The sequence below is a fragment of the Bubalus bubalis genome, chromosome 1 (genome assembly GCF_019923935.1).
Source record: "Bubalus bubalis isolate 160015118507 breed Murrah chromosome 1, NDDB_SH_1, whole genome shotgun sequence".
Taxonomy (NCBI): Eukaryota; Metazoa; Chordata; class Mammalia; order Artiodactyla; family Bovidae; genus Bubalus; species Bubalus bubalis.
The window spans coordinates 161,158,489-161,230,577 of record NC_059157.1 but is presented as its reverse complement, the minus strand read 5'-3'; the positions used below and the strand labels follow the sequence as shown (position 1 = coordinate 161,230,577).

At 38.6% G+C, this 72,089-nt stretch overlaps 1 protein-coding gene across 1 annotated transcript; it reads left to right on the top strand.

Annotated features, from left to right (window-relative positions):
- The first annotated feature begins 37,572 nt into the window (after positions 1-37,572).
- Positions 37,573-61,420, top strand: LOC102393898 (arylacetamide deacetylase-like 2). Its single transcript, XM_006075620.3, has 5 exons — positions 37,573-37,724; positions 50,515-50,737; positions 54,018-54,087; positions 56,422-56,593; positions 59,845-61,420. Exons 1-5 carry the CDS (start codon positions 37,587-37,589, stop codon positions 60,445-60,447), a joined length of 1,206 nt encoding a protein of 401 aa, XP_006075682.1. The 5' UTR covers positions 37,573-37,586; the 3' UTR covers positions 60,448-61,420.
- Positions 61,421-72,089: the final 10,669 nt, after the last annotated feature.

Genomic DNA, 72,089 nt, shown 5'->3' with positions numbered 1-72,089 from the left:
CACAAACCAAGATCATTTTAAATAAAGAGGGGAATAATCTGTGACTGCCTCAGGCAAGAGGATCATACGGTCACCTTATGTAGCATGTACCATGTTCCCACATCCCTCAGAGTAAAAGCCTGGATTCCTAAATGAGGTTTATGGAGCCTGTCTTTGTCTCCAGCCTTATCTTCCAGTGTTCTTTTCTGCTCGCAAGCATTAGGCAACCATATCCAATTTTTCACATACCTCTTCGTTTTTCTGCCAAGAAGGTGCTCCCTTTTACCTCTCTGCATACATATAAAGTGGAATAACTATTCAGCTCTTCAGTTCACTTCTGAAGAAAAGTCTGATATAATTCTAATCCTTCTTCCCCTTTGGAAGGTGTGTTACCCTTTGGCTTCTTTCAGTATTTATTTTTAAAATAGATTTCTTGGTATATTTCCTGCTTGGTGTTCACTGAGGTTCCTGTATGTGTGTTTTTGTGTCTGTTCATTTTGGAAAATTCTCAGCCATTCACATATTTCTTTTGCCTTTTTTTTTTTCCTCTTTGTATTCCCATTAGATATGTGTTCTAACTTTTGGAATTATTCCACATGTCTTAGACATTCTATTTCATTTTTTAATTTCTTTTTTGTCTTTGAATTTTATTTTGGGAACTTTTTATTTTACAATATTTTCAAACTTATTGATTCTTATTTTGGTTATGTTCACTTTGCTAATGTACCTGAAACCATTTGGTGTCCTTTTGTGGGGCTCCAAAGAGCTCCCAGTACCTCAGTGCTTTATGTCTCAGCTGTGATAGATAAGAAGTGACTTATGAGAATAGGACTTTTGTGAGGCTAAAAAGCAGGTGGGTGAGAGGATGCTGAACCTTGAGAAGTTACTGAGCTACAGTTTTATAATTAAAGGAAAAGTGACCAGAGGAAGAAGACCTTCTTTGTCATTCTTGAGTAGACCTCATGTTTCCATCATCAGCTCCTCCTCCATGTTGAGCAGGGGAGTTTTCTTGTCCCTGTGTGGTCAAGTTAGGTCCACAAATTATTATTTTTTTTATGTGTGCAAAGAGTATGTCCTAGGGATCATTAACTTACTGAGATCACTGGGCAGGATGTGGGTCTCATGCCACCATTGTTTTATTGTTTGGGGGCATGTTTTGTGCTTCTCTTGCATGGTTTTGTTGCTAAGCAAGCCTGCTTGTTTTTGTGGTTAAGTAAACCTGCTTTATTGAGTAGTCATTAACTCATAGGCGTCTCCCATATTTTTTCTATTGACAATCCCCTAGTGGGATTAACTACTTAATCACATACTTTCTTTCTTTGTCCCTTTCAAGCCCATCAAAGCAGTCTTTGTTTCTCTTACACTGTTGTTGATTTCTTGAATTTCCTTTGGTTCTCTCTTGGTGTTTCTATTTCTCTGTTTATATCATACCCATCTGTTCTACATATTGCCTACTCTTCCATCAAAGGCTAATATATTGCTCATAGTTATTTCAAATTCCCTAATTGATATTTCTAAAATCAGTATCATATCTGAGTCAGGTTCTGATGCTTGTCTTATCTCTTTAAAATGTAGTTTTTCTTTTTGTGGATCTGAGTCTGTCTCTGAGTGTGACTTTTAAAGAAATTTCTTAGCCTTTCCTTCTTTTTCCCTTTGTACTTCACATGAGATAGGATGATCAGAAAGAGGTGGGGTTGGCAAATCTAATTGCTCTTTCCCCAGGTGAGATAAGGCTTTTTCACTGAAAACCAAAGCCTTTGTTTTGAAGAGGCATCTGGGAACATTTAAAATGTTTTCTTTTTTTCTCTCCTCATTCAAGACATGAAGGAATTTTTTTTTTCCCATTGTTCACTATGACACCTCTCTAGTGGAGTTCCTGGATGTGGCACCCAAGAAAGTGTTGGGAACCTCTTATCTCTGGGTCCCCATGGGGATTTTAACTCTCAATCTTCTTCACACTGAGGTGGCTTAGATGGTAAAGAAGCTGCCTGCAGTGCAGGAGACCTGGTTCAATCCCTGGGTTGGGAAGATCCCCTGGAAAAGGAAATGGCTACCCAGTCCAGTATTCTTGCCTGAAGAATCCCATGGACAGATGAAGCCTGGCAGGCTACAGTCCATGAGGTTGCAAAGGGACACGACTGAGCCACTAACACTTTTTCCACACTGGGCATCCAACCACTTGCAGAAATTATTGTCAAAGTCTTTCTGTCACTTCCTGGTTTTGGTATCTTCTACTTCAGGTAATCTGACCTTGGCTGTGATTCTTTGTATATGCCTATGTCTCCAGATATGGGGAGTTTCTTTGCCCTGTGACCTCAATTCTCTGATGAAGCAAAGGAGAAAGCTATTGATTTTGTAATTGTTTGGAATTTATCTTTTTATGAAGATAGTGTGATGAATTCCAAGTTCTTTGCAAGTTGAAGCTTACACTAGAAGATTTTTGTTAAGATTCCATATTGATAAATTGGTTAAGTTTCTGAATGTATCTTTCAAGTTGCTGTGGAAGCTTTTGAAGATGTGGTTCTTGATCACCACTTGCACTGGAACTTGGGCAAGGGTGGGCCATAACTAAATGTGTTCCTTCTTGAGTGGTGAACTGGTGACTCTTGGCCCTAGGACTTAAGTGGACCTAGAAGGAGAACCCACTTCATACATGAGAAATCCATGTCCTTCCCAGAGCAGAGACTGGGAGCCTGAAGCCAATCTTAATGACCCAGATAACCACGATGCTGTGATCACTCACCTAGAGCCAGACATCCCAGAATGCAAAGTCAAGTGGGCCTTAGGAAGCATCACTGTGAAGAAAGCTAGTGGAGATGATAGAATTCCAGCTGAGGTATTTCAAATCCTAAAAGATGATGCTATTAAAGTGTTGCACTCAACACACCAGCAAATTTGGAAAACTCAGCAGTGGCCACAGGACTGGAAAAGGTCAGGTTCATTCCAACCCCAAAAAAAGTCAGTGCCAAAGAATGTTCACTGCACAACTGCACTCATTTCACATGTTAGCAAAGCAATGCTCAAAATTCTCCAAGTTAGTCTTCAATAGTACGTGAACCAAGAACATCCAGATGTTAAAGCTGGGTATAGAAAAGGCAGAGGAACCAGAGATCAAATTGCCAACATCCATTGGATCATAGAAAAAGCAAGAGAATTCCAGAAAAATATCTACTTCTAGTTCATTGACTATGCTAAAGCCTTTGAATGTGTGGATCACAATAAACTATAGAAAATTCTGAAAGAGATGGGAATACCAGACCACCTGGCCTGCCTCCTGAGAAATCTGTATGCAGCTCAAGAAGCAACAGTTAGAACTGTATGTGGAACAACGGACTGATTCCAAATTGGGAAAAGTGTATGTCAAGGCTGCCTATTGTCACCCTGCTTATTTAACTTCTATGCAGAGTATATCATGCGAAATGCCAGGCTGGATGAAGCACAAGCTGGAATCAAGACTGAGAACCCCAATTTCCCATAAACTTGTAAAATGAATTTTTGAAGGTTATTCTGAGTTATAAAAATATTCCTTACCAAAAGAAAACGATTTCCTAAAGGAAATCAGTCCTGAATATTCATTGGAAGAACTGATGCTGAAGCTGAAGCTTCAATCCTTTGGCCACCTGATGTGAACAACGGACTCACTGGAAAAGACCCTGATGATGGGAACCATTGAAGCAAGCTCTGGGAGTTGGTGATGGACACGGAAACCTGGAATGCTATAGTCCATGGGGCTGCAAAGAGTCAGACACGACTGAGCAACTGAACTGAACTGAACCGAACCACTGTATCTTCTATTTGTTTACATAACCTGTAGAATATTTTGGTATTTTTTAGTGTCTTTTTCTACTAATTCTGATATTTGTGCTAGGCTGTTCAGTTTTGATTCATTAACTCCATTGTTCGTTATAGAGTTTCTTTCTGTGTATTTACATGATGGGTTATTTTTATTTGTTGCCAGAAATTGTAAATCTTACCTTTCTGTGTGCTGGATATTTTTGTTTTAAATAATCTAATCCATTCAGATCTTGCTTTTAAGATTTGTTAAAGCCAGAAAAGTGCCACAGACAACTCTTCCAAGGCAGTAAGCTAGGGCAATCATATTTCTCACCTTTTAAAATTACTCTCCTTTTCTTGATGCTCAATGTCTTGCAAACTGTTGTTTCATATATTTTCAAATTGGCTGGGGATGTGAGTTATGAGAGAGAGTAGATCTATCCTATTAATATATTTTGGCCAAAAACCAAGTAGAATTTAAATGTTTTTAAAATATATATTCCAATTTGTGAAACTATAATATTTATATTTTATTCAGCGATCTTACTAAATTTACATTTCCATAGGTATATTCCTCTGGATCTTATGTGAGTATTAATGCATCACCTGGGGAGGGGGAAAGCTTTCTTTCTTGTTTTCAAACTTGATGCTTGTCAGCAAGTTCAATGAAAGATTATTTTATCACTCAATAGTTTCATTTAATCATTGTACAAGTACACTGTGTCTTTTTGTGTTCTTTTTTTTATAGATAAGCTAGATTCTGCATTTGATAAGTTGTTACTTTTCTCTTTAGTGGATTTTAGTGGAGGCAAAGAAGAGTTGAATCACAATCCATTGAGGTAAAATGGTCAAAGTTTCAACTGTTCTTCTTAATGATTAATTCATTCATCCAAATCTTATATAGTTTCTTTTTACACTCTGTATTCTAGGTCAGAAATAAACAGCTGTGAAAAGCTAAAAAAAAAAGTTCAGTGAACACTCAAGTTAAAAGTAGAAGGGAAATTGTCACCCAGGGGATAGACTTTCAGGAACCTCTGAGCACTGTTCTGCCTGTTAGAAAACAAAGGCACAGTTACATACATTTTTGAGACAAAGGATTGTACATCAACATGACATGCTGATATTTTACATAAAGTTCACCGAGGATAGATAGTGAAAGTTAGCAGGTACAAAGTGAGTAGCAAGTCACCACGACTGCCTACAGAGTTGGGAAAGAATGGTGGTTACAAGAAGAGGTTACTTGCTAGTATCTGCAGAAAGGAAAAAGAAATGATCTTTGTGGTCAGCAGATACTCCCGTCTTTGAGGAGTTCTGGTTAACGTGTAAAGCAGATGCACACTGCACACGAGGGTGGGAAGGAGGAGGCCCGGATGGACACACAGAGATTTTTAATTATTTCTTGTCCTGTCTTGTGGGATTCCCTTGTAACTCAGTTGGTAAAGAATCTGCATGCCATGCAGGAGACCTGAGTTTGATCCCTGGGTCAGGAAGATCCCCTGGAAAAGGAAATGGCAACCCACTCCAGTATTCTTGCCTGGGAAATCCTATGGACAGAGGATCCTGGCAGGCTATAGTCTATGTGTCACATCTCATACTACTTTTTCTTGAGTTATTTCCCTGGATATGTCTTTCAGTTTAAAAAAAAAAAAAGTGAGAATAGATATCCTTGCTTCAAACACTTTCTGGTTCTACCTTGCCTGCTGCACTTCTCTCTGAAATTCTTTTGGTTTTTCTGAAGAAGTTTTCTTAATATTTCTTGTGAATCTACTGGTGACAAAGAGTCTTAGTTTTGTCTTCATTTTACTCCCTTTAAGGGTATATATTTTTTCATGTGTAGAATGTTTTGTTGAAAGCTCCATTTTTCTTTAATCTTCAATACTTTTCAGGTATTGTTTTCTAGTGTCTGTTGCTTGGAGTGTAATATCACCCACACTTCTTCCTGTTGTTCCCCTACCCCCACTGGTTTCCTTTAACATTAGTGTTAGTTTCTATCGCTGTGTAATAAGTTACCACAAACTTAATGGATTAAGACAACGAAAATATTTCAAAATTTTGTGAGTCTTGAATGGTATGGATGGTTCAGGCTTCAGGGTTTTTATTGCTTGAATCAAGGACTTGGTGACAGCTATAAACGTTTCTGACCTTGGAGTCTTCTTCCAAGCTCTTTCAGGTTGTTGTCAAGAGTTTGGATGTTTATGGTTGTAGAACTTAGATGCCCATTTTCTGGCAGGCTGTTGACTGGGAGGCCCTCAACCTTTAGAGTCTACCCACTTTCTTGACATTTGAACCCCTGCATATTCAGGTCAGTAAATGAAATTTTGTGGTCAACTGATTTGGAGCTTTAATTACATCCGCAAAATTCCTTCATAGCAATTCTTACGTTGGTGTTGAATTGAGTAATTAGGATAAGATGTTTGTCCACAAGTAAGCAAAAACCTTGTGTAGCCATCTTAGGATTCTAATTATAAGAATTTTGTCTTCATCTTTGATTTTCAGCAGTTACAATTATGATGTGCCTATATGTGGCTTCATTTGTATTTATACTGTCATCAATTCACGGAGCTATTTGTTTTGTGGGATCATGTCTTCTACGAATTTTAGAAATTTTTTATCCAACATCTGTTCCAGTACACTTCTTCCCTATTTTCATTTCCTGTCCTCTTGGAAATCTTATCAAACATATATTAGACCATTTATGCCTAATTTATGGTGGAATATCTTCAAGTTTGTATTTTCTTAGCTCACTCATCTAATCCTTTATTGCAGACAATGTATTTCTAAATTCTGGAATAACTTTATAATCTTTGGATTTACAGATGATGAAGTCAACACTTTTATACATTTTTCCATTTTATCTAATTTCTGAACATATTTACAATATTTATTTTAGCATCTTTTCACTCTCATTATTAATTCCAACACCAGAGTTGTGTGTGAGTCTGCTTTACTGCATTGTGTGTGTGTGTGTGTACTATAACTGTGTTTAATACAATCTTTGAATGAAGTAGTTTTTTATTTTTTACAAAGGGTACACCCTTACCTATATTTGTAACAAGTGTGAGGACTGATTAGTTCAAACCAAATAGGAATTAATTTAAATTGTGGTTCTGTAGCATCACGACTGAGCGACTTCCCTTTCACTTTTCACTTTCATGCATTGGAGAAGGAAATGGCAACCCACTCCAGTGTTCTTGCCTGGAGAATCCCAGGGATGGGGGAGCCTGGTGGGCTGCCATCTATGGGGTCGCACAGAGTCGGACACGACTGAAGCGACTTAGCAGCAGCAGCAGCAGCACCATTAATTAGTTTTGACTAACACCTGAATTTTACAGTTTTGAGACTAAACTCTGTCTCATGTGCTCAGCAGACATCTCCTTCTAGCAGAAATTTGTGGCATATTACCACTAGAAGGATTGGGAAATATTTCTCTGCTTTCAATCTGCTTACAAGCCTCCCTCATCACCACACCTGTGAGGGAAAAAAGTCATCAACCAAAGAAAACTATTTCTGCATTTGAAGCTCTTCCATATCTCAATCAAGCATATAAATTAGTTTTTAAATCAAGAGTCTTTTTTAAATATAAGATCTTAGTTTTCAAAATACAGAAGGTAGGAATAATTTGTAATTTTTTCTATTTTCTGACTGCATATTCCATTATTTAGAAATTAAAAGAAAAAGAGCTAGCCATGGGAAGAAGGGCAGGGCCAATGAAGTTCCAGAGAAGATGGAGAAGGATGAGTGTGCAAAATTAGACTGACATTTCAAATGTTGTTTTCCATTATGCTTTTCCACATGTTGGATTGTTCATGTTTAGTTTATTTGCAGCCATCTTTTCCTCTTCCACCTATTTGGTTCTAATCCTCAACTATTTTAGAATAATGATCTTTACTCCTTTCAGTATGATGCTTAAATAGATAATAATGCAGGCTTGTAGTAAGAAATTATGGTATAGGAATAATACAGCAATTAAAGTATGAGTAATAACTTCTGTTACAAAGTGAAAGGAGAAATAGCAGGGACCTCAAATAAATTATTCGATGACAAAATTACCAAAAATATTCTTAAGGAAAATGAAAACCAGAATGATACTTCAAAAAAGCTCCACAAAGGAATGGACAAATGTCAGGCTTTGTTCAATATTCTTACCACTTTTCCTAATATTGAGTTAACATATATAATACAGGCAAATATTTCCCTAATGAATATATACATTTTGCATGATCACTCAACTACAAAAGTTGAAAATTTGCACCACTAATATAAATAAACAACAACAACAACAAACACTTTATAAATGTTTCTGGACTGGATAAACAAATTTTGGAACTTGCTCAAAAATACCAGGTTCCTATCTTCTTGTCTAAGGCCTAGTTAACCAAAGTGGATTTTAATTTTGTAATGATCTGTGACAAAGGCATTAGCCATGAGCATGACTAAATATTACCTGATAGACTTTTTAAATTAAGTTCTTCACAGTAATCTTTCCAATATACTGATAGGAGAAACAGACTTTACAGTTACTCTTGTGCTCTGGTTAGACTCATAATAAAATTTATTGTGTTGAAGCAATGATGGTGTCATAGGATGAAAGAGCTTCTGGCCACATTTTAAATTCTTTGCTACTCTGTGTGCGTATTTTATGTGACATATTGTGAACTGTCACATCAAATTCATGGCATCACTGACTTGATGGACATGAGTTTGAGCAAGCTCCAGGAGTTGGTGATGGACAGGGAAGCCTGGCATGCTGCAGTCCATGTGGTTGCAGTCGGACATGACTGGACTGAACTGAACTGAATTGTGAATTGTGTTTCAGGTAGAGTGTGTAACTGTTGAGCCAGTTACTACAGTCAGTTAATCTTGGACTGAATATTATGTAAATATTGATAAAAATGATCATATTACTTGAAAGAGTGTTTCATCTACCTTTGTCCTATTACTTAGCATTTTAGTATATAAAGGGTCACATTATATCATCACTACACTGAGGTTGTGGAAAGAATATCATGCTCTGGTACAAAGCTCTGTGCTTTGGACTGACTTGTATTATCTTTGCTTATTATATTTATACACTGATGCCAGAAAACACTGAAAAACCCTGGAAAGTAGGGATTTTGGATACTGCTATGAAAATGATTTCACTTATAGTAAATTTTTTCCCCAGGGAATTGGGATTCCTTGTTACAAGCACATGTAAACTTTCTTTTAATTAGTGTTTTGAAAGAGACTTTGGTTTTCTTTTAGGACAAATCAGCCGAATATTATTAATCTGTTTAATTTAATAAATCATTATCAAATCTAATTATCTGTACATAACACAGGGAGATCAATTTCTTGCTGATAAGATGTGCTGAGTCGTCATTTCCGATTTTTTGAGACCCCATGGACTGCAGCCTGCCAGGATCCTCTGTCCATGGGGATTCTCCAGGTGAGAATACTGGAGTGGGTAGCCATGCTCTCCTCCAGGGGACCTTCCCAACCCAGGGATCAGACCCAGGTCTCTGGCATTGCAGGCGATTATTTACCAGCTGAGCTACCAGGGAAGCCTGCTGATAAAATAAATACAAAATATATTGGGACACAAATAAAAGAAGTGTTATTATTTAAGTTGGAAATTGCAGGGGATTTTATTTAATTTAATTAATTAATTTATTTTTTTGCTTTTTCTTTTTTTAAAATTTTATTTTATTTAACTTTACAATATTGTATTGGTTTTGCCATATATCAAAATGAATCTGCCGCAGGTATATATGTGTTCCCCATCCTGAACCCTCCTCCCTCCTCCCTCCCCATACCATCCCTCTGGGTCATCCCAGTGCACCAGCCCCAAGCATCCAGTATCGTGCATTGAACCTGGACTGGCGACTCGTTTCATATATGATATTATACACATTTCAATGCCATTCTCCCAAATCATCCCACCCTCTCCCTCTCACACAGACTCCAAAAGACTGTTCTATACATTAGTGTCTCTTTTGCTGTCTCGTACACAGGGTTGTTGTTACCATCTTTTTAAATTCCATATCTATGCGTTAGTATACTGTATTGCTGTTTTTCTTTCTGGCTTACTTCACTCTGTATAATAGGCTCCAGTTTCATCCATCTCATTAGAACTGATTCAAATGTATTCTTTTTAATGGCTGAGTAATATGTACCACAGCTTTCTTATCCATTCATCTGCTGATGGACATCTAGGTTGCTTCCATGTCCTGGCTATTATAAACAGTGCTGCGATGAACATTGGGGTACATGTGTCTCTTTCAATTCTGGTTTCCTCAGTGTGTATGCCCAGCAGTGGGATTGCTGGGTCATAAGGCAGTTCTATTTCCAGTTTTTTAAGGAATCTCCACACTGTTCTCCATAGTGGCTGTACTAGTCTGCATTTCTACCAGCAGTGCAAGAGGGTTCCCTTTTCTCCACACCCTCTCCAGCATTTACTACTTGTAGACTTTTGGATCGCAGCCATTCTGACTGGCGTGAAATGGTACCTCATTATGGTTTTGATTTGCATTTCTCTGATAATGAGTGATGTTGAGCATCTTTTCATGTGTTTGTTAGCCATCTGTATGTCTTCTTTGGAAAAATGTCTATTTAGTTCTTTGGCCCATTTTTTGATTGGGTCATTTATTTTTCTGGAATTGAGCTGTAGGAGTTGCTTGTATATTTTTGAGATTAGTTGTTTGTCAGTTGCTTCATTTCCTATTATTTTCTCCCATTATGAAGGCTGTCTTTTCACCTTGCTAATAGTTTCCTTTGTTGTGCAGAAGCTTTTAAGTTTAATTAGGTCCCATTTGTTTATTTTTGCTTTTATTTCCAGTATTCTGGGAGGTGGATCATAGAGGATCCTGCTGTGATGTATGTTGGAGAGTATTTTGCCTATGTTCTCCTATAGGAGTTTTATAGTTTCTGGCCTTATGTTTAGATCTTTAATCCATTTTGAGTTTATTTTTGTGTATGGTGTTAGAAAGTGCTCTAGTTTCATTCTTTCACAAGTGGTTGACCAGTTTTCCCAGCACCACTTGTTAAAGAGATTGTCTTTTCTCCATTGTATATTCTTGCCTCCTTTGTCAAAGATAAGGTGTCCATATGTGTGTGGATTTATCTCTGGGTTTTCTATTTTGTCCCATTGATCTATATTTCTGTCTTTGTGCCAGTACCATACTGTCTTGATGACTGTGGCTTTGTAGTAGAGCCTGAAGTCAGGCAGGTTGATTCCTCCAATTCCATTCTTCTTTCTCAAGATCGCTTTGGCTATTCGAGGTTTTTTGTATTTCCATACAAATTTTGAAATTATGTGCTCTAGACCTGTGAAGAATGCTGTTGGTAGCTTGATAGAGATTGCATTGAATCTATAAATTGCTTTGGGTAGTATACTCATTTTCACTATATTGATTCTTCCAATCCATGAACATGGTATATTTCTCCATCTATTAGTGTCCTCTTTGATTTCTTTCACCAGTGTTTTATAGTTTTCTATATATAGGTCTTTAGTTTCTTTAGGTAGATATATTCCTAAGTATTTTCTTTTTCGTTGCAATGGTGAATGGAATTGTTTCCTTAATTTCTCTTTTTATTTTCTCATTATTAGTGTATAGGAATGCAAGGGATTTCTGTGTGTTGATTTTATATCCTGCAACTTTACTATAGTCATTGATTAGCTCTAGTAATTTTCTGGTGGAGTCTTTAGGGTTTTCTATGTAGAGGATCATGTCATCTGCAAACAGTGAGAGTTTTATTTCTTTTTTTTCCAATTTGGATTCCTTTGATTTCTTTTTCTGCTCTGATTGTTGTGGCCAAAACTCCCAAAACTATGTTGAATAGTAATGGTGAAAGTGGGCACCCTTGTCTTGTTCCTGACTTTAGGGGAAATGCTTTCAATTTTTCACCATTGAGGGTAATGTTTGCTGTGCGTTTGTCATATATAGCTTTTATTATGTTGAGGTATGTTCCTTCTATTCCTGCTTTCTGGAGAGTTTTTATCATAAATGGATGTTGAATTTTGTCAAAGTCTTTCTCTGCATCTATTGAGATAATCATATTGTTTTTATTTTTCAATTTGTTAATGTGTATTACACTGATTGATTTGCAGATACTGAAGAATCCTTGCATCCCTGGGATAAAGCCCACTTGGTCATGGTGTATGATCTTCTTAATGTGTTGTTGGATTCTGATTGCTAGAATTTTGTTAAGGATTTTTGCATCTATGTTCATCAGTGATATTTGCCTGTAGTTTTCTTTTTTTGTGGGGTCTTTGTCAGGTTTTGGTATTAGGGTGATGGTGGCCTCATAGAATGAGTTTGGAAGTTTACCATCCTCTGCAATTTTCTGGAAGAGTTTGAGCAGGATAGGTGTTAGCTCTTCTCTAAATTTTTGGTAGGATTCAGCTGTGAAGCCGTCTGGACCTGGGCTTTTGTTTGCTGGAAGATTTCTGATTACAGTTTCAATTTCCGTGCTTGTGATGGGTCTGTTAAGATTTTCTATTTCTTCCTGATCCAGTTTTGGGAAGTTGTACTTTTCTAAGAATTTCCATTTCTTCCTCGTTGTCCATTTTATTGGCATATAATTGTTGATAGTAGTCTCTTATGATCCTTTGTATTTCTGTGTTGTCTGTTGTGATCTCTCCATTTTCATTTCCAATTTTATTGATTTGATTTTTCTCCCTTTGTTTCTTGATGAGTCTGGCTAATGGTTTGTCAATTTTATTTATCCTTTCAAAGAACCAGCTTTTGGCTTTGTTGATTTTTGCTATGGTCTCTTTTGTTTCTTTTGCATTTATTTCTGCCCTAATTTTTAAGGTTTCTTTCCTTCTACTAACCCGGGGTTCTTCATTTCTTCCTTTTCTAGTTGCTTTAGGTGTAGAGTTAGATTATTTATTTGACTTTTTTCTTGTTTCTTGAGGTATGCCTGTATTGCTATGAACTTTCCCCTTAGGACTGCTTTTACAGTGTCCCACAGGTTTTGGGTTGTTGTGTTTTCATTTTCATTCGTTTCTATGCAAATTCTGATTTCTTTTTTGATTTCTTCTGTGATTTGTTGGTTATTCAGCAGCGTGTTGTTCAGCCTCCATATGTTGGAATTTTTAATAGTTTTTCTCCTGTAATTGAGATCTAATCTTACTGCATTGTGGTCAGAAAAGATGCTTGGAATGATTTCAATTTTTTTGAATTTACCAAGGCTAGATTTATGGCCCAGGATGTGATCTATCCTGGAGAAGTTTCCGTGTGCACTTGAGAAAAAGGTGAAATTCATTGTTTTGGGATGAAATGTCCTATAGATATCAATTAGGTCTAACTGGTCTATTGTATCATTTAAAGTTTGTGTTTCCTTGTTAATTATCTGTTTAGTTGATCTATCTGTAGGTGTGCGTGGGGTATTAAAGTCTCCCACTATTATTGTGTTATTGTTAATTTCTCCTTTCATACTTGTTAGTATTTGTCTTACATATTGTGGTTCTCCTATGTTGGGTGCATATATGTTTATAATTGTTATATCTTCTTCTTGGATTGATACTTTGATCATTATGTAGTGACCTTCTTTGTCTCTTTTCACAGCCTTTGTTTTAAAGTCTATTTTATCTGATATGAGTATTGCTACTCCTGCTTTTTTTGGTCCCTATTTGCATGGAAATCATTTTCCAGCCCTTCACTTTCAGTCTGTATGTGTCCCCTGTTTTGAGGTGGGTCTCTTGTAGACAACATATGTAGGGGTCTTGTTTTTGTATCCATTCAGCCAGTCTTTGTCTTTTGGTTGGGGCATTCAACCCATTTATGTTTAAGGTAATTATTGATAAGTATAATCCCATTGCCATTTACTTTATTGTTTTGGGTTTGAATTTATACACTCTTTTTGTGTTTCCTGTCTAGAGAAGATCCTTTAGCATTTGTTGGAGAGCTGGTTTGGTGGTGCTGAATTCTCTCAGCTTTTGCTTGTCTGAAAAGCTTTTGATTTCTCCTTCATATTTGAATGAGATCCTTGCTGGGTACAATAATCTGGGCTGTAGGTTATTTTCTTTCATCACTTTAAGTATGTCTTGCCATTCCCTCCTGGCTTGAAGAGTTTCTACTGAAAGATCAGCTGTTATCCTTATGGGAATTCCCTTGTGTGTTATTTGTTGTTTTTCCCTTGCTGCTTTTAATATTTGTTCTTTATGTTTGATCTTTGTTAATTTGATTAATATGTGTCTTGGGGTGTTTCGCCTTGGGTTTATCCTGTTTGGGACTCTCTGGGTTTCTTGGACTTGAGTGATTATTTCCTTCCCCATTTTAGGGAATTTTTCAACTATTATCTCCTCAAGTATTTTCTTATGGTCTTTCTTTTTGTCTTCTTCTTCTGGGACCCTTATGATTCGAATGTTGTAGTGTTTAGTATTGTCCTGGAGGTCTCTGAGATTGTCCTCATTTATTTTAATTCGTTTTTCTTTTTTCCTCTCTGATTCATTTATTTCTACCATTCTATCTTCTAATTCACTAATCCTATCTTCTGCCTCTGTTATTCTACTATTTGTTGCCTCCAGAGTGTTTTTGATCTCATTTATTGCATTATTCATTATATATTGACTTTTTTATTTCTTCTAGGTCCTTGTTAAACCTTTCTTGCATCTTCTCAATCCTTGTCTCCAGGCTATTTATCTGTGATTCTATTTTGATTTCAAGATTTTGGATCAATTTCACTATCATTATTCAGAATTCTTTATCAGGTAGATTCCCTATCTCTTCCTCTTTTGTTTGGTTTGGTGGTTATTTATCCTGTTCCTTTACCTGCTGGCTATTCCTCTGTCTCTTCATCTTGTTTAAATTGCTGAGTTTGGGGTGTTCTTTCTGTATTCTGGCAGTTTGTGGAGTTCTCTTTATTGTGGCATTTCCTCACTGTGTGTGGGTTTGTACAGGTGACTTGTCAAGGTTTCCTGGTTAGGGAAGCTTGTGTCAGTGTTCTGGTGGGTGGAGATGGATTTCTTCTCTCTGGAGTGCAATGAAGTGTCCAGTAATGAGTTATGAGATGTCTATGGTTTTGGGGTGACTTTGGGCAGCCTGTATATTGGAGCTCAGGGCTGTGTTCCTGTGTTGCTGGAGAATTTGCTTGGTATGTCTTGCCCTGGAACTTGTTGGCCCTTGTGTGGTGCTTGGTTTCAGTGCAGGTATGGAGGCATTTGATGAGCTCCTGTCAATTAATGTTCCCTGGAGTCAGGGTTTGGACTTAAGCCTCCTACTTCCAGTTATCGGTCTTATTTTTACAGTAGTCTCAAAACTTCTCCTTCTATACAGCACCACTGATAAAACATCTAGGTTAAAGATGCAAAGTTTCTCCACCATGAGGGTCACCCAGAGAGGTTCACAGCGTTACATGGAGAAGAGAAGAGGGAGAAGGGAGTTAGAGGTGACCCGAATGAGATGAGGTGGAATCAATAGAGGAGAGAGTGGGCTAACCAGTAATCACTTCCTTATGTGCATTCCACAACTGGACCGCTCAGAGATGTTCACAGAGTTATACAGAGAAGAGAAGAGGGAGGAAGGAGACAGGTGGCCAGGAGGATAAAAGGAGGGAATGAAAAGGAGAGAGACAGATCCAGCCAGTAATCAGTCCCCTAAGTGTTCTCCACCTTCTGGAACACAGAAATTCACAGAGTTGGGTAGAGTAGAGAGGGGTTAGGGAGGAGACACAGGCGACCTGGCGGAGAAAAAGGAGAGTCCGAAGGGGGAGAGAGCAGTCAAGCCAGTAATCTCATTCCCTAGTAAAAAATGGGTACTGAAGATTGGGTTCTTAAAGGTACAAAATTGGTAACAAATACCTAAAAGCAAAAATTAAAAATCTAGAGTAGAGTTTGGAATTTCAAAAATACAATGTTAAAGAAAAGAAGGAAAAGAAAGAGAGAAAAAGAAAACAAAAAAAAAAAACACAAAACAAAGTCACAAAAATTATAAAGAAAATATAGGTATAACATTGATAACAAATACTAAAAAGCAAAAGTTAAAAATCTAGAGTAGAGTTTGGAATTTCAAAAATACAATTTTAAAGAAAAGAAGAAGAAAAAGAAAGAGAAAACAAAAAACAAAAACAAACAAAGTCACAAAAATTATAAAGAAGATATAGGTACAAAATTGATAACAAATACCAAAAAGCATAAATTAAAAATCTAGAGTAGAGTTTGGAATTTCAGGAATACAATGTTAAAGAAAAGATGAAGAGAAAGAAAGAGAGAAAAAAAAAGTCACACAAGTTATAAAAAAAAAAAAAAAAGGTACAAAATTGATAACAAATACCAAAAAGTAAAATTAAAAATCTAGAGCAGAGTTTGGAATTTCAAAAATACAATGTTAAAAAAAAGAAGAAAAAACAAAAAAACAAGGTCACAAAAGTTCTAAATATATATATATATATGAAGTTTGCTTTTTTTAAAAAAAAGGGTCTTTTTTTTTTTGCAAAGTAATAGTAGGTTATAAAAGTGAAAAGTAAAGGAGTAATAGAGGACTTGAAATTTTTTTAAAAATTAAAAAAAAGAAAGAAAGAATGATCGTAAAAATAGTAAAAATATATATAGGACTTTCTCTGATGTTGTTGTGGGTATTGTGGGTTCAGTTCATTTTTGGCTAGTTCCTTGTTCAGGGTTATATTTCTCAAGATCTATAGGCCCCTTCCTATGCAGTTGGTACTAACCACGGGGTTTTAATCTATTGCCTGTCGCTTCCAAGGTGGTTCCCTCTGTTATAGTTTCTTCTGTTTGCTGGTCTCTTCAGTGTCTGATTTCCACCCTGATACAAAGTGGGTGGTGGTGGACACCTTTTTTTTTTTTTTTTTTTTAAGGCTCACTTGTTCAGTCGTGTTGTGGGGAAGGAGGGACGCTGCAAATAAATAACACTGGCGTGTGCTCGCAGTGCCTCAGCCACACTGGGCCTGCCCCCACTCACGGGGCATGTACCCTCCCTGCCCACACTGCTCAGGCTCTAGGTTGCTCCGCCAGGAACCATCCGCAGCCGGACCTGGGCTGCTTGCACCTCCTAGGTCTAAGCCGCTCAGGTTCAGGCACTCGGGTAGTCCTCAGAGGCACAGACTTGGTTGGGCCTGCGTTTTGTGCCCTTCCCAGGTCCAAGCAGCTCAGGTGATGAGGTGTTTGGCGAGCGCGGTTGCTGTGACTTATCGCCTCCCCGCCGCTCGGTTATCTGGGTGTACAACCAGCGCACCTTCTCAGGCGGATTTTGACTGTCCAGAACCCCAAGAAGTTTTAGTTAGCAGAGAAGCCCGCTTACAGTTTTGTAGATAATGTCTCTCTGGGGCTGCGATTGCCCCCTTCCGGCTCTGGCTGCCTGTCACCAGAGGGGGACAGTCTGCAGCCGGCTATCTCTGTACAGTCCTTTGTTCCGTGCGCGGGCCTGGTGGTGTCTTAGGTTAGGGCTGGCTTTTCGCGTGGTAGATATCCCACAGTCTGGTTTGCTAGCCCAAATTATTTTGCTCAGGTAGTGCTGGAGGTATTTAGGCTAGATCCTTACTCTAAGCAATGCAGCCCGTGCCGTGCCTCCCTGCCCAGACCCCACTTGCTATTGGCGGATGCAGGCATCTGCACTGCTTCTCTGCTGGGGGAGTTACTGTAGGGCTTGTAATCTGTGGGTTTTAATTGTTTATTTATTTTTCCTCCCTGTTATGTTGCCCTCTGTGCTTCCAAGGCTCGGCACAGACTTGGCAGTGAGAATGTTTCCTGGTGTTTGGAAACTTCTCTCTTTTTAAGACTCCCTTCCTGGGACGGAGCTCCGTCCCTCCCTCTTTTGTCTCTTTTTTTGTCTTTTATATTTTTTCCTACCTCCTTTTGAAGACAATGGGTTGCTTTTCTGGGTGCCTGATGTCCTCTGCCGGCATTCAGAAGTTGTTTTGTGGAATTTACTCAGCCTTTAAATGTTCTTTTGATGAATTTGTGGTGGAGAAAGTGTTCTCCCCATCCTATTCCTCTGCTATCTTAGCTCCTCCCCCAATTGGGGGGATTTTAAAACAACTTGTATTTAAATTTCTGAGAAAACCTAGTCTCATACATTCTGTTAAAATTTGCACATGTATATTGATTATATTCTATATTTTGATATATGTTTAGTATTTGTTCTGTTTTAGTGTCTTTCTCTTTCTCAGTGATTTTCAAAGGTTTTGGTCTCTCTGGAACTGTTTATTAAAGCTCAGAGATCTTTTGTATGTGCATTATATTAGTTAATATTTACAGCATTAGAAACTGACCTCATTAGAAATCAATGTAGTTCATAATGGTGATGATGATTACCTATTAGAAGTTATAATTAATCAGATTCAATTCAGTTCAGTTCAGTCGCTCAGTCATGTCCGAATCTTTGCGACCCCATGAATTGCAGCATGCCAGCCCTCCTTGTCTATCACCAACTCCTGGAGTTCACCCAGACTCATGTCCATCGAGCCAGTGATGCCATCCAGCCATCTCATCCTCTGTCGCCCCCTTCTCCTCCTGCCCCCAATCCCTCCTAGCATCAGAGTCTTTTCCAATGAGTCAACTCTTCTCATGAGGTGGCCAAAATACTGGTTTCAGCTTTAGCATCATTCCTTCCAAGGAACACGCAGGGCTGATCTCCTTCAGAATGGACTGGTTGGATCTCCTTGCAGTCCAAGGGACTCTCAAGAGTCTTCTCCAACACCACAGTTCAAAAGCATCAATTCTTCGGTGCTCAGCTTTCTTCACAGTCCAACTCTCACATCCATACATGACCACTGGAAAGACCATAGCCTTGACCGGACCTTTGTTGGCAAAGTAATATCTCTGCTTTTCAGTATGTTATCTAGGTGAGTCATAATTTTTCTTCCAAGGAGTAAGCATCTTTTAATTTCATGGCTGAAGTCACCATCTGCAGTGATTTTGGAGCCTCCCAAAATAAAGTCTGACACTGTTTCCACTGTTTCCCCATCTATTTCCCATGAAGTGATGGGACCAGATGCCATGATCTTCGTTTTCTGAATGTTGAGCTTTAAGCCAACTTTTTCACTTTCCACTTTCACTTTCATCAAGAAAGAGGCTTTTGAATTCCTCTTCACTTTCTGCCATAAGGGTAGTGTCATCTGCCTATCTGAGGTTATTGATATTTCTCCTGACAATGTTGATTCCAGCTTGTGCTTCTTCCAGCCCAGCGTTTCTCAATTAATCAGATAGTGCCACTGTTTTTGCAAATTTCATAATGACTCACTTTATGGAAGAGAGCTGGATTCTCTATCTGCTTTTGCATTTAATCTGTTGTAATATCATAGGTCTTGTAGCTTCTGGAAAATGCCACTGCATACTCATGAGGGAATTAGGCTTTTAAAAAATATGGGAAGTGTCATAGTATTATGCACATTCCCTGAATATGTCTCAGAGACTCACAAGAATTCCAAGACCATACTTCAAAAATCACTGCTTTTGTCTCTTTCTCTCCAATCCTAAATTACTGGATTTCATTTTTCTATGTGTGTGTGTGACAATGTCAGAGTTGAAACTAAGATCTACATCAATGAAAATATCATGCTCTTCTGTCAAAACATGCTGCTATCTGGAGGCCTTAGGGATGATATGGAGAATAGGAAGTTTGGGGGGCAATGCATCAGCAGACAATAAATTATCAGAGAAGAGAGAGCAGTGCATGGTATCTGGGAAGCAGCAGATCTGTCAAACCAGATACCAAGGTATTTCCTGCCCAAAGTCCAAAATATGCCTAATCAGCCATTCCCTCAATGTTTCCTTTTATTGCAAATGCTACACCTTTTCATTCAATGGTCTTAGACAAAAACAAACAAGTGCCAGCCTTATGGAGAAACTGCTATGCTATCTTCTAAATAGCTCATATATCCTTGAACTTGAGAGTCAATCAGTCAGTTCAGTTGCTCAGTCATGTCCGACTCTCTGAAACCCCATGGACTGCAGCACACCAGGCTTCCTTGTATATTACCAACTCTGGGAGCTTGCTCAAACTCAAATCCATCACAGTTGGTGATGTCATTCAACCATCTCACCCTCTGTTGTCCCCTGCTCCTCCTGCCTTTTAACTCTGCCTCATCAATTTTAGTACATTCTGAAAACACATGAAGCTAGTGGTAAAGAATCCACCTGCCAATGCAGGAGGTGCAAGAGACTTGGGTTTGATCTCTTGGTGGGGAAGACCCCCTGGAGAAGGAAATGGCAGCTTGCTCTGGTATTCCTGCCTGGAAATTCCATGGACATAGGGGACTGGTAGGTCCCAGTCCATGGGGTTGCAAAGAGTTGGACACGACTGTGTACAGGTCTTAAAAGGGTCTACTTAATCCTTTTGTGGCTCAGTTTTTTCAACTGTAAAGTGAGAAGTCTATAAAACATTGCAGCATTTTTATATGAATAGAGGGGACATATTACAAAATAGCAGGTAGTAATGTCTGGAATAGTAGCTGGTTTTTTTTTTTACAGTAGAGATATAGTCAGCATTTACTCCATGATAGGATCTATGAGAGATGAGGCCAAAAAAAAGTAAAAAAGGGTTACTTTTAAAGTAATATATCTGTTAAATTGAAATTATCTTCACTATGATTATATTCAACCAGATATGAAATTATTTCAGAATATTTTCTATATATATATAGATAGTGAAAAAAGCTAAAATTTATTGAACACTTATGATGTGCCCTGTCCTACTTTAATGTTCTTAAACCTATGACTTAACACAAATGCCCTTTGAACAAGTCACTCTTGTCACTCTAATTTTATAGATGAGGAAAATGAGACACAGGGAATAAGTAAAACAAAGACTTATAGTCAGTAATCCATAGAATTGGAAATCAAACCCAGACAGTCTATATCTAGACTCTACTTTTTTTTTTTATCGTTGTGCCAAATTTTAAATTTAACTTTGCATACAATTAAATTCAGTCTTTCAATTATATAGTCCTATGTGGTTTAATAGGAGAAGGAAATAGCAACACACTCCAGTATTCTTGCCTAGAGAATCCCGTGGACAGAGGAGCCTGGTGGGCTGCTATCCACAGGGTCACACAGAGTGGGACATGACTGAAGCGACTTAGCATGCATGCATGAATTGGAGAAGGAAATGACAACCCACCCCAGTATTCTTGCCTGGAGAATCCCAGAGACAGAGAAGCCTGGTGGGCTGCTGTCTATGGGGTTGCACAGAGTTGGACACAACTGAAGAGACTTAGCAGCTGCAGCATGTGGTTTAATATAGGTAGAGAGTCATGTAACCACCAACTATAATCAAAATATGAAAACATAACCCCTCAAAATCACCTTTGTGCTGCTCTTTTTAGTAAAGACTTCCCCATCCTAACCCCCTGGTAAGCACTGATCATTGTATATCTGTATACATTGCCCTTTCTATAATTTCATAGAAATGGGTTCATGTGCATTTGGATTTTGAGTCCAGCTTGATGTATTTCATGATGCATAATGCATTAGAGAGTAATCCATGCTGTGAGAGTATAATAAATTAAATCCTTTCTAAAGCTGTGTAGTATTCCATTATATGGATGTATCACAGTTTGTCCTCAATAAACATTTGACGTATATTTGGGTTGTCCAACTTTGGAGTGGATATGAATAAAGTTGCTAAAGCACTCATATACAGGCTTTTGTATGAACAAAAATTTTAGTTTCTGTTGGGTAAATACCTAGAAATAGATTGCTAGTTCATGATATAAACATATATTTATCTTTACAAGAAACTACCAAAATACTTCCTAAAAAGCTTGTACCATTTTGTATTTAGATCTGCATTAGATGGAAGATTTAGTTGTTCTGTGTTCTTACTAGCACTTAGTATTTTCAGTTTTTCTTTAAAAACCATTCTAATAAGTGTGTCAAATATCTGATTGTAGTGTACATTTGCATTTCCTTAATGACTAAAGGTCATACCTGAATGGTCTAGTGGTTTTCCCTACTTTCTTCAATTTAAGTATGAATTTGGCAATAAGGAGTTCATGATCTGAGCCACAGTCAGCTCCTGGTCTTGTTTTTGCTGACTGTATAGAGATTCTCCATCTTTGGCTGCAAAGAATATAATCAATCTGATTTTGGTGTTTACCATCTGGTGATGTCCATGTGTAGAGTCTTCTCTTGTGTTGTTGGAAGAGGGTGTTTGTTATGACCAGTGTGTTCTCTTGGCAAAACTCTATTAGCCTTTGCCCTGCTTCATTCTGTATTCCGAGGCCAAATTTGCCTGTTACTCCAGGTGTTTCTTGACTTCCTACTTTTGCATTCTAGTCCCCTATAATGAAAAGGACATCTTTTTGGGGTGTTAGTTCTAAAAGGTCTTGTAGGTCTTCATAGAATTCTTCAGCTTCAGCTTCTTCAGTGTTACTGGTTGGGGCATAGACTTAGATTATTGTGATATTGAATGGTTTGCCTTGGAAATGAACAGAGATCATTATGTCGTTTTTGGGATTGCATAACATAAACCCAGAGACAGGAGGCTCAATTCCAGAGCTTTAGAATCTCAGAGAAATCCTGACTCCAGGGAATGTTAATAGATGTTCAGTTCAGTTCAGTTCAGTCGCTCAGTCGTGTCCGACTCTTTGCGACCCCATGAATCACAGCACGCCAGGCCTCCCTGTCCATCACCAACTCCTGGAGTTCAGTCAGACTCACGTCCATCGAGTCAGTGATGCCATCCAGCCATCTCATCCTCTGTCGACCCTTTCTCCTCCTGCCCCCAATCCCTCCCAGCATCAGAGTCTTTCCCAACGAGTCAACTCTTTGCATGAGGTGGCCAAAGTACTGGAGTTTCGGCATTAGCATCATTCCTTCGAAAGAAATCCCAGGGCTGATCTCCTTCAGAATGGACTGGTTGGATCTCCTTGCAGTCCAAGGGATCCTCAAGAGTCTTCTCCAACACCACAGTTCAAAAGCATCAATTCTTCGGGCTCACCCTTCTTCACACTCCAACTCTCACATCCATACATGACCACAGGAAAAACCATAGCCTTGACTAGACGAATCTTTGTTGGCAAAGTAATGTCTCTGCTTTTGAATATGCTATCTAGGTTGGTCATAACTTTCCTTCCAAGGAGTAAGCGTCTTTTAATTTCATGGCTGCAGTCACCATCTGCAGTGATTTTGGAGCCCAGAAAAATAAAGTCTGACACTGTTTCCACTGTTTCCCCATCTATTTCCCATGAAGTGATGGGACCGGATGTCATGATCTTTGTTTTCTGAATGTTGAGTATTAAGCCACCTTTTTCGCTCTCCACTTTCACTTTCATCGAGAGGCTTTTGAGTTCCTCTTCACTTTCTGCCATAAGGGTGGTGTCATCTGCATATCTGAGGTTATTGATATTTCTCCTGGCAATCTTGATTCCAGCTTGTGTTTCTTCCAGTCCAGCGTTTCTCATGATGTACTCTGCATAGAAGTTAAATAAACAGGGTGACAATATACAGCCTTGACGTACTCCTTTTCCTATTTGGAACCAGTCTGTTGTTCCATGTCCAGTTCTAACTGTTGCTTTCTGACCTGCATACAAATTTCTCAAGAGGCAGATCAGGTGGTCTGGTATTCCCATCTCTTTCAGAATTTTCCACAGTTTATTGTGATCCACACAGTCAACGGTTTTGGCATAGTCAATAAAGCAGAAATAGATGTTTTTCTGGAACTCTCTTGCTTTTTCAATGATCCAGCAGATGTTGGCAATTTGATCTCTGGTTCCTCTGCCTTTTCTAAAACCAGCTTGAACATCAGGAAGTTCATGGTTCATATATTGCTGAAGCCTGGCTTGGAGAATTTTGAGCATTACTTTACTAGCATGTGAGATGAGTGCAATTGTGCAGTAGTTTGAGCATTCTTTGGCATTGCCTTTCTTTGGGATTGGAATGAAAACTGACCTTATCCAGTCCTGTGGCCACTGCTGAGTTTTCCAAATTTGCTGGCATATTGAGTGTAGCACTTTCACAGCATCATCCTTCAGGATTTGGAATAGCTCAACTGGAATTCCATCACCTCCCCTAGCTTTGTTCGTAGTGATGCTTTCTAAGGCCCACTTGACTTCACATTCCAAGATGTCTGGCTCTAGGTGAGTGATCACACCATTGTGATTATCTGGGTCATGAAGATCTTTTTTGTGTAGTTCTTCTGTGTATTCTTGCCATCTCTTCTTAATATCTTCTGCTTGTGTTAGGTCCATACCATTTCTGTCCTTTATCGAGCCCATCTTTGCATAAAATGTTCCCTTGGTATCTCTAATTTTCTTGAAGAGATCTCTAGTCTTTCCCATTCTGTTGTTTTCCTCTATTTCTTTGCATTGATCACTGAAGGCTTTCTTATCTCTTCTTGCTATTCTTTGGAACTCTGCATTCAGATGTTTATATCTTTCCTTTTCTCCTTTGCTTTTTGCTTCTCTTCTTTTCACAGCTATTTGTAAGGCCTCCCCAGACAGCCATGTTGCTTTTTTGCATTTCTTTCCCATGGGGATGGTCTTGATCCCTGTCTCCTGTACAGTGTCACGAACCTCATTCCATAGTTCATTAGGCACTCTATCTATCAGATCTAGGCCCTTAAATCTATTTCTTACTTCCACTGTATAATCATAAAGGATTTGATTTAGGTCATACCTAATGGTCTAGTGGTTTTCCCTACTTTCTTCAATTTCAGTCTGAATTTGGCAATAAGGAGTTCATGGTCTGAGCCACAGTCAGCTCCTGGTCTTGTTTTTGCTGACTGTATAGAGCTTCTCCATCTTTGGCTGCAAAGAATATAATCAATCTCATTTTGGTGTTGACCATCTGGTGATGTCTATGTATAGAGTCTTCTCTTGTGTTGTTGGAAGAGGGTGTTTGTTATGACCAGTGCATTTTATTGGCAAAACTCTATTAGTCTTTGCCCTGCTTCATTCTGTATTCCAAGGCCAAATTTGCCTGTTACTCCAGGTGTTTCTTGACTTCCTACTTTTGCATTCCAGTCCCCTATAATGAAAAGGACATCTTTTTGGGGTGTTAGTTCTAAAAAGTCTTGTAGGTCTTCATAGAACCATTCAACTTCAGCTTCTTCAGTGTTACTGGCTGGGGCATAGACTTGGATTACTGTGATATTGAATGGTTTGCCTTGGAAACAAACAGAGATCATTCTGTCGTTTTTGAGATTGCATCCAAGTACTGCATTTCCAACTCTTTTGTTGACCATGATGGCTACTCCATTTCTTCTGAGGGATTCCTGCCCGCAGTAGTAGATATAATGGTCATCTGAGTTAAATTCAGCCATTCCAGTCCATTTTAGTTTGCTGATTTCTAGAATGTTGACATTCACTCTTGCCATCTCTTGTTTGACCACTTCCAGTTTGCCTTGATTCATGGATCTGACATTCCAAGTTCCTATGCAATATTGCTCTTGACAGCATCAGACCTTGCTTCTATCACCAGTCACATCCACAGCTGGGTATTGTTTTTGCTTTGACTCCATCCCTTCATTCTTTCTGGAGTTATTTCTCCACTGATCTCCAGTAGCATATTGGGCACCTACTGACCTGGGGAGTTTCTCTTTCAGTATCCTATCATTTGCCTTTTCATACTGTTCATGGGGTTCTCAAGGCAAGAATACTGAAGTGGTTTGCCATTTCCTTCTCCAGTGGACCACATTCTGTCAGATCTCTCCACCATGACCCGCCCATCTTGGGTTGCCCCATGGGCATGGCTTAGTTTCATTAAGTTAGACAAAGCTGTGGTTCTTTTGTGATTAGATTGACTAGTTTTCTGTGAGTATGGTTTCAGTGTGTCTGCCCTCTGATGCCCTCTTGCAACACCAACCGTCTTACTTGGGTTTCTCTTACCTTGGGCGTGGGGTATCTCTTCACGGCTGCTCCAGCAAAGTGCAGCCTCTGCTCCTTACCTTGGACAAGGGGTATCTCCTCACTGCCGCCCTTCCTGACCTTCAACATAGGATAGCTCCTCTAGGCCCTCCTGCCCCCGCACAGCCGTGGCTCCTGACTGTTAATGAGCATTAATAGATGTTAATGAGCATTAAGAGCCCAACAAAAATCTCTTTACCTACACTGAAACCAAGCTCCACCCAAGAGCCAACAAGTTCCAGTGCAAGATACACCACGTTAATACTCTAGCAAAACAGGACCACAACCCTGAACATTAAAAGATGGCCTGTCCAAAGCCTTACCAAACCCCAAAATTCACTACTGGACACTTCACTGCACTCCAGAGAAGAGATCCAGCTCCATCCACCAGAACACAGACACAAGTTCCCCCAACCAGGAAACGTTGACAAGCCACTGCTCCAACCCCATCCACAGGGAGCAGACTCCACAAATAAGAGGAACCACGACCTTCCAGCCTGCAGAAAAGGCACCCCAAACACAGCAATATAAACAAAATGAAAGGCAGAGAAATATTCAGCAGGTGAAGGAATATGATAAAAATCCACCAAACCAAACAAAAGAGGAGGAGATAGGGAGTCCACCTGAAAAATAATTCAGAACTATGACAGTAAAGATGATCCAAAATCTTGAAAATAAAATGAAATTACAGATAAATAGACCTTCTTTGACAAGGATTGAGAAAATGCTAAAAACATTTAACAAGAACTTATAAGAAATAAAGAAGAGTTGATCAATAATGCACAATGCAATAACTGAGATTAAAAACAGTCTGGAAGGAACCAACAGAAGAATAACTGAGGCAGAGGAGAGCATAAGTATAGTAGAAGATAGAATGGTGGAAATAAATGAAGCAGAGATGAAAAAAGAAAAAAAGAATAAAAAGAAATGAAGACAAATGCAGAGAACTCTGGGACAATGTTAAATTAATTCGAATCATAGGTGTCCCAGAAGAAGACTAAAAGAAAGGGCATGAGAAAATATTTGAGGAGAATACAGTTGAAAACTTCCCTAAAATGGGAAAGGAAATAGCCACCCAAGTCCAAGAAACCCAGAGAGTTCCAAGCAGGATAAACCTAAGATGAAACACCCCAAGAAAAATATTAATCAGACTGACAAAAATTAAACACAAAGAGCAAATATTAAAAGCAGCAAGGGAAAAGCAACAAATAACACACAAGATCAGATCAGATCAGATCAGTTGCTCAGTCGTGTCCGACTCTTTGCGACCCCATGAATCGCAGCACGCCAGGCCTCCCGGTCCATCACCAACACCCGGAGTTCAGTCAGACTCACGTCCATCGAGTCAGTGATGCCATCCAGCCATCTCATACTCTGTCGTCCCCTTTTCCTCCTGCCCCCAATCCCTCCCAGCATCAGAGTCTTTTCCAATGAGTCAACTCTTCGCGTGAGGTGGCCAAAGTACTGGAGTTTCAGCGTTAGCATCATTCCTTCCAAGGAACACCCAGGGCTGATCTCCTTCAGAATGGACTGGCTTGGATCTCCTTGCAGTCCAAGGGACTCTCAAGAGTCCTCTCCAACACCACAGTTCAAAAGCATCAATTCTTCGGCGCTCAGCCTTCTTCAGTCCAACTCTCACATCCATACATGACCACAGGAAAAACCATAGCCTTGACTAGACGAACCTTTGTTAGCAAAGTAATGTCTCTGCTTTTGAATATGCTATCTAGGTTGGTCATAACTTTCCTTCCAAGGAGCAAGCGTCTTTTAATTTCATGGCTGCAGTCACCATCTGCAGTGATTTTGGAGCCCAGAAAAATAAAGTCTGACACTGTTTCCACTGTTTCCCCATCTATTTCCCATGAAGTGATGGGACTGGATGCCATGATCTTTGTTTTCTGAATGTTGAGTATTAAGCCAACTTTTTCACTCTCCTCTTTCACTTTCATCAAGAGGCTTTTGAGTTCCTCTTCACTTTCTGCCCTAAGGGTGGTGTCATCTGCATATCTGAGGTTATTGATATTTCTCCTGGCAATCTTGATTCCAGCTTGTGTTTCTTCCAGTCCAGCGTTTCTCATGATGTACTCTGCATAGAAGTTAAATAAACAGGGTGACAATATACAGCCTTGACATACTCCTTTTCCTATTTGGAACCAGTCTGTTGTTCCATGTCCAGTTCTAACTGTTGCTTTCTGACCTGCATACAAATTTCTCAAGAGGCAGATCAGGTGGTCTGGTATTCCCATCTCTTTCAGAATTTTCCACAGTTTATTGTGATCCACACAGTCAATGGCTTTGGCATAGTCAATAAAGCAGAAATAGATGTTTTTCTGGATCTCTTTTGCTTTTCCCATGATCCAGCGGATGTTGGCAATTTGATCTCTGGTTCCTCTGCCTTTTCTAAAACCAGCTTGAACATCAGGAAGTTCATGGTTCACATATTGCTGAAGCCTGGCTTGGAGAATTTTGAGCATTACTTTACTAGCATGTGAGATGAGTGCAATTGTGCAGTAGTTTGAGCATTCTTTGGCATTGCCTTTCTTTGGGATTGGAATGAAAACTGACCTTATCCAGTCCTGTGGCCACTGCTGAGTTTTCCAAATTTGCTGACATATTGAGTGCAGCACTTTCACAGCATCATCTTTCAGGATTTGAAACAGCTCAACTGGAATTCCATCACCTCCACTAGCTTTGTTCGTAGTGATTCTTTCTAAGGCCCACTTGACTTCTCATTCCAGGATGTCTGGCTCTAGGTGAGTGATCACACCATCGTGATTATCTGGGTCGTGAAGCTCTTTTTTGTGTAGTTCTTCTGTGTATTCTTGCCATCTCTTCTTAATATCTTCTGCTTCTGTTAGGTCCATACCATTTCTATCCTTTATTGAGCAAACACACAAAGGATCCCCATAAGGATAACAGCTGATCTTTCAATAGAAATTTTTCAGGTCAGAAGGGAATGACAGGACATATTTAAAATGATGAAAGATAAAATCTACAACCAAGATTACTGTACCTAGCAAGTATCTCATTCAGATATGAAGGAGAAATCAAAAGCTTTATGGACAAGCAAAAGCTGAGAGAATTCAGCACCACCAAATCAGTCTTTAACAAATCGTGAAGGATCTTCTCTAGACAGGAAACACAGAAAAGGTTTATAAAAACAAACCCAAAACAACAAAGTAAATGGTAATGGGATCATACTTATCAATAAATACCTTAAATGTAAAAGGGTTAAATACTCCAACAAAAAGACAAAGACTGTCCAAATGGATACAAAAACAAGACTCCTCATATATGCTGTCTATAAAGGACCCACCTCAAACCTAGGGACACATACAGACTGAAAGTGAGGGGCTGAAAAAAGATATTTCATGCAAATGGAGACCAAAGGAAAGTGGGAGCAGCAATACTCATATCAGATAAAATAGACTTTGAGATGAAGGCCATGAAAAGAGACAAAGAGGGACACTACACAATGATCAAGGGATCAAACCAAGAAGACTTAAAATTATAAACATATATGTACACAACATAAGAACACTCTAATACATAAGGCAAATACTAAAATGTATGAAAGGGGAAATTAACAGTAACACAATAATGGGGGGGGGAACTTTATTACTCCACTCATACCTATGGATAGATCAAACAATCAAAAAATTAGCAAGGAAACACAAGCTTTAAATGATACAATGGGACCAGTTAGACCTAATTGATATCTACAGGGCATTTCACCCCAAAATAGTGGAGTTCACCTTTTTCTCAAGTGCACACAGAACATTCTCCAGGATAGATTACATCCTGAGCCACAAAATAAGTTTGCTAAATTTTTAAAAATTGAAATAATTTCAAACCTTTGCTGATCACAATGTAGTAAGATTAGATATCAACCACAGGAAAAAATAATTATAAAATACCCAAACATATGGAGGCTAAGCAACATACTTCTGAATAAACAACAGATCATGGAAGAAATCAAAAAGGAAATCAAAATGTTCATAAAAACAAATGAAAATGAAAACACGACAACCCAAGACCTATGGGATTCAGTAAAAGCAGTACTAAGAGGGAGATTCATAGCAATACAAGCCTGCCTCAAGAACCTAGAGAGACATCAAATAAAGAACCTAACTTTACATCTAAAGCAACTAGAAAAAGAAGAACCCCAAAGTTAGTAGATGGAAACACATCATAAAAATCAGAGCAGAAATAAATGAAGAAAGAAACTAAAGAGAATATATCAAAGATCAACAAAAGTAAAAGCTGGTTCATTGAGAAGATAAATAAAATAGACAAACCATTAGCCAGACTCATCAGAAAAAAAGGGAGAAGAATCAAATCAATAAATTTAGAAATGAAAATGGAGAAATCACAAGAGACAACACAGAAATACAAAAGATCATAAGAGACTACTATGAGTAACTATATACCAATAAACTGGACAACTTGGAAGAAATGGACAAATTGTTAGAAAAGTATAACCTACCAAAAGTGAACCAAGAGGAAATAGAAAATCTTAACAGACCCATCACAAGCACAGAAATCGAAACTATAATAAAAAATCTTCCAACAAGCTAAAGCACAGGACCAGATGGCTTCAGAGGTGAATTCTATCAAAAATTTAGAGAAGAGCTAACACCTGTCCTACCCAAACTCTTCCAGAAAATTTCAGAGGAAGATAAACTCCCAAACTGACTCTATAAGACTACCATCACCCTAATACCAAAACCAGACAAAGATCCCCCCAAAAAGAAAACTATAGGCCAAGCGTCTTCCTTGCCAACCTAAGTACTAGAGGTCAGATTTGGTTACCCCGAAAAACGTTTATAGATGGATGACCAGATAATGTACTGTACACACCTGGATCACTGTGAATAAGCAGAGGAATAATCTGTGACTGCCTCAGGGAAGAGGAACATGCCCACACATACACCTCTGTGTAGTTTGCAGCATGTCCCCATATCCCTCAGAGTAAAACCCAGATTCCTACACGAGGCTTACGGAGCCTGTATTTGTCTCCAGGCTTATCTCTCTATGTTTTTGGCTGCTGATTATCATTAGGCAACCAAACCCAAAATTTCACATACCTCTCAGCCTTTCTGCCAAGAGTGCTACCTCTTACCTCTGTTCACACAAACAAAAGAAAATTGGGCTATTCAGCTCTCAATTCACTTCTTAAGAGAAATTGGATGTAATTTTAATCTTTGTTCCCCTTAGCAAGGTGCTTTTCCCCTCTAACTCTTTCAATATTTATTTTTTAAATAGATTTTTTTTCCTGCTTAATGTTCACTGATATTTCTGGATGTGTGTTTTTGGCTATTAATTTTGGGAAATTATCAGATATTCAAATATTTCTTTAAGGTGTTTTTCTATTTTATTGTTTTTGTATTCCCATTAGGCATATGTTCTAACTTGAGGCTAATATAGTGCTCATCAGCTCAATTCAGTCGCTCAGTCATGTCTGACTTTTTGCGACCCCATGGACTGCAGCAGGCCAGGATTCCCTGTCCATCACCAACTCCCGGAGCTTGATCAAACTCATGTCCATAGAGTCAGTGATGCAGTCCAATCATCTTATCCTCTGTTGTCTCCTTCTCCCCTGCTCATAGTTGTTTCAAATTCCCTAATTGATATTTCTAAAATCAGTATCTGCTGGGAGCCAGCGTGAGGAACTGTGCCCGTGGCAAAGGTCATGAGGAAGGAGGCTTGACATACGCAAAGGCGGGATCGAGCCTCAGGAGTCCCCCTGGAAATTCTCGAGCAGCTACCCCTAAAACCAGAGCCTGCCTACTTTACTGCTTTGTGCTCTCACCTACACCTCTGACTTTACTGGGGGCTGTCCCCCACCACGTCTTTCAGAGAAGGAGTTAACTTAGAGCTCCAGTTAATAATAATTCCTGGGCGTGACCGGAGTGTTTCAACCTACACACTCCTCTGAAGATTCTCTAGTCTGCCTGACAGGCTTGTCTGGCCACATGTGATTGTTCACAGCCTCCCAACCGTGAGAGGCACGAGATGCTCTAAACTTTCTAAAAACAGATTCTTTTAAGAAGATTACTGCGAACAACTTAAAATGTTTTCTTTTTTTTCCTCTCCCTACCAAAGACAGGAAAGAATTTTTTCCACTGTTCTCTATGACAACTCCCTAGTGGAGTTTCTGGATGTAACACCCAAGAAAGGGTTGGGAACCTCTTATCTCTGAGTCCCCAGGAGAATTTGACTCAAACTTATCCACATCAGGCATCCAGCCGTTTATTGAAATTATCATTGAAATAATTTTATCAGTTTCTAGTTTCAGTGTCTTCTGCTTTAGGTAATCTGACCTTGCCTGTGATTCTTTGTATTTGCCTATCTCTCTAGATTGGGGGTGATTCTTTGCCCTGTGACCTCAGTTCTCTAATGGAGCAAATAAAAAGGTTCTTAGTTTTGCAGCTGTTTGGAATTTATCTTTTTATGAAGATAATGTGATGACTTACAAGGTCTTTGCATGCTGAAGCTTACTCTAAAAGATTTATGTTAAATTTCCATCTTGATAAATTGATGGTTTTGAGTGTATATTCCAGGTTGCTGTGGAAGCCTTTGAATATGTGGTTCTTGATCAGCTCTTGCACTGGAATTGGGGGAAATGTAGGCCATTAATTGAATGAGTTTCCTCTTGGAGGGTGAACTGGTGCCTCTAGGCTCTAGGACCTAGATGGAAGAACCAATTCATGCATGAGAAATCCATGCTTCTCGCAGAGCACAGCCTGGGACCCTGACGACCAACCCAGGAACCTCAATTTCCCCTAAAATTGTAATAACGAATTTTTGAAGGTTTTTCTGAGTCACAAAAGTATTTCATACCAAAAGAGAGAGAGAGAGAGAGAGAGAAAAGAAAAAGAAGATGATCACATCAATGTGGCTCATGTTTTTATCTCCATGTTTCTATGTAACGTATAGAACATTTTGGGCATCCCTGGTGGCTCAGCGAAAAAGAATCTGCCTTTCAATGCAAAAGATGCAGATTCTATCCCTGGGTTGAGAAGATGCCCTGGAGAAGGAAATGGCAACCCACTCCTGTATTCTTGCCTTGGAAATTCCAAGGACAGAGGAACCTGGCAGGCTACAGTACATGGCGTCAAAAAGAGTCACAGATGGGACTTAGCCACTAAACAACCAAACAATGTAGAACATTTTGGTATACAGTTATGCATACACTTTTAATGTCTTTTTCTGCTATTACTGACATTTGTGCTAGATTGTTCAGTTTTGATTCATTGATTTATTTATTCATTATGGGGTTTCTAATGTCCACATATTTACATGCTGGGTTATTTTGTATTGGGTATCCAAAATTGTAAATCTTACCTTTCTGTATACTGGATATTTTTGTTTTAACAAGTCTGATTCTTTAGATCTTGCTTTTAAGATTTGTTAAATAAAACCAGAGTAGTCTTCAGCCTGGGGCTAATTATTCCCCAGTCCTAGGGGAAGACCCTCTGTGTCCTCTATTTAATAAGCCCATAAATCTTGAACTTTTCCAGTGTAGTTCTTAGAACAGACAAGATTCCTAACCCTCTGTGAGCACTGGGTCACTCTTTAATCATTTCTGGTGGTCTTTTTCTGTGCCCCATGTATGATCCCCACATACAATGTGCCAGTCAGTATTCAAGGAAGCCAGCTACAGATTCATGAAGTTCTTTTTCTGAGCAATGTTCCCAACTATGATTTTCTGTCCTGTGAATTGTAGGCACCTTGGTATCTAAAGACTCCTTCCTCTGTGTGTTCATTTTAGGGAACCACCAGACTTCTTTCCCTCCTCTATGTCACAGAAAACTCTCCCAAGGCAGAAAGCTAGGGCAATCACATTTCTCATCTGTTAGGAATTACTCTTTTTTCCTGATCTTCAGTGTTTTGCAAACTATTGTTTCATATATTTCCAAACTGGGTGGGGGCAGGGGAGGTTGTGTGAGGGAGAGTAGATTTGTCGTATTCATCTACTTTGGCCAGAAAAAGAATAGAATTCTGAATGTTTTTAAAATACATTTCCAATTTTTTGGTAAACATTGATTTGCAATATTTATAATTTTACACTTTATTCCCATAAGCTTGCTAAATTTTCATTTCCAGAAGATGTATTCTTTTGGATTCTCTGTGACTATTAATGAGTCACTTAAAAAAAAGATTTTCTTTCTTGTTTTCAACTTTGATGCCTGTCAACAATGTTCAGTGAGAAGTCAATAAGGAAAAGGAAATTTTATTTGGGCTAAAGTGAAGAATATAACCCAGGAGAGAGACTCTCAGAAACCTCTGAGTACTGTTCTGCCAGTTAGAAGTTGAAGGCATAGTCATACACGAGTTTGAGACAAAGGATTGTGCATCAACATGACATACTGATATTTTACATAAAGTTCACTGAGGATACATAGTATAGGTTAGCTGGTACAAAGTGAGTAGCAAGTCACCATGACCTCCTGCAGAGTTGGGAAAGAATGCTGGTTTTTTATGAATTTACATGGATCTGCAGATAGGGAAAAAAATGATCTTGATGGTAAGCAGGTACTTCCATCTTTGAGAGGTTTGGTTAATGTGGAAAGCAGATGTACACTGCACATGAGGGTAAGAAAGAGGAGGCCTGGATGGACACAGAAAATGTTTAATTTTTCTCTTGTCCTGCTTTCAAATACAAATTTTATTTCATCATGCCTCAAATTGTTGGACTTATTTCACTGGATAAATCCCTCTGTAAAAAAAGTGGTGGGAATGGATATCCTTTTTTCACAACCTTTCTGGTTTCTTCTTGCCTGCTGGTATTTCTCTCTGGGATTATTTTGGCTTTTCTGAAGAAGGCTTAGTATTTCTTGTAATGTGAATCTGCTGGTGACAAATTGTGTTATCTTTGTCTTTATTTACCCTCTTTAAGGATATATCTATTTTTTCATGTGTAGAATTTTATATTGGTAGCTCTTTTTTAATCTTCAATACTTTTCAGACTTTGTTTTATTTTCTTCAGTGTCTTTTGCTTGGTATGTAATACCACCCATATTTCTTCCTGCTGTTTCCTTCAATAATATGATGTCGCCTTCATTAGTTTTCTTTAATGTTTGTGTTAGTTTCTATTCCTGTGTAATAAGTTACCACAAATTTAATTCAATAGGTTAAGTCAATTCAAACATTTCAAAACTTTGTGGATCTTGTATGGTATGGGTGGGTTCACGCCTTTGAGTTTTATATTGCTTAAATCAAGGTCTTGGTTAGAATTGAGCTTTTCTGAGCTTAAAGTCTTCCTTCAACTTCTTTTAGGTTGTTGCCTGAGTTGAGTTATTTACGTTTGTAGGACTTACCTATTTTCTTGCAAGCTGTTGACTGGGAGCCACTGAACATTTAGTAGCTGCCCACATTGGTTGACATTGGACCTCTGTGTATTCATGTCAGTAATTGAAAGTTTGAGGTCAACTGATTTGGAGCCTTAATAACATCGGCCAAATTCTTTCTTATTAATATTGGCAATGGTACTTGACTGAATAACTAGGATAAGTTGTTTTTACACCAGTAACCAAAAACCCCAGTTAGTCATCTTAGAATTCCAATTTCAAGATTTTTGTCTTCATCTTTGATTTTCAACAGTTACAACTATGATGTAATTCTATGTTTTCCTTTGTATTTATACTGTCATCAGTTCACTGAGCTGTTTGACTTGTGAGCTCATGTCTTTCATGAATTTTAGAAATTTCTCATCCAACATCTATTCCAGTATGTTTCTTCCCCATTTAGTATTTCCTGTCCTCTTGGGAATCTTCAAACATATTTTAGACCATTTGATGTTGCACACACGCTTAATTTATATTGCCATATCTTTATCTTCATGTCTTTTTCTTAGTTCACTCAATTAATCCTTTATATCAGACATTTTATTTTTAATTCTAGAATAACTGTTTATAATCTTTTGATTTACCTATGATGAGTTCAACACTTTTATACGTTTCTCCATTTTAACTAATTTCTTTAACGTATTTAAAATAGTTATTATAACATCTTTCTCTGTTGTTGTGAATTCCAACATCAGAGCTGTCTATGAGTCTGATTTATTCATTGAATTTTTGTGTATGTGTGTGTACCAGACATTGTGTTTAAAAGAATCTTTGAAAATGAAGTAATTTTTATTTATTTATTTATTTTTTAATTGAAGGATAATTGCTTTACAGAATGTTGTATTTTATTTTTATTACAAAGAATGAACATACCTATATCTATATTTTGTAGCAAGTGTGAAGGTTAATTACTTCAAACCAATCAGGAATTGACCTGAGTTGTGACTATATAGTATCATTAATCAGTTTCAACTCACATCTGTTTTCTACAGTTTTGATATTTAGCTCTGTATCATGTGCTTGGCAGATACCTCTTTCCAGCAGAAATGTCTCATACAACCATTAGAAACATGGGGAAATATTTCTCTGCTTTCAATCTGCTTATGAGCCTCCCTCACCATCACATCCATGAGGGAAAAATCAGCAACCAAGAAAAACTATTTCTGCATTTGAAACTCTTCCATATTGCAATAAAGCATATGAATTCATGTCTTTATCAAGAATCCTTTTTATTAATGTAAGAGATTAAGTTTCAGAATGCAGGAAGAAGTTATAATTTTTTTCTATTTTCTGATAGCATATTCTGTCATTTAGAAATCAAGAGAAAAAGCTAGCCAATGGGGAGAAGAGCAGGGCCAATGAGGTTCTAAAGAAGTTGGGAAAGGATGAATGTGCAAAATTAGACTGATATTTCAAAATGTTGACTTTTCCATTAGCCTTTTTTCAGCCTTCTTATCCTCTTCCACCCATGTGGTTCTTATTCTGCAACTGTTTTAGAATAATTATCTTTATCCCTTTAAGTCTGATACTTAGATAGATAATAAAGCAGGGTTGTAGCAAGAAATGACAGCATGGGGATAAAACAATTACAGTAAGAATAAAAACTTCTGTTGCAAAATGAATGGAGAAATGGGAGAGGCCCCAAATTAGCTATTTTATGAAAAAACTCCCCAAAAATGGTCTTAAGGAAAATGGAAGTCAGTAAGGTAGTTCAAAAAAAGATCCACCAAGGAATGGATAAATGCCAGATTTTGCTCAGTTTTCTTAACATTTTGTCCAGTACTTAGCATATATAAGATATGTGATAAATATTTGTTTAATCAATACATACTTTTTGCGTGATCATCCAACTAAATAGATTGAAAATGCTCACTTTCAATGTAAGTAAACACTTTATAAGTGTTTCTGGACTGGATGAATTAATTCTGCCAAGAATACTAGGTTCCACTCTTCTTGTCTAAAGCTCAGATGATCAAAGTGGATTTTAATTTTGTAATAATGTATGACAAAGATATTAGCCTTGAGTGTGACTAAATATTACCTGACAGGTTTTGTTTGTGTGTGTGTGTGTGTGTGTGTGTGTATGTGTGCGTGTGTGTGTTTGTTTTTAATCTTTTTTTTTTCTTTACACTATTCAGTAGGTTTTTTTTTTTAGTTATCTTTTTTATACATAGTATAAAGTATACATGTCAATCCAAATCTCCCAGTTTATCCCACTCCTTCCTCCCCCTCTTGGTGTGTAAATGTTTGTTCTCTATGTCTGTGTCTCTATTTCTGTTTTGCAAAGAGAGTCAAGCTCTTCACATTAATCTTTGTAAAATAATAATAGGAGAAACACCAGACTCTATGGTTTATCTTGTGCTCTGTTTAGACTCATAGTAAAATTTATTGTGCTGAGTCAATGATAGTGTCACAGGATGAAAGAGCTTCTGCCAACGTTCTAAATTCTTCACTATTCTGTCTGCATGTTTGATGAGACATATTGTGAACTGTGTTTCAGATACAGTGTGTGTGTAACTGTTGAGCCAGTTACAACTGGTCATTGTTAATCTTGGAACTGAATTTTAGGTCAGCATGGTTAACACAGTCAGATTACTTGAGAGATTCTGTCATGTACCTTTGTCCTACTACTTAGCATTTTAGTATTTACACGGCGACATTGTATCATCACTATCCAGAGGTTGTGAAAAGAATATCATGGGGTACAAAACTCTGTGCTTTGGACTGACTTGTATTCTTTGTGCTTTTTATATTTTTACACCAATCCCAGAAAACATTGAAGAACCATGGAAAGTAAGGATCACGGATGCCGCTATAAAAACTACTTCACTTGTGGTAAAATTTTTTTTTTTCCCCCAGGGAATTGGGATTCCTTGTTACAAGCACATGTAAAGTTTCTTGTAATTAGTATTTTGAAAATGACTTTTTTAGGATAAATCATTCAAATATTATTAATCTGTTTAATTTAATAAATCATTATAAACTCTACTGAATCTGTATAAAACATGGGAGATAAAATTTTGCTGGTAAAATAAATACAAAATATACTGTGCCAAGAATAAAAGAAATAATATTATTTAAGTGGAAAATTGAAGGTATTTTAAAGCAATTTATATTTTATATTCCTGAGAAAAACTAACCATGTATTTTCTTAAACTTACTCATGTATACTGTTTATGTTTTTATATTTTAATGTACATTTAGTACCTGTATTGTTTTAGTGTCTCTATCAGTCATTTTTAAAGTTTTTAGTTTCAGAACTCTGAAATGACTAAATGAACTTTTTAATGTGGGTTATAGTTATTAGTATTTGCATTAGAAACTGACCTCATTAGATAACAATTCCCTGGTAGTCTAGTGGTTAAGGTTCCACACTTCCATTGCAGGGGGCCTATGTACAATTCCTGGTAGCAGAACTTAAATCCTGCATGCCCCGCAGTGTGGAAAAAAAAAGAGAGAGAGAAGCCCCAGTCTGGGGCTTTTCTTCTCATTGTCTTAAGTTACACAGTAAAAACTTTTACATGTCATTGAAGTCCAATTTAGCTTTACAAAAAGTAAAGCTTTCCTTCTTTAACATTGTATCTAAGAACTTTTTACCTAATCTAAGATGACTGATTTTCTCCTATCATGTCTTCTGAGAGGTTTGCAGTTTTTCATTTTACATTTAGGTACTGGATTCATTGGGCTTTCCAGGTGTCTCAGTGGTAAAGAATCTGTCTGCCAATGCAGGAGACGCCAGAGACACAGATTCAGTCTCTGGGTCAGGAAGATTCCCTGAAGTAGGAAATGGCAACCCATTCTTGTCTGGAAAATTTCATGGATATCAGTGCCTGGCAGGCTACAGTCCATGGGGTTGTAAAGAGTCGGACACTGAGCACACACTGCATTGGATCCATTATGAGTTAATCTCTATATAATGTGTCAGGAATTGGTTACAGTACATTCTTTTTGCATATGGATGTCCAGTTGTTCCATAATCATTTGTTGAAACACTTACTACCTTTCTTCATTGAATTGCCTTGTATCTGTGTCAAAAATAAATTGGACATAGTTGTATTATTTTTTTCCTTTTTATTAAAAATATTTATTTATTTTACCCTGTCAGTCTTAGTTGTGGCATGCAGAATTTTCATCATGTCATGTAGGATCTTTTCTTGTGGTGCACAGATTCTAGTTGTGGCACACAGGGTTAGTTGCTCCGAGGCATGTGGGATCTTAGTTCCCAGACCAGGGATAGAACCTGTGTCCCCTGCACTGGAAGGCAGATTCTTAACCACTAGACCACCAGGGACGTCCCTGTGTTGGTTTATTTTTGAACCGACTCCTTTCTCTTCCCTTGATCTGTGTGAGTCCAGCTTTTCAGCAATGCTACACAGTTTTGATTACTTTAGCTTCTCAGTAGTCTTGGAACCAGGTTGTAGGAGTCCACCAACCTTTCTTAATTACCAAAATTGCTTTGATCATTATAATTAATCACCATTAATCATAATTTTTAGTAGTGACTAAAAATTCTGATGAGCTTTTTGTCTGAAATTTGTTGACTCTGTAAACCAATTCAGAAAGAGCTGTCAGTTCAACAATATTGTCTCTGATCAGTTTATGAATATTTCTCAATTTAATTAGGTCTTTAATTTTTTCCATCAGTGTTTTTCCATCAGTATTCAGCAGATAAAGACTCTATATGTATATTGTTATATAACTAAAAAATTTAATTTTGGTGCTGTTATAATTGATACTTTTTAAAATTTTGATTTCCTTTTGTTTATTGCTACATTTGAAATGATGTTTCTTATATATATTCACTTGTATATTTTGTTCAGACTGAACATGCTTATTTGTTTTTTAAGGTTTTTGGTAAATCCCATAATATTTGCTTAGATAATTGTGTTGACTGGAAATAGAGAGAGAGAAACTGTTATCCTTTTCTTTCCAGCCTGTGTGACATTTTCTTTCTCCGCCTTAGTACCCTGACTGGGACTTCCCAGAATTCTGTTGAGTAGAGAGCAGACATCCTTGCCTTAGGAGGAAGCATTCAGTCTTTCACTATTAAATATGATTTTTTTTTGTAGATATCCTTTATCAGATTAAAGAAGTTTCTTTTTATTATAAGTTTGCAGAGATTTTTTTTTTTATCAAGAATAGGTGATGAGTTAAGCCAAATTGTTTTTCTGCATCTGTTATTATAATTATATATTAGGATGAGCATATATAATTTTTCTTTCTGTATTAGTATCATGAATTACATTGATTTACAAATAGTGTACTAATCTTGCATTTCTGGGGCAGAATTCAGCTGATAATAATGGATTGTCATTTTTCAATATCAGGGAATGTTATTTAATATTTTGTTAAGGATTTTTGCTTCTATGTGTGTACACGCTCAACTGCTCAGTCTGACTTTTTGCAACCACAAGGACTGCAGCCTGCCAGGCTCTTCTGTTCATGGAATTTTCCAGACAAGATACTGGAGTGGGTTGACATTTCCTTCTCCAGGAAATCTTCTGACCCAGGAATCAAATCAGCCTCTTGTTTGGCAGGCGGATTCTAAACTGAGCCACCTAGGAAGTGTGCATGTGTGTTTTTATTTGAAATCAAAGTAGTATTTTAGAGCTATTTAGAAATGTTAATATGCTGAAATTTTTACTTCAAGGCTGTACTATGTGGACCAGCAGAGTATTTATGATTCATTATTCCTTAAGTAAATATCATTTTTTAAGTTTGGTCAAGTTATTTCTATCAGAGAACCTTTCCTTTCTTTTTTTCAATTTAATTTTGTTTTTTTAATTAATTTATTTTAATTGGAGGCTAATAATTTTAAAATATTGTGGTGGCTTTTACCATACACCAACATGAATCAGCCACAGGTGTACAAGTGTCCCCCCATCCTGAAACCCCCTCCCACCTCCCTCCCCACCACAACCCTCTGGGTTGTCCCAGGGCACCAGCTTGGAGTGCCCTGCTTCATGCATTGAACCTGCATTGGTCATCTATTTTACATATGATAATGTACATGTTTCAATGCTATTCTTTCAAATCATCTCACCATCTCCTTCTTCCACATAGTCCAAAAGTCTGTTCTTTACATCTGTGTCTCTTTTGCTGTCTTGCATATAGGGTTGTCATTACCATCTTTCTAAATTCTATATATATGTGTTAATATACTGCATGGTGTTTTTCTTTCTGACTTACTTCACTCTGTATAATAGGCTCCGGTTTCATCCACCTCATTAGAACTGACTCAAATGTGTGTGTGTGTGTGTGTGTGTGTGTGTGTGTGTGTGTGTGTGTGTTTAATAGCTGAATAATATTCGATTGTGTATATGTACCACAACTTCCTTATCCATTAGTCAATGGACAACTAGGTTGCTTCCATGTCCTAGCTATTGTGAACAGTGTTGCAATGAACATTGGGATACAGGTGTCTCTTTCAATTCTGGTTTCCTTGGTGTGTATGCCCAGCAGTGGGATTGCTGGATCATGTGGCAATTCTATATCCAGTTTTTTAAGGAATTTCCATTCTTCTCCATAGTGGCTATACTAGTTTGCATTCCCACCAACAGTGTAAGAGGGTTCCCTTTTCTCCACACCCTCTACAGCATTTGTTATTTGGAGACTTTTTGATGGCAGTTTTTCTGACTGGCATGAGATAGTACCTCATTTTGATTTTGATTTGCGTTTATCTGATAATGAGTGATGTTGAGCATCCTTTCATATGTTTGTTAGCCATCTGTATATCTTCTTTGGAGACATGTCTGTTTAGTTCTTTGGCCCACTTTTTGATTGGGTTGTTTATTTTTCTGGTATTGAGCTGCATAAGCTGCTTGTATATTTTTGAAATTAATTCTTTGTCAGTTGTTTCATTTGCTATTATTTTCTCCCACTCTGAAGGCTGCATTTTCACTTTGTTTTCTTCAATGTGCAAAAGCTTTTAAGTTTAATTAGGTCACAGGTGTTTATTTTTGCTTTAATTTCCATTATTATGGGAGGTGGATCATAGAGGATCATGCTGTGATTTATGTCAGAGTGTTCTACCTATGTTTTCCTGTAGGAGTTTTATAGTTTTTGGTCTTACATTTAGATCTTTAATCTGTTTTGAGTTTATTTTTGTGTATAGTGTTAGCAAGTGTTCTAGTTTCATTCTTTTACAGGTGGTTGACCAGTTTTCCCAGAACCACTTGTTAAAGAGATTGTCTTTTCTCCATTGTATATGTTTGCCTCCTTTGTCAAAGATTAGGTGTCCATAGGTGCATGGATTTATCTCTGAGCTTTTTGTTTTGTTCCATTGATCTATATTTCTGTCTTTGTGCCAGTACCATACTGTCTTGATGACTGTAGCTTTGCAGTATAGTCTGAAGTCAGGCAGATTGATTCCTCCAGTCCATTCTTCTTTTTCAAGATTGCTTTGGCTATTCCAGGTTTTTGTTTCCATACAAATTGTGAAATTATTTTTTCTAGTTCTGTGAAAAATACCATTGGTAGCTTGTTAGGGATTGCACTGAATCTTTAGATTGGTTTGGGTAGTATACTCATTTTCATGATATTGATTCTTAGAATCCACAAACATGGTATATTTATCCATCTGTATGTATCATCTTTGATTTCTTTCATCAGTGTTTTATAGTTTTCCAAATATAGGTCTTTTGTTTCTTAGGTAAATTTATTCCTAAGTATTTTATTCTTCTCATTGAAATGGTGAATGGGATTGTTCCCTTAATTTCTCTGTTTTCTCATTGTTAGTTTATAGTAATGTAAAGGATTTCTGTGTTTTAATTTTATATCCTGTAACTTTACTATACTCACTGATTAGCTCTAATAATTTTCTGGTGGTATCTTCAGGGTTTTCTATGTAGAGGATCATGTCATCTGCAAACAGAGTTTTACTTCTTCTTTTCCAATCTGGATTCCTTTTCTTTCTTTTTCTTGTCTGATTGTTCAATCTCTTTATTTTTCTCCCATCCATTTCTTATAGGCTCTTTTGTAAAACATAATTTAGCAATTACTTATATGTAAAGGAGTACAGTAGAAGTGAGAAATAGATTTAAGGGACTAGATCTGATAGACAGAGTGCCTGATGAACTATGGATGGAGGTTCATGACATTGTACAGGAGACAGGGATCAAGACCATCCCCATGGAAAAGGCATGCAAAAAGCAAAATGGCTGCCTGGGGAGGCCTTACAAATAGCTTTGAAAAGAAGAGAAGCAAAAAGCAGGGAGAAAAGGAAAAATATAAGCATCTGAATGCAGAGTTCCAAAGAATAGCAAGGAGAGATAAAGCCTTCTTCAGCTATCAAAGCAAAGAAATAGAGGAAAACAACAGATTGAGAAAGACTAGAGATCTCTTCAAGAAAATTAGAGATACCAAGGGAACATTTCATGCAAAGATGGGCACAATAAAGGAAAGAAATGGTATGGACCTTACAGAAGCAGAAGATATTAAGAAGAGGTGGCAAGAATACACAGAAGAACTGTATAAAAAAGAACTTCCAGACCAAGATAATCACGATGGTGTGATCACTCACCTAGAGCCAGACATCCTGGAATGGGAAGTCAAGTGGGCCTTAGGAAACATCATTACAAACAAAGCTAGTGGAAGTGATGGAATTCCAGTTGAGCTATTTCAAATCCTGAAAGATGATGCTGTGAAAGTGCTGCACTAAATATACCAGAAATTTGGAAAACTCAGCAGTGGCCACAGGACTGGAAAAGGTCAGTTTTCATCCCAATCCCAAAGAAAGGCAATGCCAAAGAATGCTCAAACTACTGCACAATCGCACTCATCTCACATGCTAGTAAAGTAATGCTCAAAATTCTCCAAGCCAGGCTTCAGCAATATGTGAACTGTGTATTTCCAGATGTTGAAGCTGGTTTTAGAAAAGGCAGAGGAACCAGAGATCAAATTGCCAACATCCGAGGATCATTGAAAAAGCAAGAGAGTTCCAGAAAAACATCTATTTCTGCTTTATTGACTATGCCAAAGCCTTTGACTGTGTGGATCACAATAAAAGGTGGAAAATTCTTCAAGAGATGGGAATACCAGACCACCTGACCTGCCTCTTGAGAAACCTGTATGCAGGTCAGGAACTAACAGTTAGAACCGGACATGGAACAACAGACTAGTTCCAAATAGGAAAAGGAGTAGGTCAAGGCTGTATATTGTCACCCTGCTTATTTAACTTCTATGCAGAGTACATCATGAGAAATGCTGGGCTGGAGGAAGCACAAGATGGAATCAAGATTGCCAGGAGAAATATCAATAACCTCAAATATACAGATGACACCACCCTTATTGCAGAAAGTGAAGAGGAACTAAAAAGCCTCTTGATGAAAGTGAAAGAGGAGAGTGAAAAAGTTGGCTTAAAGCTTAATATTCAGAAAACGAAGATCATGGCATCTGGTCCCATCACTTCATGGGAATTAGATAGAGAAACAGTGGAAACAGAATCAGACTTTACTTTTTTGGGCTCCCAAATCGCTACAGATGGTGACTGCAGCCATGAAATTAAAAGACGCTTGCTCCTTGGAAGGAAAGTTATGACCAACCTAGATAGCATATTGAAAAGCAGAGACATTACTTTGCCAACAAAGGTCTGTCTAGTCAAGGTATGGTTTTTCCAGTGGTCATGTATGGGTGTGAGAGTTGGGCTGTGAAGAAAGCTGAGCGCCAAAGAATTGATGCTTTTGAACTGTGGTGTTGGAGAAGACTCTTGAGGATCCCTTGGACTGCAAGGAGATCCAACCAGTCCATTCTGAAGGAGATCGGTCCTGGGATTTCTTTGAAAGGAATGATGCTAAAGCTGAAACTCCAATACTTTGGCCACATCATGCAAAGAGTTGACTCATTGGAAAAGACTCTGATGCTGGGAGGGATTGGGGTCAGGAGGAGAAGGGGACGACAGAGGATGAGATGTCTGGATGGCATCACCGACTCTATGCACGTGAGTTTGAGTGAACTCTGGGTGTTGGTGATGGCCAAGGAGGCCTGGCGTGCTGCAATTCAAGGAGTTGCAGAGACGGACATGACTGAGCGACTGAACTGATTGACTGAAAGGAGTATAATTGCACTCATCTCACACGCTAGTAAAGTAATGCTTAAAATTCTCCAAGCCAGGCTTAAGTAAAACATGAACCATGAACTTCTGGTGTTCAAGCTGGTTTTAGCAAAGGAAGAGGAACCAGAGATCAAATTGCCAACATCTGAGGATCATCAGAAAAGCAAGACAGTTCCAGAAAAACTTCTACTTTATTGACTATGCTAAAGCCTTTGACAGTGTGTATCACAAGAAACTGCTGAAAATTCTGAAAGAGATGGGAATATCAGACCACCTGACCTGCTTCTTGAGAAATCTATATGCAGGTCATGAAGCAACAGTTAGAACTGGACATGGAACAACAGACTAGTTCCAAATAGGAAAAATGAGTATGTCAAGGCTGTATATTTTCACCCTGCTTATTTAACTTCTATGCAGAGTACATCATGAGAAATGCTGGGCTGGAGGAAGCACAAGCTGGAATCAAGATTGCCGGGAGAAATATCAATAACCTCAGATATGCAGGTGACACCACCTTTATGGCAGAAAGTTAAGAAGAACTAAAAAGCCTCTTGATGAAAGTGAAAGAGGAGAGTGAAAAAGTTGGCTTAAAGCTCAACATTCAAAAAACTAATATCATGGCATCTGGTCCCATCACTTCATGGGAAATAAATGGGGAAACAGTGGAAACAGTGTCAGATTTTATTTTTCTATTTTCCCAAATCACTGCAGATGGTGATTGCAGCCATGAAATTAAAAGACGCTTGCTCCTTGGAGGAAAAGTTATGACCAACCTAGATAGCATATTGAAAAGCAGAGACGTTATTTTGTCAACAAAGGTCCATCTAGTCAAGTCTATGGTTTTTCCAGTGGTCATGTATGGATGTGAGAGTTGGACTATAATGATTACTGAGCACAGAATTGATGCTTCTGAACTCTGTTGTTGGAGAAGACTCGAGAGTTCCTTGGACTGCAAGGAGATCCAACCAGTCCATCCTAAAGGAAATCAGTCCTGAATATACATTGAAGGACTGATGCTGAAGCTGAAACTCCAATACTTTGGCGACCTGATACAAAGAAATGACTTATTTGAAAAGGCCCTGATGCTGGGAAAGATTGAGGGCAGGAGGAGAATGGGACAACAGAGGATGAGATGGTTGGATGGCATCACCAAATCAATGGGCATGGGTTTGGGTGAACTCCGGGAGTTCATGATGAACAGGGAGGCCTGGCTTTCTCCGGTTCACGGGGTCACAAAAATTGAGACACGACTGAGCGACTGAACTGAACTGAAAGAGGAGTACCTGTAGTATATATCACAGTGGTCTGGAAAAATATATTTACATCTTGTCAATAGCTAGACATCTAACTTGGGTCAGAAACTGGGACTTTCTAGGTCTCAGTATCCTCATCATTAAAGCAGACAGCTTATATGATTTTTTTAAAACCTCATAAAATTATAGTAACCTCAGATAGCTATAATATTAAATGCTGTGTAATGTTCTTTTCCCCCACAGTATTTCACAATTCTTTTTTTGTGACTATTCAGTGGAAGATACTACAAAGATATTAGAAACCTACCAAAAACAGTAAAGAGAGCTTTATTCCAATGGCATAGAATTTACAAATAATGTGTTTTTCTTTTCCTCCAAGTCTTTATTAAAAACAGGAATGTGTTTGCAGTTCAAAAAACGGGCATAGCTTTATTAATAAAGTGATAAGTATACACTTTCTGAAATTTTATATAAATTAATTTACAATCAGTTAAATGAAAATATTTTGAATACCCATACAAAGAAGTTGCAAATCTTTTCTCAGATAATTTTTCAGAGAGGGAGAGGGTGGGAAGATTTGGGAGAATGGCATTGAAACATGTAAAATATCATGTATGAAACGAGTTGCCAGTCCAGGTTCAATGAACGATACTGGATGCTTGGGGCTGGTGCACTGGGAAGACCCAGAGGGATGGAATGGGGAGGGAGGAGGGAGGAGGGTTCAGGATGGGGAACACATGTATACCTGTGGCGGATTCATTTTGATATTTGGCAAAACTAATACAGTTATGTAAAGTTTAAAAATAAAAAAAAAAAAAAAAAGAAATAAGTAGACCAATATAAGACAAGCTGCAAGTAAATTGATCAGATTACTCATTTAAAAAACACTATATATGTGGATTTATTTAGAAGCAACTATATGGAAAAAGCAAGAGAGTTCCAGAAAAACATCTATTTCTGCTTTATTGACTATGCCAAAGCCTTTGATTGTGTGGATCACAATAAACTGTGGAAAATTCTGAAAGAGATGGGAATACCAGACCACCTGACCTGCCTCTTGAGAGATTTGTAGGCTGGTCAGGAAGCAACAGTTAAAACGGGACATGGAACAACAGACTGGTTCCAAATAGGAAAAGGAGTACATCAAGGCTGTATATTGTTACCCTGCTTATTTAACTTCTATGCAGAGTACATCATGAGAAACGCTGGGCTGGAAGAAGCACAAGCTGGAATCAAGATTGCCGGGAGAAATATCAATAACCTCAGATATGCAGATGACATCACCCTTATGGCAAAGTGAAGAGGATCTAAAAAGCCTCTTGATGAAGGTGAAAGAGGAGAGTGAAAAAGTTGGCTTAATACTCAACATTCAGAAAACGAAGATCATGGCATCTGGTCCCATCACTTCATGGCAAATAGATGGGGAAACAGCGGAAACAATGTCAGACTTTATTTTTCTGGGCTCCAAAATCACTGCAGACGGTGACTGCAGCCATGAAATTAAAAGATGCTTACTCCTTGGAAGAAATGTTATGACCAACCTAGGTAGCATATTCAAAAGCAGAGACATTACTTTGCCAACAAAGGTCCGTCTAGTCAAGGCTATGGTTTTTCCTGTGGTCATGTATGGATGTGAGACGTGGACTGTGAAGAAAGCTGAGTGCCAAAGAATTGATGCTTTTGAACTGTGGTTTTGGAGAAGACTCCTGAGAGTCTCTTGGACTGCAAGGAGATCCAACCAGTCCATTCTGAAGGAGATCAGCCCTGGGATTTCTTTGGAAGGAATGATGCTAAAGCTGAAACTCCAGTACTTTGGCCACTCCTCATGTGAAGAGTTGACTGATTGGAAAAGACTCTGATGCTGGGAGGGATTGGGGGCAGGAGGAGAAGGGGACAACAGAGGATGAGATGGCTAGATGGCATCACTGACTCGATGGACGTGAGTCTGAGTGAACTCCGGGAGTTGGTGATGGACAGGGAGGCCTGGCGTGCTGCAATTCATGGGGTCACAAAGAGTTGGGCACAACTGAGCGACTGAACTGACTGATAGCATATGTGTTAGGATGTACAATGAGACCTGTACAGTATTATTATATTTATTTAATTTTTTAATATTAAAAACATTTTGTTTGGGGTATAGCCAATTAACAATCCTGTGATAGTTCCAGGTGAACAATGAAGTGACTCAGTCATACATATACATGTATCCATTCTCCCCCAAACACCCCTCCCATCCAGCCTGGCACATAATATTGAGCAGAGTTTCATGTAATATAAAATAGGTTTTTGTTGGTTATCCATTTTAAATATAACAGTTTGGCATGACCTTCCCCAAATCCTTGACTATCCCTTCCCTTGGGCAGATGTGAGTTTGTTTTTTGTCTGTGAATCTCTTTCTGCTTTGTAAGTAAGTTCATGTGTATCGTTTCTTTTTAGATTCCACAAATAAGGGGTGTCATATAATATTTCTCTTTCTCTCTCTGACTTACTTCACTCAGTATGACACTCTCTAGGTCCATTCATGTTGCTTCAAATGGCCTTATTTCATTCTTTTTAGCGACTGAGTTATATTCTATTGTATATATGTACCACATCTTCTTTATCCATTCCCCTGTCAATGGACATTTAGGTCGTTTTCATGTCTTGGCTATTGTAAACAGTGCTGCAATTAACATTGAGGTGCATGTATCTTTTCAGGCCATATTCTTTCCTGGATATATGCCCAGGACTGGGATTACAGGGTCATATGGTAGCTCTACTTTTAGTTTTTTAAGGAACTTCCATATTGTTCCAATAGTGGCTGTACCTATTTACATTCCCACCGACAGTGCAGGAGGGTACCCTTCTTTTCACATCCTCTCCAGCATTTGTTGTTTGTGGATTTTTTGATGAGAGTCATATTGACTGATGTGAGGTGATATCTCATTGTAGTTTTGATTTGCATTTCTCTAATAGCTAGTGATGTTGAATATCTTTTCATGTGCCTGTTGGCTATCTGTGTGTCCTCTTTAGAGAAATGTCTATTCAAGTCTTATGTCCATTTTTTGAGTGGGTTGTTTTGATGCTATTAAGTGTCATAAGCTGTTTATAAATTCTGGAGACTAACCCCTTATCAGTCACATCATTTGCAAATATTTTCTCCCCATCTGTGGGTTGTCTTTTTGTTTATTGTTTCCTTTGCTGTGCAAAAGCTTTTGAGTAGGTACCATTTGTTTATTTTTGGTTTCATTTTTATTATTCTGGGAGATGGATTGAAAAGATATTGCTGTGATTTATGTCAGAGAGTGTTCTGCCTATGTTTTCCTCTAAGAGTTTTATAGTGTCTGGTCTAATATTTAGGTCTTTAATCCATTTTGAGCTTATTTTTTGTGTATGGAGTTAGTGTGTTAGTCACTCAGTCATGTCCGACTCTTTGCGACCCCATGGACTGTGGCCCGCCAGGCTCCTCCTCTGTCCATGGGATTCTCCAGGCAAGAATACTCGAGTAGATTGCCATTCCCTTCTCCAGTCTGAAGTTAAAGAATGATCTAATTTCATTTCTTTACATGTGGCTGTCCAGTTTTCCCAGCACCATTTGTTGAGAGACTGTCTTTCCTACATTGTGTAGTCTTGCCTCCTTTGTCATAGATTAATTGACTATAGGTTCATGAGTTTATTTCTGGGTTTTCTATCCTGTCCATTGATCTATATTTCTATTTTTGTGCCAATACCATACTGTTTGATGACTGTTACTCTGTAGTATTAGTTAGGGAGCCTGATTCCTCCAACTCTGTTTTTCTTTTTCATGATTGCTTTGGCTATTCAGGGTCTTTTGTGTCTCCTTACAAATTCTGAGATTTTTTTTTTTTTGTCCTAGTTCTCTGAAAAATGCCAATGTTAATTTGATAGGGATTGCATTGAATCTGTAGTTTGTCTTTAGTAGTATAGTCATTTTGACAATATTGATTTTTTTTCAATCCATAAACATGGCATATCTTTCCATCTGTTTGTTTCTTCTTTGATTTCTTTCATCAGCATCTTATACCTTTCAGAGTACACGTCTTTTGTCTCTTAGGTAGGCTTATACTTAGGTATTTTATTCTTTTTGATGCAACAGTAAATGGAATTGCTTCTTAAATTTCTCTTTCTGATCTTTTGTTGTTAGTGTATAGAAATGAAACAGATTTCTGTGTATTAATTTTGGAACCTGCAACTTTACCAAATTCATTGATGAATTCTAGTAGTTTTATGGTATTATTCATTTTTTATTTTTCCTCTTTGATTACATATTACTAAAAACTGAAATACTTAAAGTTCTAAATTTTTTTGTTTGTTTTGACAGGCTACGATATTGGAAAAAATAGGCCTTAAAAGATTTGAAGATTTTTTGGCCATAATAGTAAAACTGGACTATACACAACCAATTTCAGACGAAAATGTTACAGTGATGGATACAACATTTAATGATATTCCAGTACGTTTGTACTTGCCAAAGAGGAAGAGAGAAAGCCAGAGACCAGCTGTAATTTTTATTCATGGTGGTGCCTTTGTCTTAGGAAGTTACAGTAAGTACTTTTTATATAAGCAAATGTGTGTGAGTATATGTGTTTGTATGTGCTGCACATTATAAGTATTTATATTAAAATAATTTTTGTATATTATATTTGGCAGAACTTTTGCTGATATAATTTATGTTTGTAAGTAAGTGTACTTAGCAGAGAGATAAACTGTATCAGTCAAGGTTCATATATGTATCTTCATATACTTTTTTGTAAATAAATCACAAAAATATCAGGTGAGATTTTTTGCCTTAAAAAAGTTATTATCAAATAAAGTTACACTGACAATGTATAATGGGAGATTCAAGCAGTAAACTTAAAGCTTAGGTTTGAAATTACCTAATGGCCTGATTTTAGGTTCAGAAAAACAGAAGTGAATAAGATGATTTAAATGTTTGTTCAGAAGTGATAATATCTGCAACTTCCAAGTAGCAAATACATATTCATATTGTAGACAGTGATGCATCAACACTTATCACTTTGAGGCTTAGACTCCAATGCATATTTTTGAACTTGAAAAATAAAATACACCTGAGTGATCAAGTTCCTCTCCTCAAGTATATTCCTGTCTAATGTTTGGAGATGATTCCAAGAGGTATGATGGAATAGCTAAGACAGTTACACACTCATACACATTCCCAAACAGACACAAACTCAAACATGCTCAAACATATACACACACACTCACAAACACACATATATACACAGTTGCTTTTAGACTATTGATATTATTGATTCACCATACAGCACAGAATATAATTGATATTGTATTGAAGGAACTCCAAAATGTAAGAAACAAATGAAAAGACTCCTTTCACCAAAGAGACACAGCCTGAATGATCATACCCAGAATTTTGACTTTGTGATCTGTTAACATTTCAAAATAATCACAAATGCTACAGTAGTTGGGTGAGTGCGCCACTCTTATTTGATAGATACTCACTATATTAAGATCAGAGAAGGTGATGGCACCCCATTCCAGTACTCTTGCCTGGAAATTCCCATGGATGGAGGAGCCTGGTAGGCTGCAGTTCATGGGGTCATGAAGAGTCGGACATGACTGAACAACTTCACTTTCACTTTTCACTTTCATGCATTGGAGAAGGAAATGGCAACCCACTCCAGTGTTCTTGCCTGGAGAAGCCCAGGGACAGGGGAGCTGCCGTCTATGGGGTCGCACAGAGTCGGACACGACTGAAGTGACTTAGCAGCAGCAGCACAATATTAGGATAGGTATTATTATCATGCTTTTAGAGGTAAGGTAGCTACAGAATGGTTCAGTAATTTGTTCCAAGTCCTATTAGCAAGTGGAGGAACCAAAACCCAAACCAAGGCCTGTCAGCAGGATCAACAGGTTTAACCCTCATACCACTGGTGAGCAGTTTCATCCTACAAACCCTCAAGGTGGTTTCAAGATGTTGTCTCTTGTGTGTATTTAGTTACTGTCCTTCATATCAATGCCACTTTCAAAACCTCATGCTCTTTCAAGTTTCTCAGCTTATCCTCCCTCATCTATCAAGGATGTCTGTGCAAATTCAGCACCCATCTATTCTTTACTCCTTGCCAACCATATGTGTCCTCAAAAATTATAGACTGTATTAATTCTTAACTTTACTTCTTTCTACTTATACTGTAGAAAAATGCATTTTTATCTTTGCTAAGATTTAATCTCTTTTTTGTCTGTGGTCATATTTCCTACTATTGTTAAGATTTTAGTCAGTATTTTTCTTCTATCTATAAATGTGTCCTCTCTATTGGCACTTAAACATGTTACAACATCTTCTTATCACTCTGTTATCTTTCTCAGGCTCATTTTTATACACTGTGGAATCCAATTTCTCCTTTAAGACTTCTTAAATTGTGTAATTTGACAATGATCCCTCATCTTTGCTTCACTGAAATTCTCTGCTCCCTTGGTTTCTATGAAACCAATTTCTTTTGACTTTTGCCTCTCCCTCTTAACTTCACATGCTTCTCCTTTAAAATAAAGCAAACATAAACAAATGCACAAAATGGGCCTGTTTTTACATTTTATAAATGTTTGTGTTCTCCAGTAGTCCTTTCATTAGTTTTTGACTCCTCATGCTCTTTTATTTAGACCTTTCCACTTTTCAGCACTACCCCTCACACCTATGCTGTTGATTTCCAAAGCTGTACCTCCAGCTGTAACCACGGTCCTAAGTTTAAGATCAATATATATAGAACTTCAGAGCTTGCCAGTATATTTGGAGGAACCACAGGCGATGGCACCCCACTCTAGTCCTCTTGCCTGGAAAATCCCATGGATGGAGGAGCCTGATAGGCTGCAGTCCATGGGGTCGCTAAGAGTCGGACATGACTGAGGGATTTCCCTTTCACTTTTCACTTTCCTGCATTGGAGAAGGAAATGGCAACCCACTCCAGTGTTCTTGCCTGGAGAATCCCAGGGATGGGGGAGCCTGGTGGGCTGCCATCTATGGGGTCACACAGAGTCGGACATGACTGAAGTGACTTAGCAGCAGCAGCAGATAATTTAAGGTTAGCATGATTAAACCACCTGAATCATATCTAGTCCCCACCCCAATAGTCTAGGAAAAAAATAAACCCAAATAAACAACAAAAGTAAAAACAACTTCAAGAAAACAAGCAGAGGAACTACTCCTTAGCTGTTGTTTTATCAATGTGAGAATTACAGTCAATTACTTATTGTTACTTAGCATCTACCAATTCTGTCCACCTGTCTTCCTAAATAGCTTTTTCTCTCTCCATGCTTAAAAAAATTATCATTTTTATTTCCTTCTGTTGCTTCTCCTTTTTTTTTTTTTTTTTTTTTGCTCACCACCATTTCCTTGTTATGTCACCCTTTTTCTAATTTGCTTCTGTTATATGCAAATCTGGTAATAAATTTTATAACTAAATTCTTTGGTAATATCTATCACCTTGTTGACAAAGAAATCTTTAGTGTAGCATCCAAGTACTGGTACAGGTATTCTTATTTTCCAATGTGGTTTCATTTTATAGCCTATTTCTCTCTCAATACTTGTTTCAATTGTACTTAACAGTTAATTCCCTGAGCTCTAAATGTATTCTCATGATTCTTTGAATGTATTTTCTTCTTCAATGACCTTCCCTATTTGATGGCAGCCATCAAATCTTTCATCTCTGGATCCTAATATGTGGCAGCAGGAAAAGTGAAAATATGAGGATTCCACCAATTAATCATATTTCTGTCATGTTTCACAGTGTTGTTGGTTTTCATTGCCATTTATTTACAGGGTAGACTTTCATATTAATTTCTTCATTTCAGAGCATACACCTGTGGACCTCCTGAATAGATGGACGGCAAACAAAGTTGATGCTGTTGTTGTTGGAGTGGAGTAAGACAGTGATTTTTTTTTTTAGTATTATAATTCTTGCCCTTGTGACATAGTTTTCATTTCCAAAGAAGGCACCCAAGCCTCCCAAAGGACTTGGAACCTAGGGATCTTATATTTATGTTAGTAACTTTTACTAATGTTACCTTATCTTATCTTACTGAAAGTTACCTAGTTTCTCTTCAACCTCTGTCATTGGACAGACTTCTGAGAGTCACCACAGGCTGAACATCTTTGGCAACCCAACTGTGGTACTTCTAGAAATGTCTAAGTGGTTAGCTACCCATTATATATTTGGGATGTTGAGTTTTGTGAAGTTTTTTATTTTTTTTTTTTTGAGTTGGTGATAAAAGATTAATTTTATAGACATTCTTTTTTCACTGAAGTGCCATTGATTTATCATATTGTGTTAGTTTCAAGTATACAGCAAAGTGATATAGTTACACTCATATATATCCTTTTTTAGATTCATTTTCATTATAATTTATTAGAAGATATTGGCAACATAGATGCTCTTAATTGGAGAAACATCAGATGAAAATGTTGGGACCATCTGAAAATTTAAAATCATTCCAAAATGAGAGAACTTAAGTGCTAGTGATTTTTGCCCAAATTTCCAACAATACACAAGAAAGACTAGCAAATGTCCAGCACTGTATGATCTATTCAGGGGTTCTCTGTATTTCATCTTCATAATGAAGTTTCCCCCCTCCCCCATTTTCCAATCAGTTAAGTAGTACAGAAACATACTTAGAGACTCCTAGCCCAATGGCGAACAGAGAACATAGTAGTATTTTTGTTAATTGAAAACTTAAGGGTATTACATAGAAAATACAAGTGGAACCACTGCTGTTCTACTCACTAATGCTGCTGTAGGGCAACCAGAAGAATTGGATGTTTTCAGAGATACGTCTAATTTATAATAATTAGGATGCTCTCCTTTTCTCTCTATAATTGAACCTAATATACCACTTTATTATTTTAAGATACTTTTAAAATTGTGATGTGTATTGTACTGAGTTTAAGAATTCAATCAGTTACTTCTGATATTTGTTCTTTTTTTGTACCCTGAAGAACATTTAAAGTAACAATACATTTTTGATATGTTATTTTCCTTAATTTATACTACATTTCAGATATTTTAGATATAGTTACAATATGACAAGATTGCAAGGGTCATCAGGTCAGCATATGGCAACCCACTCCAGTGTTCTTGCCCGGAGAATCCCATGGGCAGAGGAGCCTGGTGGGCTGCAGTCCATGGGGTCGCTAAGAGTCGGACACGACTGAGTGACTTCACTTTCAGTTTTTACTTTTGTGCATTGGAGAAGGAAATGGCAACCCACTCCAGTGTTCTTGCCTGGAGAATCCCAGGGACGGGGGAGCCTGGTGGGCTGCCGTCTCTGGGGTCGCACAGAGTCAGACATGACTGAAGCGACTTAGCAGCAGCATTGACATTATTAATTCACCAATTCTTTTGCAAAGTAAAATTACTAGTGTAGAGTAAGATTACCCAATCTTACTAAGTAAGTAAGATTACCCAATAGAGTTTACTTCACTATTAGAAGAAAAAATTATATATATATATACAGTGTACATTTGGGTACATTAACAGATGCTCTAATAATTTGCCTTAGAATGCCATTTACAGCTGTCATGCAAGATCGCTTACTATACTTAAATATTTATTTTGAATTGTGTTTTCAGGTCATATGTAAGCTCATACTCATGTACTCAGCTTATGATACAAATTCTGATAACAGAATTCTACTCTGTAAAATTTTTACCTATCAAAATGAATCCGCCACAGGTATACATGTGTTCCCCATCCCGAACCCCCTAATACAGTTATGTAAAGTCTAAAAATAAAATAAAATTAAAAAAAAATTTTTTTTACCTAGATAAATTTCTAATATGACACCTACAAATCATTTTCTCTCAGATTTGCTGCTTTTAAAATCTAGTGTGCACTCCCAAGAATGATTGTAAAAATATTAGTCACCAACTCCATAGAGAATCTGATAAATGTTACAGAGCATCTCTCTTTGATTGCACTTTTGCTGAAAAATTTACATACAATTTTATGAGTATAAAGACAGAATCCTGATCTCTTTCATCTCCCATAGAACCCAATATCTTAAAAACGTTCTACAAGAATCTACATTTTATTTTAAAAACAGAAGTTAGTAGGAAGTCCAGGTATGACTGGTGAAACTAAAGATTCAAAGTAGGGCCAATTTTGTTCTCTGGACCTACTGATTAAATTGAGAGATACGTGGATATATGCAACTGAAGTTTAATCCTATATGCTTTGTTTCTTTTCTTTTTTTTCTGAAGCCCTAGACTAGCTCCTCAATATCCATTTCCGGTTCCCTATGAGGATGTTGTTTCTGTGGTCAAATACTTTCTACAGGATAAAATTCTTGCAAAATATGGAGTGGACCCCAATCGAATTTGTATTTCAGGTGATAGTTCTGGGGGTACACTTGCAGCAGGAGTGGCTCAACTGGTAAGCTGTATGTGTTATATGTTATATATATTTATAACACATACACACATGCTATAACTCTAACACAAAATCACTTTCTTTGGTAGGATATTTTTATTGGTTTTATATTTTAAGCTGTTAAGTGGAATAAACAGAAAAAACCCTCCTGTCCTTTTACATAGTTTTACCATTAGACAATGTGGCTTTAGCAGCATTGAGGAAAAGTGACATATAATACTAAATAAGGCTTTTAATTAGTCAACAATTTTGAAGGAAACAGAACAATGTCTAGGAACCACTGTTTAATATGACAAGGGATTTTTTGTTCTCCTTACGTATTGTAGTTCATGTATTTCAGTGGAATGCTAGCAGACAACATTTGGGCCACAAGGCATGCTTGCTTGGAAGAATCACTACTGTAATAAAGAAAATGGTCTATGTTAAAACCATTGCTGTGTGCAGTTAAATAATAGTTGTCCCCAATAACTATTACAGTTGAAAAATGGATTCAGTACAATAGATAATTTTTAACCCCAAAAGTAAATTTTATGGAGCAAAACTAACATAAGAAAAAGGATACCTACCAGTAAAACCAGCAGGCTCTTCTAACTCCTCTTGTATGACTTTGATAATAGCCTGAGAAAGTATTGGTTGAGTTTCTGTTTCATTTTTGTTTTTGGGTTGCTGTTGTTCCTTCCACTCTGCTTATGACATGAGCCGGTTGATTTAGAAAATAATCTGTATGGAGGACACTGGGAAGGGATCAAGGGCATAAGAGAGATTGTTAGACAAATTTGTTTTTCTTCATTGTCTTTTTGAAACCATGCCCTCATTATACCTTGAGTGTGTAGTTTGCAGTTGGTTGGATATCACATTCCCTTGTGAGGTTCTACTGGGGTTAATTTCAATTAATTCTTATTTTGTATGTCAGTTACTTCTGGGAGGGGTTAAGATTAAGAAACACCCTCCAGAGACTGAGCCTTTCATGTGGAGTGGCAACTGGTATATTCATTTCTACAGATGTCACTATTGAGGCTGTTGGTCTGGGGTTAGGCTCCTCACATTACTTGTAAGTTTTCTTCTTTAGAGTGTAGGAGTAAAATCAAAGGAAAGGAAAATATTCGGTGGCTCATCTAACCCCATGGTTGAGATATTAGGATGCTTCTTATTCTGTAAGAAAGAAAAACTTCAGATACAATGCTCTATGTCTTTTTTTGCCCTTCAAATTTTCCTTAATTACTATGCTTATTGGAGAAGGCAATGGCACCCCACTCCAGTACTCTTGCCTGGAAAACCCCATGGACAGAGGAGCCTGGTGGGCTGCAGTCCATGGGGTCGTGACTGAGCGACTTCACTTTCACTTTTCACTTTTATGCATTGGAGAAGGAAATGGCAACCCATTCCAGTGTTCTTGCCTGGAGAATCCCAGGGATGGGGGAGCCTGGTGGGCTGCCATCTCTGGGGTTGCAAAGAGTCGGACATGACTGAAGCAACTTAGCACACATAGCACTATGCTTATTTCCCACCACACTACACTGTTTTCTCCAAAATATAAGCTGTTTATTGTGCATGTGTGTGCTCAGTCACTTCAGTCATATATGATTCTTTGTGGCCCCATGGGCTCTAACACACTAGGTTCCACTGTCCATGGAAGTTTCCTGCAAGAATACTGGGGTGGGTTGCCATTTCCTACTCCAGAGGATCTTCCTGACCCAGAGATCAAACCCATGTCTCTTGTGTCTCCTGCAATGAAGGCAAATTCTTTATCACTAGTGCCACTATACTGTTTTTTCCAAAAGACAAGTTGTATGTTAGGAATATTTTTTTTAACTTGATCGAACTCCATTTGAATTTAGTTAATATGTGAGTTTGAGCAATGATATTCTATTATTACATTCATTATTTATTCTCAGGTTACTGAGGGTCAGATTTTTCAGTATAGACTACTTGTCCATAGGAATTACATAATTATTTTTTTATTTGGTTGTCATATGTGAGTAAACCTGTGTGTGAATCATTATTGATGAAGGTGGCATGACACTTTTTAAAGCACTCAAAGTATAACTTACTTCAGTTCAGTTGCTCAGTCATGTCCGACTCTTTGCAACCCTATGAATCGCAGCATGCCAGGCCTCCCTGTCCATCACCAACTCCCGGAGTTCACTCAGACTCACATCCATCGAGTCTGTGATGCCATCCAGCCATCTCATCCTCTGTTGTCCCCTTCTCCTCCTGCCCCCAATCCCTCCCAGCATCAGTCTTTTCCAATGAGTCAACTCTTCGCATGAGGAGTGGCCAAAGTACTTGAGTTTCAGCTTTAGCATCATTCCTTCCAAAGAAATCCCAGGGCTGATCTCCTTCAGAATGGACTGGTTGGATCTCTTTGCAGTCCAAGGGACTCTCAAGAGTCTTCTCCAACACCACAGTTCAAAAGCATCCATTCTTTAATGCTCAGCTTTCTTCACAGTCCACCTCTCACATCCATATATGACCACTGGAAAGACCATAGCCTTGACTAGACAGAACTTTGTTGGAAAAGTAATGTCTCTGCTTTTCAATATGCTATCTAGGTTGGTCATAACTTGTCTTCCAAGGAGTAAACGTCTTTTAATTTCACGGCTGCAGTCACCATCTGCAGTGATTTTGGAGCCCCAAAATATAAAGTCTGACACTGTTTCCACTGTTTCCCCATCTATTTCCCATGAAGTGATGGGACCAGATGCCATGATCTTCGTTTTCTGAATGTTGAGCTTTAAGCCACCTTTTTCACTCTCCTCTTTCACTTTCATCAAGAGGCTCTTCACTTCCTCTTCACTTTCTGCCATAAGGGTGGTGTCATCTGCATATCTGAGGTTATTGATATTTCTAACTGCTGCGAAGTCGCTTCAGTCGTGTCCGACTCTGTGCGAACCCAGAGACGGCAGCCCACCAGGCTCTGCCGTCCCTGGGATTCTCCAGGCAAGAACACTGGAATGGGTTGCAATTTCCTTCTCCAATGCATGAAAGTGAAAAGTGAAAGGGAAGTCGCTCAGTCGTGTCCGACTCTTAGCAACCCCATGGACTGCAGCCCTCCAGACTTCTCCATCCATGGGATTTTCCAGGCAAAAGTACTGGAGTAGGGTGCCATTGCCTTCTCCGATATTTCTAACTATGAGGTACTATATCATTCTTATAATTATTTACATAAGAGCTGATGTGATGGGAGGAAAGCTTCCTACTCCTATAGCTTGGAAGGCTTGGACTCATTCACATTTTACTGTGTCTTTTTTCAGATACAGAATGATCCAGAATTCAAAAATAAACTGAAAGCACAAGCTTTAATTTACCCTGGCTTACAGGTAGTTGATGTCTCTATGCCATCTCACCGAGAAAATGAGCATGGTCCATTTCTGTCAATGAAACTGGCAATCAAACTTGCATGCTTATATTTTACCCGGGATAAAGCACTCCCCCAGGCAATGATGAAAAATCAACACATGCCTCATGGATCAATGCATCTGTTCAAGTTGGTAAACTGGAGCACCTTCCTTCCTGAGGAGTACAAGAAAAACCATGTATATACTGAACCAATTATTGGAAAACTTAACCCTTCATATTCAATACTTTTGGATAGTAGGTTATCACCCTTGGCAGCCAATGAGTCCCAGTTGCGAAATCTGCCCTTAACTTACATCCTTACCTGTGAACATGATATTCTAAGAGATGATGGACTTATGTATGTCTCACGACTTCAAAATGTTGGAGTTAAAGTTTCTCATGACCATATGGAGGATGGAATCCATGGAGGTTTATCATTCATGGCCGCACCATTTTACTTAAAACTAGGCATTAGAATAAAAGATAAGTATATTAATTGGCTAGAAGAAAATCTGTAAGTAGTACATATAACTAACTAGCTAATTAGTGTTATAGTGCAAAGGCTATGTTTTGAGATTTGTGAATTTAAGTGACAATATGATGTTAGTTTTGATCAATCAAGGTTTAAATCAAAGCATAATTATTGTGTATCTTTGAAAAAAATTAATTTCCCTAATCTTAGATCTTGCTAAAAGGAAGACATATTTATCCTAATAAATGTCATTTATTCAGTGTGATACATGTTAAATATTCACCAATTTCACAATGAAGTATAAAAATAAGTATGATTATAGGCAACATACACATGATAGTTTACGACAGGAATGGTAATGGTGAATGAGAAGTAATTTTAAGAAAGGAAAATTGCAATGGCTTTTAGATGGGGTTGGGAAGTAATACCTTTCAAGCTTTTTTTTTTTATCATTTAGTGGTCTGTACATTAATTTTATCCTCTTTGTGTAAATCATTAGTTTTCTTTTACTCACACAAAATCTGCTTTCAGACATATTGCTAGCCTTCTTTGCTGATAGAGGGAAAAGGCCAACATCTAAACTGTAAATCCTTTAAAAGCCTAAATTTTTAGCCCTTACTCAAACGTTTAGCAACATCAACCCAGAAGATAGATGAGTTACTCCACTGATTTCTATGTACTGATTATCCAAGATGTTCCCTCACCAATTGTACATTGCAGTAAGTATTGGGTATTCTATTATTTTGAACTTCTGCAGTGATACATTTATCTTCACAGAAAGCTATGTAACTACAAAAATATTTAACTGATGATATCTGGACCTATGGACTCTTCTGTGATAATGGGGTCCACACTCATGTTAATCTAGATGAACCTCACGACTAAAATTCATTCCCATTGCTGCCGCTGCTAAGTCGCTTCAGTTGTGTCCAACTCTGTGCGACCCCATAGACGGAAGCCCACCAGCCTCCCCCGTCCCTGGGATTCTCCAGGCAAGAACACTGGAGTGGGTTGCCATTTCCTTCTCCAATGCATGAAAGTCAAAAGAGAAAGCGAAGTCGCTCAGTCGTGTCTGACTCTTAGCGACCCCATGGACTGCAGCCCACAAGGCTCCATTGTCCATGGATTTTCCAGGCAAGAGTACTGGAGTGGGGTACCATTGCCTTCTCCATCATTCCCATTAGGACACTTCATAAACAGTGTCTCCTTTTCTGAAGTCCCTGTGATGCTACTCTTTGCATGCTATTGTTAGTTCTGTGTCTTTTCATTAAACTGAGTAAATTTGGTGCTGCATAAGTGTAATTGTATTTGTTCATTTGTTTGAGAATCTAATCTCCAAACACATTGCTTGAGTCTACAGCTTCATTATTTGCTTTTTGGTCATCTCAGCACCTAATCTGTTCTCCAATCTCCTAACATATTCCACCATATTAAGCTCTTCCCTGAAATCCAAACACTGAACTATTACATCAGGACCCACGAGTATAGACTATTATGTTTTCATTGGTATTTGTTGTCTCATCACATGCATGAAATAACATCTTACTCAACAATCATCTAGTTGTGTTTTTTATAAAAGAGAGACACTCTTCAAAGATACTGTCTTCAGATCAGATGAGATCAGTCACTCAGTCGTGTCCGACTCTTTGCGACCCCATGAATCACAGCACGCCAGGCCTCCCTGTCCATCACCAACTCCCGGAGTTCACTCAGACTCACATCCATAGAGTCAGTGATGCCATCCAGCCATCTCATCCTCTGTCATCCCCTTCTCCTCTTGCCCCCAATCCCTCCCAGCATCAGAGTCTTTTCCAATGAGTCAACTCTTCGCATGAGGTGGCCAAAGTACTGGAGTTTCAGCTTTAGCATCATTCCTTCCAAAGAAATCCCAGGGCTGATCTCCTTCAGAATGGACTGGTTGGATCTCCTTGCAGTCCAAGGGACTCTCAAGAGTCTTCTCCAACACCACAGTTCACAAGCATCAATTCTTTGGCGCTCAGCCTTCTTCACAGTCCACCTCTCACATCCATACATGACCACTGGAAAAACCATAGCCTTGACTAGATGGACCTTTGTTGGCAAAGTAATGTCTCTGCTTTTGAATATGCTATCTACGTTGGTCATAACTTTCCTTCTCAGATGAAAAAAATTTGCTTGCCTGAATTAATCATTGGAATCAAGTGAATCTTTGTGGTTCAAGATTTATTTTGTAAACATCATTATTTACATTAATTATAGAACTTAACATAAAGCTTATAGCTGTCAGTATTACAAACCAGCAAGTTGATATGTAAATACTACAGTGACTAACACGCAATTATTGAGGAAAGGAAGGTCTGTGGAATTGAAGACAATTTTTAAAGTATGAAAAATTTATGACCCATGCAGATATAAAAATCCAGATGTGTTAAAGACTATATTTTAATTCAATTCATTCAGTAAGCAAATCAAGCCACTGTTATAACTCATACAAAAGATAATTCAGAGGACCAATATAATAAAAAAAGGTCAAAGACAATGAGCAATAGAGGGTGTGCTTAATGTAGATAATGCATAGTTGTAAAATATTTCAAAGACCGTAATATACTAGACCCAGATAACCTAGAGAAACACAAAGATGACACAGAAGAAAGAAGATCTCTTTCTTCTAGGCAACACAGAAGATCAGTTTTTTATTGAAGTACATTTATTTTTTCTTTAGTGAAAAGAAGGACAAGATGACAGTAAATGTCTCAACACTTTAAAGCATCAGAACAATTTGCTAGGTGAATTATATCTGTAGTTATAGAGCTGTATCAATGAGCCAATTAAAGAGCTTTAGGAGAGGGGGTTAGGCATTTTTGGGGCTCCAAAATCACTGCAGATGGTGATTGAAGCCACAAAATTAAGAGACGCTTACTCCTTGGAAGGAAAGTTATGACCAACCCACTCCATTGTTCTTGCCTGGAGAATCCCAAGGACGGGAGAGCCTGGTGGGCTGCCATCTCTGGGGTTGCACAGAGTCAGACACGACTGAAGCAGCTTAGCAGCAGCAGCAGAAAACATATTCAAAAGCAGAGACATTACTTTGCTAACAAAGGTCCGTCTAGCCAAGGCTATGGTTTCTCCAGTAGTCATGTATGGATGTGAGAGTTGGACTGTGAAGAAAGCTGAGCACCGAAGAATTGATGCTTTTGAACTGTGGTGTTGGAGAAGACTCTTGAGAGTCCCTTGGACTGCAAGGAGATCCAACCAGTCCATCCTAAAGGAGATCAGTCCTGGGTGTTCTTTGGAAGGAATGATGCTAAAGATGAAACTCCAATACTTTGGCCACCTCATGCAAAGAGTTGACTCATTGGAAAAGACTCTGATGCTGGGAGGGATTGGGGGCAGGAGGAGAAGGGGACGACAGAAGATGAGATGGCTAGATGGCATCACCGACTCAATGGACATGAGTTTGAGTGAACTCTGGGAGTTGGTGATGGACAGGGAGGCCTGGCGTGCTGCAATTCATGGGGTCGCAAAGAGTCGGACACTATGAGCAACTGAACTGAACTGAACTGAACTGAGGAGAGGGGGAGAATCAAGATGGCAGAGGAGTAGGAAGTAAAATCACCTTCTTCCACAGAAACATTGAAAATACAAATGGAAAGATTCACACAGAACAGCTACTGAACATTGACAGAAGACCTCAGATCTCTGAAAAAACAAGAAAACTTCCATGTAATCAGGAAAGAACCAAAGGAAGAAAAAAAAGAAGTAATCAGTACTGTGCCCCAGGGAGGCAGCTGCGAAGGAGGAAAGGTTCCCACCGCTCTGGAAGTCTTCTTATCAGCAAGGAGATCAGCCTGGACAGATGGGGAATTTCAGAGCCTTAAAGGAGAGAGCAACAACCAATCTGTGGAAGGCGTAACAGTGAGTAACCTGCCCAGAGGGTCAACAGCACAACCCGGCTCCCCACAACCTAGACAGTCCTCTGTTGGTAGGGGTGAGAAGCACATGCTTATGCTCAGATTCAAGAGCTCAGTCCCAGGGAGAGGACCAGGGTTGTATGTGGAAACAGCTGAAGAGTTCAGGCTGTAGCAACTGAGCGTGTACTAGGAAGAAGCCTGGGCCTGCCAGAGAGGTGAGGCACCATTATTGGGAGGTGCACAAGGAGAGGGGTGGGACCATTGTAAAAGTGTCTTTCCCTGTGAGAGCTCTCAGGCGCAGAACACCTCCTACAGGAGCTTTGGGGATGGGCACAAGTCACCACTGCCATCTTGGGCTCCAAAGATGGGCACTGGCCACCTCTTCCAGAACACAAGCAGATGCCAGGCTCCACATCTGTGGACCCAGAAGGGTATGGGCAGTTCCCACCACTACAAATTTCAAATTTTGCCACTGAGCCCCAGGACCACCTCCTCCACTGACCCAAATGGGCACAGAGAACTTCCCAAACTAGCAATTCCACCAACAGGTCACAGGACCTGCCCACACTGACCCAGAAAGGAGCTGACAGCTCTGACCTTTAGGAATTCCACCAGTGGGTCCCAGGATTTGCCTACACTGTCCTCAAATGGCAAGGAAACTTCTGACTAGGGAATCTACCCGTGGGTGCTGGGACTTGCCCTCCAATCCTGGGATATTTCCCCTACTAAGTCCATCAGTGAGTGCTGGGACCTGCCCCATTTTCCCAGGTTTATGAGGAAAGCTCTCACTATTAGGAAATCTGTCAGTGGATATTGGGATGCACCCTGCTGTCCCAGGAAGGCATGGATAGCTCCTCCAACTAGGAGGCACTGAAACCATAGCTGAGCCCCACTGGCTCTGTGACTAAGGAAGAAGAGTTGAAATCTCTCCTTGTAGCTGCATGAAACTCCTTTGATGGCTTCCTAAATTCAGTGGTTACAAAAGATCTGAAAGAATAAATATCCTAGGAGCTGGAATAGGTCTGACTTTACCAGCTGTGGGCTTTGTGGGCATGTACACATAGAGATTAGGTCATGCCAGAACTTGAGCTGCTTCCATAGCTGGTCCAGGTGCATGACTACTGAAGTCCTGGGTCCTTATCTCAGTGGATCTGTGCCAGTGTCCTGGTGAAAACAACACCTGAGAGTCACCAAGGCCAAATTCAGGCATACCCACAGGTAAGATGAGACTGAGAGCAATGCCAACAACAGTATACTTTGTGAGCTTACACAAGATGAAAAAGGAACACTGCAGAGTATATTCACAAATGAATGGCTCCAGAGGAGGAATATTCAGTGGCTTTTCTCCCAGTGGAAGTGCTCTAATACAACATACCTTGTGCCACAGATTAAAATGACAGCTAAGAAACAGATCAGGGGGCCTCTACTACAACAACTAGGGAGCAGACCTCACTCCTGATAGGGCAGTGACAAGCAAAGAGCAAATGGGAGGCCATGCTCAATATCCAGGGCAGGCCCTCATCACTACAACACCAATCAAACCCCCTATTAAGAGGATAGTGCCACAAACGTCTGGATCAACCTCACACACCAGGGATCAGACATCAGAAGCAAGAGGAACTACAATAGTGCAGCCTGCAGAAAGGAGACCACAAACTCAGTAGGTTTAACAAAATGAGGTGACAAAGAAATACGTTTCAGACAAAGGAGCAAAATAAAAACCGACAAAAACAACTAAATGAAGAGGAGATAGGCAATCTACCTGAGAAAGACTCAAGAGTAATGATAGTAAATATGATCCAAGATCTCAGCAAAAGAATGGAGGCACAGGTCAAGAAGATACAAGAAAAGTTTAGCAAAGACTTAGAAGAACTAAAAAACAAACAAACAGAGATGAACAATACAATAACTGAAATGAAAAATACTCTAGGAGGAATCAGTAGCAGAATAACTGAGATGGAAGAATGGATAAATGACCTGGAAAGACAGAATGGTGGAAATCTCTGCTAAGGAACAGAATAAATAAAAAAGAATGAAAAGAAATGAGGACACTCTCAGGAGATCTCTAGGACAACACTAAACACGCTTTTTTTTTCTCAGAATAAGAAGAAAGAGAGAAAGGGCCTGAGAAAAAATTTGAAGAGACTATAATAAAAAAACTTCCCTAACATAGGAAAAGAAATAGTCATCCAAATCCAGGAAGTACACAGCGTCTCATACAGGATAAAGCCAAGGATGAAAACACCAACACATATTAACCAAACTATAAAAAATTAAATAAGAAGGAAAAAATACTAAAAGCAACAAGAGAAAAGCAGCAAAAAATATACAAGGGAACCCCCATAAGGTTGTTATTTTTCAGTTGCCCAGTCGTGTCTGACTCTTTGCAACTCCATGGACTGCAGCACGCCAGGCTTCCCTGTCCCTAACCATCTCCTGAAGTTTGCCCAAGCTCATGTCCATTGCACTGGTGATGCCATCCATCCATCTCATCCTCTGATGCCCCCTTCTTCTGCCCTCAATCTTTCCCAGCATTAGGGCTTTTCCAATGAGTTGGTGGTTGGCATCAAATGACCAAAATACTGAAGTTTCAGCTTCGGCATCAGTCCTTCCAATGACTATTCAGGGTTAATTTCCCTAAAGATTGACTAGTTTGATCTCCTTGCTGTACAAGGGACTTCCAGGAGTCTTCTCCAGCACCAGAGTTTGATGGCATCAATTCTTTAGAGTTCTGGCTTCTTTACAGTCCAGCTCTCACAACCATACGTGACCACTGGAAAGACTATAGCCTCGACTATATGGACCTTTGTTGGCCTAGTAATGTTTCTACTTTTCAACACACTATCTAGGCTTGTCATAGCTTCCTGCCAAGAAACAATCATTTTCTGGTTTCATGGCTGCAGTCACCATCCACAGTGATCTTAGAACTCAAGAAATGGGAATCTGTCACTACTTCCACATTTTCCCCCTCTATTTGCCATTAAATAATGGGGCCAGATGCCATGATCTTAGCTTTTTTTTAAAAAAAATTTAGCTTTAAGCCAACTCTTTCCCTCTTCTCCTTCACCCTCATCACCAGGGTCTTTAGTTCTTCTTCACTTTCTGCCATTAGGGTGGTGTCATCTGCATATCTGAAGTTGTTGAGGTTTCTCCCACCTATCTTGATTCCAGCTCATAACTCATCCAGCCCAGCATTTCTCATGATGTGCTCAGCATATAGTTTAAACAAACAGGGTGACATCAGACAGCTGTTATACTCCTTTCTCAATCTTGAGCCAATAAATTATTCCATACAGGGCTCAAAATATTGCTTCTTGACCTGCATACAGTTTTCTCAGGAGACAGTTTGGATGATTTGGTATGCCCACCTCTTTAAGAACTTTCCACAGTTTGTTATGATCCACACAGTCAAAGGCTTTAGTGTAGCCAATGAAACAGAGGTAGATGTTTTTCTGGAATTCCCTTGCTTTCTCTATGATCCAGAGAATGTTGGCAATTTGATATCTGGTTGCTCTTCCTTTTCCAAACCCAGCTTGAACTTCTGGAAGTTTTTGGTTTGCATAATGCTGAAACCTCGCGGAAAATTCTGAAAGAGATAAGAATACCAGACCATCTGACCTGCCTCTTGAGAAACCTATATGCAGGTCAGGAAGCAACAGTTAGAACTGGACATGGAACAGCAGACTGGTTCCAAATAGGAAAAGGAGTACATCAAGGCTGTATATTGTCACCCTGCTTGTTTAACTTATATGCAAAGTACGTCATGAGAAATGCTGGGCTGGAGGAAGCACAAGCTGGAATCATGATTGCTGGAAGAAATATCAATAACCTCAGATATGCAGATGACACCACCCTTATGGCAGAAAGTGAAGAGGAACTAAAAAGCCTCTTGATGAAAGTGAAAGAGGAGAGTGAAAACGTTGGCTTAAAACTCAACATTCAGAAAACTAAGATCATGGCATCTGGTCCCATCACTTCATGGGAAGTAGAAGGGGGACAAAGTGGAAACAGTGTCAGACTTTATTTTTGGGGGGCTCCAAAATCACTGCAGATGGTGATTGAAGCCATGAAATTAAAAGACGCTTACTCCTTGGAAGGAAAGTTATGACCAACCTAGATAGCATATTCAAAAGCAGAGACATTACTTTGCCCAAAGGTCAGTCTAGTCAAAGCTATGGTTTTTCCAGTGGTCATGTATGGATGTGAGAGTTGGACTGTGAAGAAAGCTGAGCGCTGAAGAATTGATGCTTTTGAACTATGGTGTTGGAGGAGACTCTTGAGAGTCCCTTGGACTGCAAGGAGTTCCAACCAGTCCATCCTAAAGGAGATCAGTCCTGGGTGTTCATTGGAAGGACTGATGCTGAAGCTGAAGCTCTAATACTTTGGCCACCTCATGCGAAGAGTTGACTCATTGAAAAAGACTCTGATGCTGAGAGGGATTGGAGGCAGGAAGAGAAGGGGACAACAGAGGATGAGATGGTTGGATGGCATCACTGACTCAATGGACATGGGTTTGGGTGAACTCTAAGAGTTGTCGATGGACAAGGAAGCCTGGCGTGCTGCGATTCATGGGGTCACAAAGAGTCGGACACAACTGAGGCACTGAACTGAACTGAACTAAACTGAAGCCTAGCATACAAGATTTTAAGCATGACCTTACTAGTACTAGATATGAGTGCAATTGTCTGATGGTTAACACATTCTTTAGTACTACCCTTCTTGGGAATTGGGATGAGGATTGACCTTTTCCAGTCCTGTGGCTTGGTCTTCCAGATTTGCTGACATGTTGAATGCAACACCTTGATGGCATCATACTTTAGGGTTTTAAATAGTTTTATTGGAATTCCATTGCATCCATTAGTTTTATTAACAACAGTGCTCCCTAAGGCCCGCTTGACTTTGCACTCCAGAACGTCTAGCTCTGGGTAACTGACCACACCATCCAGTTCATTAAGATCTTTTTTGTACAGTTCTTCCATGTATTCTTTCTATCTCTTCTTCATCTCTTCAGTGTCAACGAGTTCTCTCTACTGTTTCTGTCCTTTATTTTGCCCATCTTTGGGTGAAATGTTCCCTTGATATGTCCAATTTTCCAAAAGAGATCTCTAGTCTTTCCCCTTCTGTTGTTTTCTTTTAGTTTTATGCACTGTTCATTGAAGAAGGCCTTCTTGTCTCTCTGTGCGATTCTTTGGAACTCTTTGTTTAGTTGGATGCACTTTTCCCTTTCTCCATTTCTTTTCATTTCTCTTCTTTATCCAGCTATTCACAAAGTCTCCTCAGATAACCACTTTACCTTCTTGCTTTTCTTTTTCTTCGGGATGGTTTTGTTTGCTGCTTCCTGTACAATATTACAGACCTCCATCCATAGTTATTCAGATCTAATCCCTTGAATGTATTCATTACTTCCACTGTATGTTCATAGGAGATTTTATTTAAGTTGTATTTGGTTGGCCTAGTGGTTTCCCCCACTTTCTTTAGTTTAAGCCTGAATTTTCCTATGAGGAGCTGATTATCTGAGCCACAGTCAGCTCCAGGTCATATTTTTTTTTACTGTATGCAGCTTCTCCATCTTTGGCTACAAAGAATGCAATCAATATGATTTAGGTATTGACCCAAATTATAGGTGATGTCTATGTGTAAAGTCATCTCATGTTGTTGAAAAAGGGTATTTGCTATGAGCAGTGCATTCTCTTGGCAGAATTCAGTTAGCCTTTGCCCTGCTTCGTTTTGTTCTCCAAGGTCAAACTTGCCTGTTACTCCAGGTATCTCTTGACTTCCTACTTCTGCATTCCAATCCCCAGTGATGAATAGAACATCTTTGTTTTTGGTGTTAGTTCTAAGAGGTCTTCTAAGTCTTCATAGAATGGATCAACTTCAGCTTCTTCAGCATTGGTGGTAGGGGAATAGAGTTGAATTACTGTAATGTTGAATGGCTTGCCTTGGAAACAAAGTGGGATCATTTTGTCATTTTTGAGGTTGCACCCAGGTACTGCCTTTTGGACTCTTTTGTTGATTATGAGGGCTACTACATTTCTTCAATGGGATTCTTGCCCATAGTAGTTATAATGGTCATCTTAATTAAATTTGTCCATTCCTGTCCATTTTAGTTCACTGATTTCTAAAATCTTGATGTTTATTCTTATCATCTCCTGCTTGAACCATGCCAGAGTTACCTTGATTCATGGACCTAAAATTCCAGGTTCCTATGCAACACTGTTTTTTGAAGCATTGGGTTTTTCTTTCATCACCAGACACATCTACAACTGAACATTGTTTCTGCCTTGGCCCAGTTGCTTTAATTTTCTGTGGCTACTTGTAGTTCTCCTCCACTCTTCCCCAGTAGCATATTGGATACCTTCAGCCCCGGGGGACCCATCTTTCAGTGTCATATATTTTGTCTTTTTATACAGTTCATGAAGTTCTCAAGGCAAGTATTCTGGGGTGGTTTGACATTCCCTCTTCTAGTAGATCATGTTTTGTCAGAACTCTCCCATAAGGCTATCAGCTGATTTTTTTTTTAGCAGAAACTCTTCAGGGTAGAAGAGAGAGGCATGATACATTTAAAGTGATGAGAGGGGAAAACCTACAACTGAGAATACTCTACCCAGCAAGTGTCTCATTCAGATTCCATGTAGAAATCAAATGCTTTACAGACAAGCAAGAGCTAGGAGAACCCAATATCACCAAGTCAGCTCTACAACAATTGCTAAATGAACTTCTCTAGGCAGAAAATACTAGAGAACAAAAGAGGAAGGGAATAAAAAAGACCTAAAAAACAAACCCAAAACAATTAATAAAGTGACAATAGGAACATACATGGCTACATAGCACTGGAGTGGGAAGCAGCCGAGAGGAGACGCCCCAGTCCAAGGTCAGTAGTGGAGGCCATGAGGAGCTACCACATGTCCAAGGTAAGGAGCAGCAGCTGTGCTTTGCTGGAGCAGCTGTGAAGAGATATTCCATGTACAAGCCTTGTCTAACTCAGTGAAACTAAGCCATGCCATGTAGGGCCACCCAAGATGGATGGGTCATGGTGGACAGTACTGACAAAATGTGGTCCACTGGAGAAGGGAATGGCAAACCACTTCAGTATTCTTGCCTTGAGAATCCCATGAGCAGTATGAAAAGACAAAAAGATAGGACACGAAAAGATGAACTCCCCAGGTCTTTGGTGCCCAATATGCTACTGGAAATCAGTGGAGAAATAACTCCAGAAAGAATGAAGAGATGGAGCCAAAGCAAAAACAACACCCAGTTCTGGGTATGACTGGTGACAGAAGCAAGGTCCAATGCTGTAAGAGGAATATTGCATAGGAACCTGGAATGTTAGGTCCATGAAACAAGGCAAATTAGAGTGATCAAACAGGACAAGGCAAGAGTGAATATCGACATTTTAGGAATAAGTGAACTAAAATGGACTGGAATGGGTAAATTTAGCACAGATGAATTATATTATATCTACTATAATAGTAGATATTTATTATATCTACTACTGTGAGCAAGAATCCTTTAGAAGAAATGGAGTAGCCATCATAGTTAACAAAAGAGTCCAAAATTCAGTACTTGGATACAATCTCAAAAATGACAGAATGATCTCTGTTCATTTCCAAGATAACCCATTCAATATCACAGTAACCCAAGTCTGTGCCCCGACCAGTAATGCTGAAGAAGCTGAACGGTTCTGTGAAGACCTACAAGACCTTCTAGAATTAACACCCAAAAAAGATGTCCTTTTCATTATAGGCGACTGGAACACAAAAGTAGGAAGTCAAGAAACACCTGGAGTAACAGGAAAATT

Coding starts and splice junctions, on each gene's coding strand:
- LOC102393898 (XM_006075620.3), top strand. CDS start 37,587: ATGGGGTACAAAACTCTGTGCTTTGGACTGACTTGTATTCTTTGTGCT. Junction 50,738..54,017: donor CTTTGTCTTAGGAAGTTACA/GTAAGTACTTTT, acceptor TCTTCATTTCAG/AGCATACACCTGTGGACCTC. Junction 54,088..56,421: donor GCTGTTGTTGTTGGAGTGGA/GTAAGACAGTGA, acceptor TTTTTTCTGAAG/CCCTAGACTAGCTCCTCAAT.